Source organism: Chelon labrosus (genome assembly GCF_963514085.1).
Source record: "Chelon labrosus genome assembly, chromosome: 16".
NCBI classification, from domain to species: Eukaryota; Metazoa; Chordata; class Actinopteri; order Mugiliformes; family Mugilidae; genus Chelon; species Chelon labrosus.
Window position 1 is genome coordinate 25,722,408 of NC_140349.1, and position 72,089 is coordinate 25,794,496.

At 41.4% G+C, this 72,089-nt stretch overlaps 2 protein-coding genes across 5 annotated transcripts in view; both read left to right on the plus strand.

Moving 5' to 3' along the window:
• The window catches only part of topaz1 (testis and ovary specific TOPAZ 1), a 16,429-nt gene extending 2,302 nt beyond the window's left edge, over positions 1-14,127 (plus strand). For 2 of the 4 annotated variants that reach the window (XM_084563591.1, XM_084563593.1), the window contains exons 2-20: positions 1-2,342; positions 2,437-2,486; positions 2,679-2,767; positions 3,199-3,245; positions 3,383-3,450; positions 4,175-4,233; positions 4,603-4,689; positions 4,994-5,051; positions 5,178-5,329; positions 5,451-5,543; positions 5,643-5,758; positions 5,845-5,908; positions 5,998-6,169; positions 6,248-6,348; positions 6,449-6,614; positions 12,678-12,830; positions 13,221-13,424; positions 13,620-13,806; positions 13,904-14,127. The exon at positions 1-2,342 is cut by the window's left edge and continues 173 nt beyond it. In XM_084563591.1, coding sequence (XP_084419717.1) covers positions 1-2,342; positions 2,437-2,486; positions 2,679-2,767; positions 3,199-3,245; positions 3,383-3,450; positions 4,175-4,233; positions 4,603-4,689; positions 4,994-5,051; positions 5,178-5,329; positions 5,451-5,543; positions 5,643-5,758; positions 5,845-5,908; positions 5,998-6,169; positions 6,248-6,348; positions 6,449-6,614; positions 12,678-12,830; positions 13,221-13,424; positions 13,620-13,806; positions 13,904-14,102 — 4,407 coding nt within the window. In that variant the 3' untranslated portion in view covers positions 14,103-14,127. The remainder of the gene's footprint in view (positions 2,343-2,436; positions 2,487-2,678; positions 2,768-3,198; positions 3,246-3,382; positions 3,451-4,174; positions 4,234-4,602; positions 4,690-4,993; positions 5,052-5,177; positions 5,330-5,450; positions 5,544-5,642; positions 5,759-5,844; positions 5,909-5,997; positions 6,170-6,247; positions 6,349-6,448; positions 6,615-12,677; positions 12,831-13,220; positions 13,425-13,619; positions 13,807-13,903) is intronic. The other 2 variants (XM_084563592.1, XM_084563594.1) reach the window with 2 other exon arrangements.
• A 5,379-nt stretch (positions 14,128-19,506) lies between these two features.
• trim71 (tripartite motif containing 71, E3 ubiquitin protein ligase) lies at positions 19,507-49,503 on the plus strand (the record flags this gene model as incomplete). Its single annotated transcript, XM_084563841.1, has 7 exons — positions 19,507-20,253; positions 33,799-33,966; positions 37,600-37,734; positions 41,834-42,076; positions 42,278-42,775; positions 43,095-43,235; positions 43,493-49,503. The coding sequence occupies 7 exons, from the start codon at positions 19,507-19,509 to the stop codon at positions 44,063-44,065; spliced, it is 2,505 nt and encodes an 834-aa protein (XP_084419967.1). The 3' UTR covers positions 44,066-49,503.
• Between the last annotated feature and the right edge of the window lie 22,586 nt (positions 49,504-72,089).

The window sequence follows — 72,089 nt, forward strand, 5'->3', positions numbered from 1 at the left end:
ATGTCTAAAGTTGATTTAAAGATCAAGAAAGAAAACACAGCCCCTGAGACCTCTAAGAAGATTGTCGTATGGATAGCCCAGTACCCGAAAGTGACGCTGTGTGACTTGTCCCAAAAATGTCATGCATGCAGTCACAATTGTGGCTACGTGTTACCAAATGTTCTCAAGCGCAAGGTTGTGCGTTGCTTCAAACAGGACATGAGAGCTGGATTACGTTTATGGCCCATTTGTTTAAGATATGATAAACGCAAAAGTCAGAAAAATCGTCGGGTTAAAAGTAGTAAGGGTTGTCCCATTGTTGAGTGTGAGAAGAGAATCTGCCGGTCTGAAAGTCTCAATGAACACCAGAAACATCGGGGAAAAGATTCACAGATGCCGGCGCGTCGTACCATATGCCGTCTTCACAAGAGCTGGACAAGTGAAGACTCTGCAACTTGTTCTGCTTCTCTCTTACTAGGTAAAGACGCAAACGAGGAAGTGCACAGGAAAGGCATGGGGGACAGAAATGCTGTAGAGGACCATGGGCCGGGATCAAAGATTCACAGAGACAAAAAAATAAAGCTCCAGACTAGTGAGGGGAGCAGCAGCACTTTTGCATCAGCTGTGAAAGAAAACTGTATCACAGAGGAACCTTGTGGTCACGATCCCAAAAAAAAGCAAATGTCACCATGTCAGGACATCGAGGACGACACAGATGAACCAGAGTCATTCACTTGCCAGAGAGTGAGAGTCTATATCAAAGAAATAGAAACTTCATGTGCACGCACATGCATATCCTGGCCCTTCTTAAAAAGCAACTTGACTCATACTGCTACCACAGCCTGCTTGGCTGGATCAATTAGTCCATCAATAAGGGATAACGGAGACTCTGAAACAGTCAATCAGAACCAGCCAGGTTCGTGCAGAAACCAGATCAAGGACACACTCTCATTAGCACCTACAGGGAACCAAGAAGAGAATGGCACAAGCATGTTAGCAGAGAGAAATGGGAAAAGACACAGTAATATGTCTTTGGTCTCAGACAGAAAAGACATGGAGAATGCGCCGCAATACATGCAGTCAGAAGAGTCGCTAGCGAGCCTTCACTTAGATAAAGCTTCATTTTCCAGTCCCTTACACGGGGAGCCTGTCACGGATACAGTCTCAGCCTCGTCTTTGCTAGTTAATGGACCAGAAACCCACAGCTCAATGTCCACGCCCTCACCCTCAGCACTTGGCCTGAGTGACTTGGAAACTGACACTACTTTGTCTTCTCCCATGTTAGCTCCATTCATACAGGGTGGTTTGAGCAGCCTGTCAGACACACCATCCCCCTTCCCACCATCAACTCTACTTGGGAAAGTCACATGTGTTGAATTGAAAGCTGCAGAAAACACATTGTTCAACTGTAAAAGATACCAGATGGATTCACGCAGTCCATCACCCTGTGCTCCTCTACATAACTCTGACTGCTCTCAGTCATGTGACTCCTCCCTCCTCCTCCCCCAAGATGTTGGGAGGAGTGATGAAGAACTTCTCACGGACAGGAGCCCACCAAAACTGGAGCCATATTACAACACAAGCTCCTTTAAGCACAATCATGTAGTTGCTTGCCTTAAAGAGAACTTCTTATGCAACATTTCCAAGGAACTTTGCATGGAGACTGACTCAGATGAGTACACGCTTCCACCCGTGCTCTCTCCGGTCACTTCACCACCAAGGCAGTTATGGAGGAGGAACTTCTCCCTACAAAGTTCAGATTGTTCAGATGAAGACACGGAGGAAGACAAACACATGAAACACATCATTGATAGCAATAATGAAAACTCCAACAGTTATCTTGAAAGCAGTACGGTAGAATTAAAAGACGGCACTCAAGGGGAACCTTCCTCCTCCAGCGCTGATGAAGAGGTGGATGAAAGTAATGAAGAGGAAAGCCAAGATGAAACTGATTGCGAACATAATGTGGAACATGGTAACAGGCGTTCTCAACAAGTACCTTTAGACACCAAAATAAAGGCAACCCTTACCTCAGGGGTTCTGACAGAAACCCGCTATTCTCCTAGCAGTGGCAAAGATGACAGTGTACGATATTCAGCTGGAGAAGAGCAATTAAGCCCTCAAAAAACAAGCAGTGGAAGGGACAAAGCCATAGCTGGTGATTCTCAGCCAGGCAGTTTGGATGAGGTCACAGCTTATGAGCAGGATATCCTGCTGGTCAATGTGATGCAGGACGACCCAGAGCTGTTCACCGACCTGCCTGATCACAGTCTGCTGAAACTGGGTCCTACCAGATTCGTTGAGGCCCCTAAAATCCGGCCCTCATCAAGCTTAGATGGAGCATCACTAGGGTTTAAACAAGGGTAAGGTCTTACATTTGATAGCATCTACTTCTGCAGACACTGATGGATTATGGGTTTCGTTGCAAATAAAACTACTGTGTGTTTTGTGTTTCAGATTGACAGCAGTTAATATAACGTTCCACTGCAACAGTCCTGAAATCACAGGTACAAAAATGAAGGGATAAGCGGACGGGATGAGGAGTTTCTGTTTGCTCAGTTGCTTCGTCCGTCGTCCAAAACCCTTATTTGTCTGTATTGTGTAATGATTAAATTTCATCCCACATTTAAGCACATTTTGTTAAATGTGTATAGTATTTTATCATTCTGTGATTTTATTTTTGTGTTTGTATTTCACAGAGGAGAGGAACAGCAGGCCATGGAGACCTCAGTGGAACACCACCACCACTACTGAAACTCGAAACACGGACGAACAAACACAGAATGTGGTAAAGTTAGGGCTCTACAGTAACTGGAAAACATCTTGCTCCCCAGAAACAGGTTTTCAGCATTAGACATGTCAGTGGCACCAGACATGTGAACGGCATATCTTCTCTGCAGGTTTAGCGAAACAAAGCATTAACATGTTTTGTTGCAGACCTCAAAATAAAAGCTAAAAAAGATAAGATAAAAAAAATAAATAAAAAACAGAAAAAGGCCACAATTCGGTACCAGTTTACAAAAATTGCACATTTAAGTTGCACTCAGTACTTTACTAAAATGTATGATGCACTGTTCATATTTTAAAAAATGAAAACGCACATTATGATTAAAGATCATAGTGAAAGGTCAGTGGGAGGGCTTCATCTTCACAGGTTTTTGATAGTTTTATGAGACAAACAATGTATAATGTTGAACCTGCTTTGTGTTTTTTGTACAGGGTCATTTTGATGTCAACAACAATGATGTAAATGATGGCCTGGAATGGTAGGTAGTTTTTCAGTGTCATAATATATTCTTTTTTCAATGTTTTAATACCGCGACCCCCAGAGGACAGGCGGTTTCAGAGAATGAATAATTAATGAATGTTACAATAAAAAATAATAATTTTTATTCTGTAACAGGAGCCCTCCCACCAAGGCGGCGAGCCCACATCATAACATAAGCTCCCCACTTAGGACAAAAGGAAATGGTAAGGGGGAAAAAGAAAATGGTGATCAGCCAGGGTTGCATAGTCTCGACAGTGCTGCTGGTTACCAGCCTCAAGCAGATATTCTTACTTGAGCCACTCCCACTCATTTTTATACCCCCTCTTTAGTCGATTAGCTTGGCTGCGCATGCGTGGGGAAATCTCACACTGGTTTTAGAGCAGTGCAGGAGAATTGGTTTCTGGCAGTCTTCTGGATCTTCCGTGTTATACTTGGTAAAGCTAGCAAAATGTGAGCAATTTGAATTGTAAAAACAATTTAAGAATATCTTAGGTTGGTATATTCTACAGAATTAAAAAAAAATGCAAAAACACCTTTGGATTTTGCCTTGTAATGGATCGTTCAGCCCACAGTACTGTTAGTCAGGTTGCAACTACATTTCCAAAACTGCAATCTCCAAACCGATGAGACACTGATGGATCATACAGAACAGCTTATCAGGCTATAGCTTACCAATCACATCAAAGCCATGCGGGGTTAATAGTGTACACTTACAACAAGAATGTAACGCACTGCTATTGGATCAGGATTGGTACTTGGCATCAGCCGATAAGCTGACTTCAGGCATTACAGTCGGTATCTGGAAGGAACAATTGTAATCAGAACATCTTTACGATTCATATAATTTGTGTGAATGTTCAGTCCAGTGTTGCTGAAGTAGACTAAAACCTGAACTGATCGAGCCGTCCTTTGGCTCTTCTTTCACAGGCCCGTGGATCACAAACTCCGCAAACACAACAGATTTTAGACACCAGAAATCTGATCCAGTAAGTGCTCCGTCTTCTAAAGAACAATCACAATCATCAACCCTAACAGTACAAGTGCTTTATTTGTGTACATGTTCTTTGACTCTGACATTAATTGGACCTTCTGGTCATTTCAGTGAATCTAAAATGAGATAAATGTGGTTTAGGCAAACTACATTTCTAACTTGGTTGGTGTTGATAGCCCATTAAACTCTATGAAAGGGGAAAAAAAAACAATGAAAAGCAATGAAGTATACCAGGCATAATTTCTGTCTTGGATATGAAATTACTACTACAGGACAAGATGTCGGTCCCAAAAAATGATTAATGTTGGATGAAGGTAATTCATCAGCATCTGTATAATGCATCAAACCTTCTCTATACCCTCAGTACTGCAGACGCTACTTCAGTGAATCACTGTCCTGCGGGTTCAAAATATGTCGCTTCCAACATCTGCCTTTGCAGGGGGATGAGAAGGTACGCTCAGAGTGAAACTGATCATTTCTTAGTTTGCAAGCAGAATGCCAAACCAAGATGCCGGAGCACCTTCGAGGCTTCTGTTCATTCACTAAGAAAATACATTTTTGATTGCATTTACAGTATTGACTTGTAAATCAGTTAAAAGTGCTTCTTAAGCAGGGGAATGTGGAGAATAGATTCATGCTAAAGCTTTCAGGTTGTAGTTGATCATCGAGGCAACATCACCCTCTGCTGCGCTATAGCTGTAATAGCGCAATGCCACACTAGTTAATCACTACTTTTGTCTCTGTCCTTTTGTTAGTTCTGTGCTGAAATTGTGACACGGTTCACCAAAAATCCGATGTGCCTCCAGAAAGCAGGTAAGTATTAAATGCCGTTAAATTGGCAGTGTTTTCCACCCTTTTCCGTGTGCAACACAATATATTTTTTTTTCATTATTTCTTGGCCTCTCTTTGGCTCATCTAACCATCTGCTTCTATGTCCAGGAGCTGTATTTACAGGATACTACCAGAAAAACCCGCCAGGAGTGCATTTCTCCATGCCGGTTCTTCTGTCCCTCCTCTGGGCTCTGCTCAAAGCCGGCATGGTGTGTGATGTCTTCTCAGTCCTCACTGTCAGCTTGGCTCACAACGTAGTGGTCAGTGTGGCTGTTGTCCATCTATTATAACATCATTTTTATTCTGCACTGAGTCCAGTGGATGGTCTGGAGAAGCGCTGTTGACATAAACACATATGTTGATCTTATCCCCTCTTTCTAGCCTGGTCATGAGTTTCTGCTAGCACTTTATAACTTTGTGAGAGAAAAAGGTCTCATGGGTCTTGTGCCCGAGCTCATCCAGCTCACATTTAAGGTATTCACTTCTTACTCAGTTTACTCAAAATAAGTAGGATCTATTTTTTTTCCTCCTACTGTGTATGTGGAAGAATTAACTGTGAGTCCATGTTGGCAGATGGCCAATGCAGGTCTAGAGCTGAGTTTGGATTGCCTTGACTGTGTAAAAAATGCTCCTGTGTTCCAGCAGAAGGTTCACGTAAACTCAACTGGTTCACTGTCTAGCAACCACAAGTAAGTCACTCGTATTTGAGACTCCTGATTGCTGAAATGTGCGTTGTTTTATTAGTAGCTAAGTGACCCTAGTTTTATTCTTAAAGGTCATCCACCGGTGCACCCATCCCAGAGTACTTGGATTTAGCCCTTGCCATTGTGGAAATAGAGGTTGAATCTTCTGTAGATTTCCATGTGTCTGATAATACATGAAGATGAAAGGGTTTTGCATTAATACGTGTATTTATGTCCTCTGTCAGCTTTGTACCAATCAGGAGGACTGGAGGCGGATGGGAGATGTTTTCAGGTCCATCTGCCATTCGGGCCAGCACCCTAATCAAGTGGAGCGCCTCAGTGGTCGCATCGCTATTGCTCTCCTGTCTGAGAGCAAAGACAAGCTGTCACTGCCCTTTGCTGCCTTTGCTGAGACAGGTAATACCTGTTACTAGAGAAGATGTCCCTACAATTAGAGAATGATTCTGCTAATTTGATTATTCTCCTTTTTTTTAGTGTATCAGAAGGAAGGTGAGGACAGTATGATCATGGGGTTTGTAGGCAGAATTGGTGTTTCTTTGATGTTGAGATACCACAAGACGCACCAGTGGGTCAAGGTAATTAGACTGCGTTTGTCTCGCATTATCTGATTACCGTCATAAAATCAAACATGCAGTAATGTTGGCGAGGGCCGTGTGTTTTTGTCTTCAAATGCAGGGTCGTAAGGTGGTGGAGATGCTGTCCCTTTCAAAAATCAGCTACTCGACACTGAAGGGTCTGTTTGGAAATGAAAACGGAGCATCACGCTGCTGCCTGGTCACTGTGGCTACAGAGCTTTTCCTCCGGAGTGGCAGCGTGCAGGGAGCCCTACACACACTCAGAGGTACTTGCTCTGATGCTAACCACCGGGATCTTAGCTGTTTCCCGCATCCATTCAAATATATTTACATATTTGAATGGATGCACATGGAAGAACCTGAACTAAATCACCTTAAGTTTTGAGACATTAGACCAATAAATACTGCTTAGTCAAGGCACAGTTGAGTAGGGTTTGGAAGATGGGGTGTTTTTCTTTGTTTTCTGTTTTGGCTCATTTTCAGTACACCGTCAACTAGGGGTCAGTGTTTCCATCAATACTGTTATAAGTCAAATAAAAAATAAGTGCTGAAATAAATGGCAGAAATAAAAGTAACACTGCACTGGAATCCCTGTCTTTAGGCCCAACCCCTGTGGACACAGTACGGAATTCAGTTAGACAACACTAGTGCGTAGTCTACTCATTAAAGAGACACTCTTCTAAAAAGTCTAATGAATGAGCTTATTTAGATATTTTCCAAGGACAAGGAAAAAATAGACATTTAAAAGATGATTCATCTCTCTTCACTCTCTTATGTTCGAGCTATAGTATGTTAGGTTGACACAAAACACACTCACTATTGTGTATGGTCTTTGGTTTCATGCCTAGCTAGCCATTGCACTGGCGCAGTTGTAAGTTGCATAGCTATTGTAAAATCTGGAGTTCAGAAATATCTTTAGGAAGCTAATAATTGTGTTGACACACGGTAAATTAAAAGAGGAATGGGTTCTGTGGAAGATAAAGGACAAACAGGTGAAATGTTTTATTTTACTGAGCAAGTAAGTTACACAAGGCTCAGGCTAAAAAGGGAAAAAGTGGAGATGATAGCAAAATGTTGGGATATCTGTAGAAGAGCTCGCGATTCAGCTTAGGGTGCGGAACCATGTGTATATTTGAACATCAGTCTTGGTAACTACCATCCACTGTATATAAATATGGATAATGCGTCCCCACTTCCTTGCATTGGCCAAACTGATGCTATTTTCCAGAGGATACTGGCGGCGCCATCTTGCGAGTTTGGAGCCAGAGTCTGAGCAATACGGTCTGAGAGTGGAGAATTCTCCGAAAAATGGACTGAAACTATCCTTGAAAAAATTATATTTGACGTACTACTTTCGTGTTTTAATTTGGCCAAAGTTCCATTCATTAACACGAAGGGGGTGGAGCTTATGACCTATACTGCAGCCAGTCACCAGGGGGAGCTCTACTTGCTTTGGCTTCACTTTAGAGCAGTGCTTCTCAAATAGTGGGGAGTGCCCTGGGGTGGGGGTGAGGGGGTCTTTCAGTATTGGTGTCTTTATTGAAGTGCTCAAACTAATCAACAGGCTGCCTGTTCAACCCAGTGGAAGAAGTACACAGGAACACCAGTGTTTTTTTTGTTTTTTTTAACAATTAAGGGTTAAACTAAAATTGTTTAAGCAATGTATATAAGTAATATAATAACATAGACAGTAGAGAAAATGCAGATGTTATCTCAACTCATTTTATTAATCTGTTTTGATAATCAGGTGATTGTATGCAAAATGCTGGTGCCAGCAACTTATACAGTGGTATGTAAAAATAAATAAATAAATAAATATTATCTGGTTCTCAATAGTATTTCAATTCAGGGTGGGTGTGAACAAATCTCGGTCCCCTAGGGGGCGCATGACAGAAAATAATTGAGAACCACTGCTTTAGAGGAACTGCTCCACCGTCCACCTTTATATAGTCTGTGGTAACTACACTTTCTTGACATAACAGTGAGAATAAAACAAAAGAAAGCCAGCAGCAACTTACTTGGTACTGACAGCTAAATGATTACAATGTGACAGACATATTGCAAACAGAAGTGTTCATGATACCTTTTCAAATGCACATTCCATCCAGTTATTAAACTATAGCAGCAGTGATCACCCCTATATTTATTACGGCCAAGTCATATTTTGAAATATTCACCAACTCCCTCTGATCCCCCGGGAGATACAGACTTGGTGATTTAGATAGTGTCCTACCCACATTCCTATGGCTTTATCCCAAAAGAGGTTAACAGACTTACTTTGCCAGATAGTGTGTAAAAATGGTCCTGTTTCTGTCTGACATTTACAACATAGATCATCTGTCAGCAGCCCAGTCTTATGAAGCTTTTAAGGAGTGAAATAAAACCTATGAATTACTTTATAGTGAGTAAATGTCCCCCTAGCCTCCCTTATATATTTCCCAGTATTCGATAAAATTTTCAACCATTCCCCCTAGTTTATTTCACATCCTAAATCCCTCTGTCAGATTATCCTCAGATTATTACAAATATGCTTTTGTAACCCAATAAAGGTTTTGTGAAGTATAGCTGCTCTGTGTGTAATGCCAGGTAAGTCCAAAAATTCCAATACTGGGTTCATATCTTGAATGAATTGTTAGTAATACAGTCTCAGATGGAGAGTTTATGGCATTACCCAGAAATAGGATCTGCAAAGCAAAGAAACTTTGGTTTGACCGCCATTTTGATCACATTTACTTTACCCCACTAAGTGAGCTTAAAATTTCCCCATTTATCCAAATAAATTCTGATCTTCTGGAGAAGCACAAAAAGCCATTGTTTTTCTCTAAGTTTGGATTTACTTTAATACCCAGATATTTAATTCCTGAAGACATCCATTGCAAACTGGCATACCCCCGACTTGTGCCAATTATTCTATAACCTGACATCTTACAGTATGTATCAGTATGTTCAAGTAAAACTGAACAGGATCCACTATCACTGCTAGAATGTCATCTGCATACATAGATAGTTTATGCTCTCTCCCCCCTTGTCCCCACACCCTTAATTCTTATCTCTGCTCTAATAGCTATAGCCAATGGTTCTAGAACCAAGTGTGTAGAATTAGATGTCCCAACAATATTCCAAATATGCTCAAACATCTCCACCAAAAATTATGATTTATTTATTTTTAGTAAAATAAAAGTTCCACTGTCCCCTTGCAGCGGTCTTGGTACACAAACAGTTCTCTACCACAATTCCCTCCTTCTTGTTCACAGTCTCTGGCTTTCCTGTTCTTGCTAACATGTGTTTACAGGCATTGACTGTATGGTGATAGGCTGTAGTAACTTCTGGTTGTTGGAAGCAGGCAAAGCGGTACAGTTCGGATCTATCTAATTAGATAAACAGCATTGACTGTGGGGGAGACGGCACATTTCCTTTCATGCATATACATGATAATTTGTGCCTGCGGCGCCTCGTATTTACCGAGCGGAATGTGCATCTTATTTTATTATTCGGCACAAAGCTTAAACATTAGTGTGTGTGTTGGTAGCATAATGTATGTGATATTCTCAGACAGGATGGCAGCCAGAAAGTATGAAGTGGAATTAGTGTCACAATGGTCACTAATGCGTGTTCCACATGATCCACAAATAAAACATGAGATTCACTAATGTGTACAACATTTTGTGTGCAAATTTAGGTGGTCACAAATACGTAAATTTATTCAGGCACAACATGAACAAATGTAAAATGCACACATTTTTTTATTGCATATACTAAATCTGTGTCACCTTGGGCCGAGTGACGCATATCATTCCTGTAGGGAAAATACATCTGTACTGTCACTTCTCATTTAGTACCAACAGTGAACTCAATAGAGTACCATGTAGACATGAATATATGGTTTAAATAAGCTGATGCTAGTGGATGGGTTTATTCTGCTGGGTCAGTACACTGGCAGGACCTCTGAGTAGTTTGTCTGAAGTGAGCATGCTTTTGAACATTTTGTCATAAGCTCCGTGACGATGCTGTGGATGGATGATGGTATTGCAGTTTTAAACATTTTTCAATCTCATGTTCCACTGGTGGATCATGGAACTAATTTCACTCCATAATAAAGGAAGGTGGACATCAGGAGTTACTTTAGATGAAGGCAAAGTCATTTAATGGAAAATATTTTTAGTTGGGTTAGGGTTAGGGTTAGGGATTTAAACTTAAAAAATCAACTTTTCCATTTTCAGGACAGTTGCTTCAAGCAGTATTCAGACAGTAGCTACAAATGTTGGCTCTATATTATATGGTTTGGTATAAACTAACTGTGTAGTATGGATTGTACCGATTATTCGACTTTACTGCTGTGCAGTGACTCTTTAAGCAGGAAGTCTCCCTGCAGATCTAGATCCACTACAGAACGTCAACAGTACGAGTCAACAGAGCTCCAGAAGATGCAGTTTCCACCATGCTCCACCTCTCATTTCCTCACCTTGAGCAGAAGAACGCATACTGCAGGCTTCTGGTCATTGATTTTAACAGTGCCTTAAACACCATCATTCCACAGCAGCTGGTAGAAAAACTGTGGCTCCTAAAGATCAACAACAGCATCTGCAGATGGATCTTTTAACTTCCTGACTCAGTGACAACCAACAGAAGAGTGGGCAGCCATACATCAAAATCCATCACAGTGAGCACGGGCTCTCCCCAGGGCCGCGTGCTGAGTCCTCAGCAGTGTGAAATACCTCGGTGTCCACATTGCTGATGAACTCGCTTCATCCTCCATCACCACAGCAGTCATCATGAAAGCACAACAGCGGCTCCACTCCCTTCACAGACTCAGGAAAACTGGCCTCCCTACCTCACATCTCATCACATTCTACAGAGGTACTGTGGAAAGCATCCTCAGTTACAGTTTCACCTCCTGGTTTGGCTGTTGCACAGAACTATTAGCACAGCCAGAAAGATCATCGGCGCTCCACTCCCCTGCTTGTTGGAATTATACAAGCAGCACTGCGTCCATAAAGCCATCTCCATCATTACAGACTCACATCATCCCTCCCATCACATCTTCTCCCTACTGCTCACAGGGATAAGGTCTGCAAGCATCAGCTGTAAGACAACAACTTCTTCCCTCAGACTGTCAGGCTGATCAACGGATTGTCCCCCCTCCCTGTTAAAGGCAACATGGACAATATTGCAGGGTCGACACTTTACCTATGTACTTCCCTGAGAGTTGATAGTGTGTGTGTGGTATTTTGTGATCTTAGTTTATTTATTTTTATCTTGTTTTGTCTTTGTAATCTTCTAGATTTTTAACTAATGTTATTGACTTGATCTCATTTTTTTTTAATGCGCTGTCTGTCACTGATGAGAAATAGTATTTCGTTCTTCTCTGTGTACGCAGGTACTCAGTGAAAAATGACAATAAATCATGAGTCTTGCATCTTGAATCTTGAATCTTGAAAGTCGACTAGTCACCGATCACGTGACAATAACAACACGGACACCTCTGAGAAGACAGGTGAGGAGCCCAGTAGGTCATTGCAGCCAACTAGCAGCGGTCCATCATGTGTGTGAAACTTCACTTAAGATGAAGCCCATTCTACCATGACATGCATATGTAAGTCCGTCCTAAAATAGAACAAATGTACTACTGCAATTCACACTCATCTGAAAAGGCATCTGCTAACGCTAACAGAGGGACGGTCCAAATCCTCTCAACAGCAATCAGTTAACAACTACACCAAACGTCCTGCGGTAACAGAGAGAAGGAGGCTGCACATCAACCAATTTGCTGGTGAATTTTATTTTAGCTGCTATACACGGAAAAACCATCAAAGATATGCCACTTTTTTTAATCCCAGCTACATTATCCTATAGGCCGTGAAGTACTATTAAATGCTTTTGACGGTGGCTATACATATCTACAGCGCACTGTATTGATAAGCTCATGTGTTTATGTTCAGTTCTGTTGTGTTGTATTAGTTGACATTGTTGCTGTGGTTGTAGAGTTGTTGTTTTTTTTTTTGCTGAGTGAGAGCCGCATATTAGTTAGTAAATGTTTTTATGTGTGACATAGACTAGTCGACGTTGACTCGACTTTCACTACATATTAGTCGACTTTTAAGTCTGAAGTAGTTCAACCTCTACTAGTGTAGTGCCTTGCCAATTTTTTCTCCACATCACAAATATCTTTAGTCTTTTTTCTTTCTCTCTGTTCTTTCTTAATTTTTGAGGATTGAGCAGTAATTTCTCCTCTGATGTAAGCTTCCGATGCTTAGATGCTGCCCATGTAGATAATGCTCTAGAAATCTGTTGCCTTTAGAAATGTATTTTTTGTGCATCTGTCCACGCAGAGAACGAATGGTTCCTGAGCTCACTCTCGTGGCCGTGCGAGCCCGCTGATCTAGAGAGTAGGAGTTGTTTGTTGATTCGTCTGTCGGAGAAAACCTCTCACAGAGAGACATTGGAGGTGCTCTGTAATCTGCCAGGGATTAAAGAGCCAAACGGTGAGCGTCTGTATGTCTTGAGGTGTATTGAAATGAATATCAGGCAGTGCCCAGACTGTAAATAATTACAACTTTGTCACCACATACAACTTACTTCAGGGGATCAGGGACAGAACGGCCTAAAACAACATGTATACAGCATACTTATGTTGTGAGTCACATAAATTCTGAATGTTTCAAATTTAATCTCAACTAGTGGTTGTGTGTGCTTCTCTTGCTTTAAGGTCTGCTTGAGTATTTGGTAAGTAAGGAGCCACAAACGTTTGTGCGAGTTAAAACCGAGGCACCATCAAATTATGTTTTTCCTTTTTTTGTCTTTTTTTTTTGCTGTATTCTTTCTTCCTTTTATATTTTTCTATTTATAAGCCTTCTTTTTCTTTTTCCTTCCAGGCCTGATAGACATCTCCAGGTACAGTCATCTGTTTAACACTCACCTGCAAGTGTGCGTGGACAGACAGATACTTCCTGTCGCTTCCGACGCCGTCATCTTCATGTTGTCCAAAAAACTGCCAGTGGACCACGCAGTGCTGAAGACGCTTTTTCACAAACTGGGCCAGCAAAGCCTCTGGCTGCGAGCACGGGATGTCTTCAGATGTGAGTATCAGTCTCTGGGTTCTCGATTGCTTCGTTTGTATCACCGGATCATAGCTGTGACTCAGAAAAGACAGAAGGGCGTATGCACTTTGAATTGTAGCTCCCAATGCCGGTCTGGAACAACTGATCAGCTTCATTTGATCCTCAAAAGATTAGTTGGAATTAAATGTTTACACCACTGTGATTTATCCTCAGGCTGTCTCAGTGGGGGTTACTACCCTGGAGTATTTGCTCCCCCTGGGTCCAGAACGCTACTCGTCCCCTGTCGACTGGGAGAGGTCGAGCTGGCCCTCACATTCGAGATGTTCATCACGGTCAACGCAACAGTCATTCTCCAGCTTTCAGAGACCACCACATCTTCTCTTAGCATCACTCTTAAAAGGTATTTTTTTTTGTGTGAGACTTCTGGTTGCTATGTGTGGTCTGTATGTCCATGCACATGACAGTCTTACCTCCTCTTCCTCCTCCTCCTCTTCCAGGACTCTGAGCTGTGAGAGAGCCTACCTCTCTGCTGGCAGCCGCCTCCTCTCTGCGGCCTGTATCCTTCAGCCCAAAGTAACCGTCCGCTACGTTGCAGTTAACCCCTTACAAGAGCAAGTGTTCTCACTTGACGTTCCCTCCGCTCGCCACTGGCTCCGCAGAAATCATTTGTGGGCCAATGAAGTGTGGACACATTGAGACGTTTGTTACCTTGCAGCACCCCCCGACCCCACCCCGCCCTACAGATTTGTCCTGAGATATGTTTGTAGGTTTGTTTTCTTTTTCATACATTTTTCTACTATTTTCTAAGTTCTTTTATCTGATTTGTTTAGAATGTTCGTGTTATTTATTTCTTTTGAGACAGCTGTGGATTGTGTGATTTTCTCCTCTTTTTTCCTTTTTTGGGTGGGGGAGGTTTTATAAAGAAAAGTTTTGCTACAAAATAAAAATTCTTTGGCTCTTTCGTTTTTCTTCGCAGGAGAAGAAGTGGGGAAAAAAAAACACTCAGAATTAAAGAGCTCTAACCATTGTTCGATTCTGACTCACTGTGTGTAGACAGTTGAGAATACAGCCTGCCACTGGGTGTATATTTCACACAGCATTCTTCTACTCTTCCATTATCATAATCTTCTCTCCAGCAAACAAGAAGAAAGATCTGATGAAACCAGAACATTTGACCAAACACTGGACTGTGCATTATGTGGTTCTTCTAGTAAATACTACAGATTGTGTCGCGTCTTTTATTCTAGCAGCAGCACGTGCCGTCTAGTCGAGCTGTTCCACTTCACACGAGCTTCTGTGGTGGTTTAATGCATTTCTGCAATCATCTGTGGAGTTAATGAGTCCTCCAGAGCTCACTCCCTGACACTTCTGTGCTGTTACGTCACTTTATTTTAAAGTTGCCAGTGCTACAGGCCACCTGACAACACACTCAAATGACTGACTGCCCAGCAAAGAGGATGAGTTCTATCCATTCCAGTGACATTTAAGTTTTATTGTCCTTCTTGCAGCAATTCATAGCACTTACCTATTGGTATGTGGGGTGTTATGTAAAAGTTATATGAAAACATGATCCCTGTAGCAAGTGGTGTTTCCTAATAGTGATCAAGAGAAATGTTTTTCTGTGACTGGAACAGATTTGAGAGGCTGCGTCAGTGAAGGAGATTAATAAGTTTAATATATTTAAACAACTTCTAGGTTATTTCTAACAAGCGTTCAAGTGACAGGGTGAAACAGGGCTCCTCTTTGCTTGTTCACATTGCCGTTCATCGGTTAAGTTGCTGGTGGCACAGTTTTATCAGTTTTAAGTTGTGCATTTTCAGGCCTTTCAGGTGCATTCCAAACATCTTCAACCATCCACATATGGGGGACCTGAATGATGAATTCCCCCTGGATCTTAAATTAAAGGCTTGTACCCGATTGTTCTATCTGTGTAGGGAAACGCAAAGGTCAGGCGTCGCATGCCCAATTCAGAAGTCAGATTAAGACATCAAAAAAGCTCAAAGCTCAGGAATTAACTTGTACTTCAACCTAAGGTGCAGGCAACCTACGATATTGTAGATTATTGTAGGCTCCACAGAGCTGAGGAAATCCTGCATAAGATGCTGCTCACTTTCACGCCACTGATATCAGATTTTGAACAAATGCTCAACAATCTAACATTACGTCTATGCAGGGGAAGTTTTCGGAGGTAGGTTTTATCCGTCGGAGAGCAGTCACATGTTTATATAATGCTTTTTAATGATGCCCGATGTCTAAGTAGGAAGTAAAAAGAAATGGTCAAAGTTATGGCTTGTTCTTAATTTGGTCACATATTTAATTGAAAAGGGTTTGAGTGGCATTCACCCTTTATCACTGAAGGATGAAATCACTAAAACCTGGTGTGACACCGCGACTGAACCACCAGGGGGAAGCACTGGACTGCGGTGGGAGGGTAGTTGATAATGCACATGTTTAGCAGAATAATGAAATGTTGATAAATTCTGAGGTTTGTAGGTGAACGTGGAGAAGAATAAACTGTGTCTGGCTCATTGTTACTTGTCTTAATTGTTGAGCACTGCCTGGCCCTCTTTGAGTTTTCAAAAGCAAAGAAGCACAATGCAGCCTTATTTAATTTAGTGTTTTATCATCTGACTTCTTGGTTTTTCACAGTACATGTGAGTATAAACACTTCAGCTCATGACCTTCGGCATCTTACTAGAACCTTTTATGGTCCTCCATTGACTGTTCTGATTGGCAAGTACACACTTATTATCAAAGAAGAAATAAATGTATCTCAGTAAAAATAAGCCCAGTAGATTGTTGTGTGGTCCGTTAATATCTGAGGAGATCTTTCTTTCCATAAACATTGTCGGAAGGCCAGTCAGATGATAGGCTGGGAGGCAAAACAGGCGCCTTTGTACTTTATTTGTCATACAAGGATAGAGATGATCCTAACAGAGGACTCTTTGTGCCATTTGTTTTCAACTCAATGCTTTCTTTAGCCACGTTCACCCCCCTCCTTAAGTTTCTCACAGTAACCTTCGTTCGCTGAGGCCTGAGTCTTCCCCAGACAGATGTTGCATAAGTCATATGAAACAATAAATTCTTCTCTGGGCTTTAAGAACACTCTGTAGCTATGGCCACAGGGTTCCATCAGCAGTCTGTGGCAGCTTTATGAACCATACTGCTCTATGGACTGTTGAGGGGACAAATCATCATAACCTCTGGCGTGTTTGGGGGCCATTCATCCTTTCATCCGCCCTTGCTTGCATTGATCACTTGGTGAGGGTTGCTGTAAATCGACAACCACGTCTGCTTTTTGCCTGGATTAGAGTAGCATTTGTGGAGTCCACTGTCTCATATGATCTCACTCAGATAACAATGACACGACACCACAGTTTTGACTCTTAATTCACTGTAGTTGGAGAAAAGAGACCAAAATGCCTATCAAGAAGAAAGTAGTTGATCAACAGAGCAGCTTATTTGTGCAACGACTGTCGCTTTCCAACTCGCTCATTTGCTGGTTTGTGCTCAAATGTGCCATTTTTGTTCTTTTTGGTCTGATGTTCTGTAATGTTGTATTGTCTAGAGGTGTGTATACTACCAGGCAAAACATACAATAACATTACAGTGAGCAGAATATTTATTGATGACCAAGTGCAATATACACATATATATCAGGAAATAATTCTGCTCTGTTGTGTTTTCTTTGAAACTTGATTTAATTCTAATGTGCACTGTTGGTGCATAGCTTGGATGACAAATAAAAGGTCTATAGGAACAGCAGGAAATGATCTGAAAAAAGAGAACAGTTGTATAGTGGATGTATATAAGTGTATATCACATGCTGCCATCTATTGCTCTTAGATATGCCTCGACATTATGAGGTGATGTGTGTGTCTTTTTTTTAAGCCTGCCTTCTATACCAGAGGAGTTTTGGCGTTGTACAAAATCTTTCCCAAATTAATGTATGATCAGTCTGTCCTTTTTCCTTTCCAGGGAGTAAGTAGTTTGACAGTGTAGCCTAATCAACTGTCGTGCTTCTAGTTATAGGATAAAAATGTGGAATGAACTAAAAAATAGTCGGTTCTTCACAAGTCATTGATCCAAGAGTTCATCCTATTGGTCAGAGCTGTTGAAATGTGCCGTCGCAAAGCTCTCGTCAGAAGAAAAGTGGAAAGAGAAGAAGTATACACTTCCATGTAGGACTCTAACAACTCCATGAATACTTTACTACGTGGTACTTTGTCAACCACTGTTAATTCCACTATAGTTTTCCCACCAATCTTCTAAGTCTGCTGATTTCTAGCCACATGTTTGTATTTGTGTGCTCAGATCAAAGATGGATCTAAGAGGATTATAAAACCTTTATATATATATACATATATATATATTTAGTTTTGGCTACACAAAGTTTAAGCTTTGCTAATGTCCATATGAGTCACATAAATAGGCCTATAGTGTTTTCCCTTTTTTTGTTTTTTATTCCGTCAAACTCGGATAAATTAAAAAACGGTTCTGGTGTAACTCATATTATTAGCTCACATATAATGCAGACCTTCACCTATGACCACAACCACAAAAGTCAATATTATGAGGCCCAAGGGTTACTGAAGTTGTCCGGTAATTTCAGTAGCTAGTCTAAACTGCATCAGCCTGAGGGCCGCAGTTCAGTAAACAGTACTGTACTGTTAAAACATCAATCACAATTAACTTTATGTGCTGCATATCCTGTAGGAATTCCAAATTTAATAAAATCAAGGGCTCTGGGATTTATTTCATTTAATTTCCTGTAACTTTAAACATGCTAATGCTAAAACAATGACATGTCACTCATAGCTCAGGGCTGACAGGCTCTGGTGGGCTTAGCGCGTAAACACGCACGCGCCTGGGACCCAGTCCCCTGACTGTCGGGCTCGAGCGCATGGTGCACACCCCTCTCTCCTCCTCTGGGGCGGAAGTGGGTCCATTTTTTTCTCAGTCGGATCAGAGCGGCTCGAGGAGCTGCAGGCAGAGCAACACGCGCCAATGAGAGCGCACACCTTATGTTTATGTGATCGCTAATTCGCCCGAGAGTACACAACGGTAATAACAACAACTAAGTGAGGGACGAAATTAAGGTCCATACGGTCGTTGGGCCGAGTTTTCCCGGTTGCAGGGGACCGTTTTTCCCACCATTCTGGGGGGGAAAAAAACCTGCGCATTCCTCCACGCTGAGAGCCAGAGAGGGAGACCGACCGACAGACTGAACGGGCAAGCGGAGCTGGAAGCGGCCTCTTCGCACGGTGGACCGGTGAATTACCCACAGAGGCTTGGGATAGACGTCCTGTCCGATGCTTTGGCTGTATCGGAGGCTGGCTGTGGTTGTTTTCGGTCGCTCAGTGACTCGGGGCACACTGTGAGATCGTTGCTTTGATGAATAATTTACAGTCTCTCGGTCCAAGGCTCGCGCTGCGACTACCAAACGACCGTTGGCTGCGCCCGACGCCGGCGCCTGAACGGAGCCCGATGGTGGACGAGAGGAAAACTCACAACAACCACACGGGCCTGAACCAGAGAGCCTAAAGTAAAAGAAAAAAATATATAAATTCTGGGTACTCGTGTGGGTGCAGCTTCGTAGCGCTGACCCTTGTGGTCATGTTGCCTAGTAGGTGGGGGAGGAGAGACGGAGCGCCCAGCACTTCGACGCCGATCCACTGTCACTTCAGTTTCGGGTTTATTTTATGAGCTTCAAGAAGGCACCATCAGACACTTTATCTCTGCAGAAGCATCAACATCGTCCACTGTCATCTTGATGGTCGTTTTGGAAAGAAGGGCGTGGATGACCCCCGTTAAACACCTTTCAACTGAGCTGTAAACAAGTGTTGCAATTTTTGTTATCTGAAGATCTGAAGAATTGTTTATCTTTTTGTTTTGTGTCGAGTTAGAACTATAATACAGAAAGAGAAAGTTCGAACTCACCGTTTTCACCGTTGAACTGACTTTAAACACCTCATGAATCTACCTCAAATACCACATTATTGTCTATACAACAAAACGGGGTTTTTTTGTCCCCAAATGAATACCTCAACCTCACTGCTGCTCCTGTTGTGAACTGAACCTTGTTTCAGTAAAGCTGCAGATGGCTTCCTTTCCAGACTCGGACCTGCAGACGTGCCCGCTCTGCAAGGAGTTGTGCGGCTCCTCTGCTCCTATTTCCTCCAGCTCTTCTACCTCATCATCTTCCTCGCATACCTCATCCTCCTCCACCCAGACCACCAAGAGGCTCCACGTCCTGCCCTGCCTGCATGCCTTCTGCAGGCAGTGCCTAGAGGGACATCGCAGTCCCGGGGACCCACTGAAGCTGCGGTGCCCCACCTGCGACCAGAAGGTGTCCATCTCTGAGGCTGGGGTGGACTCCCTGCCTTCCTCCACCTTCCTCTTCAGCAACCTGCTGGATGTGGTGGTAAGCTCAGAGGAGCAGATCCAGAACAAGAATGGGCACCAGCATCATCATCACCACCGGGGAGGCTTAGGTGGAGGATCCTCCGGCTTCCATCATGCCCATGGAGGGCTGTTACACACACATCATCTGGGAGAGCCCCAGTGCAGCTCCTGTGATGAAGAGAACCCAGCCACATCCCACTGCCTTGACTGCCAGGAGTACCTCTGTGACAACTGTGTGCGGGCACACCAGCGGGTGCGGCTGACCAAAGACCACTTCATTGAACGCCTGGGAGAGAACCTCCATCTCAGTCGGGTCAATGCCAACAGCAACTCAGGCCAGTCGGGGGTGTCTGTGTCCCTCGCCCAGTCCCTGCAGAACAACTTCGCCTTGCTGTCCCTGTTCCAGGATCGGATGAGCTTCTGCCAGCACCATGACAACGAGGTGAGTAGAGCGCAGAAGTAAAACCTAAACAACTGCACACAGGATAGCAACTGTAAATTTGTTTACAAACAGATTATAGAAATGAGTGGGGAATGCATGTACTAACAAAATATTTTTGAGATTTTTTTTCGCCTTCTAATCCTACAGAATTAGTCCTACACACACATTTAAACACGCTCCTATAGTGTAATAGCATTATGTGTGGTGTATAGAACCATACTGAGGGCCATATGGCCTTAGGGTTCAAAGGGAGCTGAGTGGCTCTTCACCTAGTTCCCTGGAGACGAACAGGCACGTGTGTTGAGCTGGATTTTCACACACACACACTTACTGGCATAGACACATGCAGAGTCTGGTTAATCTGTACCACACCAGCCATTCGGGGCAGAGAGAGGCCCCTGTAGTAAGTGCACACATGTTTCTAGGACTGTTAGAAGTTCTATGCATGCACATATTGTGGAGATCTACTTTTTCTCTGATAATGGGAGTGACAAGTTGGAATTTCTTTTGCACCATGTGATCTCAGCAAAAGTAGGCTAAATTGCGAAGGCCTGTAAAACCTTTATGGTTTAGTCATATGGTCCGGAAGAATAACAAATAGCATCAGTAGGAGGTTTGTGTTGAGGAGAGACTTTTTTTGCCACAAGAACATGAATCAACAGTCATTTAACATTTAACACGTGCAAAGCATTGCATGTGTTAGGTAAAAGTGGTCATCAAATTTTGAATGCAGAGATCAGTTTATTTAGGTTCCTTCTAGTGAGTCGCTAAATCAAACACTGTAATCTACTGCAAAGGTTAAAATTACTTTTTTACATAACCAACAACAGACATGGGTTACATATCAATCTCTTAAGTTACAGCAGCATGTGTACACCTCGCACCCCATCCCTGCAATGAAACACTCCAGACACAGCAGTATGCCATTCATTGTTAACAGAACCTCACAAAACATGCTGGTGCTGCCTACCTTGACTTAAAGACTCGCCATGTACCTCTGGGTACATGGCAAAGTTGTGAAAGCTTGGCCGTTATGAAAGTGTCCCCTGTTTCATGACCTGGTAACTGTATTATTTGTGATTAACAGAAACGAAAGGTTGTGTTGTACTCCATTAAAAAAAACCAAAAAAAAAAACAAAACCCTGATCTTACATTTGGAAACAGTGAATGGACACACACTGCATACAAAATGTGTTTCCTCAGCCTGTTTTAAGCATGAGAAGAAAGCCTCCCGGGCAGGCTATACATGTATATGTTTCTTTCAAACAAACAAAAGTTTTGTTTATATTCAGCTTTTCTCTTGGTGGAAGTTCACACTCCTATTTGTGCTCAAAAGTCAGAATATGTGTGGAGGTTATGAGAGCAAGTGCTGCAGTGGATACAAATTGAAGTGGATGCAAACCGGTTGATTTGAAGAAGAAGATGAATGTTTGCATTAGTGGGATTAGGATGTATTTTTTATTTTTTTTTTAAGCAAAAGCTCACCAAAAGTAGTAGAGCTTTTGTCCCAGTTGTTTTGTCCTCACTTAGTCCTTTTATAAGTGCAGTTCGATTACTTAGTGTTTGTTAAACTGTGCTGGATGTAAGTAAAGTACAAATGTAGTAAAATAATAAATAAATAATTCTGTCTGCAGCTTTCAAAACATCAATTAAGCATCTAGTCAGAAAAGCCCTGTTTAAATTTCCAATTTAGATTTTTTTTCATGACCCCAAACCCCCCATGCACACCCCCTGTCCACTGCCAGTAAATAGGTGGGTTCAGTTTTCCAGTAAGGACTTCATTTCCCACTCACTCACTCACTTACTCACTCACTCACTCACTGTGCTAGCCTTGGGGGAGGGAATGACACAGGAGAAGGCCAGTCTTTCTTTATCCATGAGCTCTGAGAAAACAAAGCCATTGTCAGTCATATCCATCATTTATTAAAATTCCTCATGTGTGTAATCATTCTTTTGGAAAGAAAAGTTTAACCTGCATATCGTAGGACTTCCATTTGGTAAATACACGTCAAGTGGAACTCAACCTAATCGCAGTTTCTTTGGTTCCTTTAATCCTGTTTATTGATATTGGTTTGGACTATTTCTTGGTTTGTTCAGGAGGATTTCTTTGAGTCTACTGGTTTATTCAGAAACTTTGACTATACCCTGAGCGTTAAACCTGTTGTTGAATTAGTTTATGTTATGTCAAACATAGAGAGCTCTTAAGAAGTGATGCCGAAATATTTCAGAAGTGGGAGCTGCCATCGTTTGTGGGTAAAGTCACTTGCAACCAGAAAGGGCACAGTACCGGATTTCATATGGAGATGTAGATAGATATGCAGCTAGTTAGCTAAACAACTAGCACACACTAACACATTTATAGAAAGCGATAAGAGCACGACGAGCATCCATGACATCCCAACTGAGCTGCATAAAGTTCAATGGCTGTATTCCCAAGAGGTGGGACCACATTACCATGTTTCCTCCCCTGGCCTGTACTGCACAGACTGTGATTGCCAATAACATCCTAGTATTTTACTGTATTTTGCTTGATTTGTTTCTACAGCCAGAGGAGGTAGCTGTCCCAACTATGAACTTGTCTGTGTGGAAATATCAAGAATGTGTTACTGCTCCAGCCAGATATTTCTTTCTGACTTAATTTTATGGATTTATGGGAGCTGGTTATTGTAGCAACCGTATTGTTTTAGTAGTGATTGAAGCTTTGAAGGCTGTAAGATTCATTTGCAATAATGACTTCTTTGGTTATTCTTTCAATAATGTTGCCTGAAAAATAACTACTGACTACTTTATCCTCTCACGCAAGCCTAGTATGTTCATACATGTCTGGCAGTCAGCTGGCCATCAGCTGTAGCCATCAAGCGTAATTCTTAACAGAAGACATGAGGCACTGCCTCTTCTTTTGCCTCTGTATGCTTTTTGAGGATGGCTTGTTGTTCCAGGGCCCTCATACTGTTATGAGTTCATTTGGACCATACTGTTACAACAGCCAAAGTTATGTCTATTTAATAGACAAAATTACAAATTTGCCCAAGATTTGGATGGAATAAGAGACACAAAAAATTGACTTTTAGGAAGAAGGTGATCTGCAGCCTGAAATAATAATCTTAAAAATGCATAATGGACATCTGTGGCCGACATGGACATCATACATCTGTATGAGTGTTAATTGACTATAGCTGATAAAATGTGCAAACAAATGTTATTTCAGCTGGAGAAATGGGCAGTTGCGGAAGGCGAGCTATACACACTGCAGACCATGATTCAAGTTTTTAAAAATCACCTTCAATCTCAGGAAGTCGTTTGGGAAAAAGACTGGTGGTGATAGTTTTACAGCAAAGAGAGAGACATGCAAAGTCCCTCATGTTTAACTTAATAAACTGTAACAGAGTGGTTGTGTTTTTTTAGTTTACATTTTTTTATATTGAGACTGTGCAGTGATTATTGCATTTATTTGCTTTGGCTTGAGTTTTACTACCACCACACTCATCAGTAATTTTGGAGGTAACCCGTTGGTCATTCAGTTGAACGTAATTTGAGTATTTTAAGTAAAGAAACTGTAGAAACTCGCTGATTCCCCACTGAGAGAGCTTTTAAAAGAAAGAGAGATGGAAAATAAGACTCCTTGGGTAGCAAAGGATGTTGATTATGTGCAGTATATATGTTAGTTGTTACTCATCTGAGTGCAAGCAGTCAGAGAGTGTCATGCTGTGTGTGAAGTGGAAATGGAAAATTGGATTACATCAAAGGAGCGCCCCCTGCTTGCTGTGATGTCAGCCTTCAACATACAAATACATACAGAGCCCAATCTGAGAGACGGGTAATGACATGATAATCCTGCAAATGTCACTCTGAGCTTTAGATTAAATTGTTGTCACCATGGCTACATGTATGGCTATACACCTCTCAACAACACACACAAATAGTCTTTTTATAGTAGGAGTGGGGGTTACTGAAGCAGCCTCAGAGCAGACCAGAATGTGGTTGCTGGGCAATGAGGGCCTAAAATGCGTTGTCCTATAAGGATGTGGTGAAGTTGAACTAATCAGTTTGACGGCCTACCAATGCTCTTGTTTCTCCTCTGGGACCAGTTTTGTCTAAAGAAGACAGTAAGATGTTCAATTGTAGTGGGAGGTCGAGGAATGTTTTTGTAGTTTGTCACACATTTCCACAATTTATCGTTGAGTTGTAAAATTTTATTGCTCTATTATCTAGTTCTGTGGAGGAAGACTATCGTTTTAAACACATGCTTGCAAGGCTCTGCGATCCTCAGTTTTACTCCCCCTCTCTGGAGCTCACTAGCAGAGAATGTTTGTAAGGAAACCTAACCCAACAGTGACGCTGATACAAGGCCAGAGGAATTCCTGTAACTTGAGTTTATACCTCCTGGGTTCTCTTTTCCTTCTCTCTCTCTCACACACACTGGGTATTTCCTCTGCCGACTCCTGCCTTTCTCATCAGCGCTCTGTTCTGTGTCAGAGACAATGGACATTATAGATGTAGAAAGTCTCCTCAACATGATTTAGCAGCTGTTGCTGTTGAAGGGCAAGTCATTACATTTCACCACTATTGGAAGTATTTGTGCGAGTGTGTGGCAGCAGCGTTTTCTTTTCCAAGAGCATCTCCCATCTGTAGGTAGTTATCCTCTGAAGAGGATTTTAGTGTGTGTGTGTATGCATGTGTGTGTGTTTCCACACAGCCAGCACAGTTGGATTAAATGAAGTTGGACTTCCAGGGTTTTAATGTGCAACATGTGCCCAGTAATTAGGGAGCATTCCCGGTTTCCTGTGTGTTGTGAATGTGTTTCATTTAGGCTGAAGGGAAGTGTGTGTGTGTGTGTGTGTGTGTGTGTGTGTGTGTGTCTTAGCTTTGATGTCCATTTGAGGACTTTTGTCCATATAAATTTAATGGATAGAAAGGAAGGCATTTATCACATTCTCTTTGACAACAGGATTTAAAACCCATTCAAAAGCTGAAACCTGCCACTTCCTACTCAGTGGTTGGGCCCAAATGGAGTTTTAATTGGCCATTATTTGACCTCACTCAACGGAATTGTGCTACTAACTCATTTGAAGTTAACGCTCTCAGCTCTATTTGGGGGACATCGCACAGCTTCTAATCACAAGGTGTCCACCTCAATTTAATATCAGACCAATACAATGCTAGTTTGTTTGCAGCTGTAGTAAATAGTTGGCAAAAGTGCTGCAGTTTGCATGTGCTATAGTGTCTTTATTGGCTTCTTTCTAAACTTCTTTTTTTGCACTGTTGGATCTTGCGGGCTGTATTAGGGCAGCCTGAACTTTTGTGTGTGTTCTGACCGCAGGAACCACCCCTCTAGGATCTCTTTTAGGGGCATTTATTGGGGAGATAAAAGTACCTTCTCTTGTGTAGGTAATTTTTAGCTGTCATGAAAAACTGCTTGGGGGGGAATCCACGTTGTTTGTGCATGGTCTCAATGGAAAAGGTCTAGCTCATAGACTGTATAAATATGGACAGCGGAACAGCTCCTCAAAAGTGAAGCCAAAGCAAGTAGAGCTCCCCCTGGTGACTGGCTGCAGTATAGGTCATAAGCTCCACCTCCACCACTTGGGCCAAACTAAAACACTAAAATACATGTCAAATACATTTTTTTTTCAAGGATGGTTTCAGTCATTTTAAGTAGTTAAGTTAATATAAGGGGGATTCATGTTCACGTGTCTTATCCAAGTGTTTTTGGATAGTTTCATTTTAGTTAGTTATTTGACGCTACAGGAACAGGATGTGACATAATGGCGACCACCATTTGAGAAGGTGAACTGTGCCATGCCAACCGCTCCATAAAGCAGTTCCGTCAGACCGTGAGAGTGAAGCAATTTTTAAAAAATAAGTACAGTTTATAATCCAACATTTCCTAACTGATGGAGGTATAGCACAGCGTAGGTGGCGGAGTCATCCGCGTGGGTCCACTCTCGGACCGTACTACGCAGACTCTGGCTCCAAACTCGCAAGATGGCCCCGCCCGTATCCCGGGGAAATTGCGCCAATTTGGCCAATGCAAGGAAGTTGTGACACGCCGTCCATATTTATACAGTCTGTTGTGTAGGATATCATGCTAGATAGTTGGTTATGATGCAGCTTTTGGACTATAGCAGTGCAAATATTACCTCTGACTTTATTCTGATCATTTTGAATGTAACTTTCCAGTTTTTAGGCGCTTTCACACCTATATTTTGTTTCAGTTCAGGGAGTAATTGATCCAATATTGTTACATTGTCGCATTTAACCTTGGTTCAGTTCATGGTCACAAGGCAAGAGGCAAAGCAATTGATACAAAGTTCAGACTCACCCACATCACTGCCTGCTTACAATTTTGTTATCTGTGATAACTTTCAGGGAAAAACTGAATTTCAGGCAAATACAAAATTATCTAAATGAAAATCGTGGGATGTATTTTAACTACAGTCCTGGGCATTTTTTTTCTTTTAGCTGTAGCGTGATTAGCATGCTTTTAAAAGCTATGTTTAAATGTAACCGCAGCAGTGTTTTACCTAGGTTTACAGCTTTGGGGGACGAGGGAAATGTCGTTGACGCAGGTGTACTCAGGTACACAACATTAATTTTAATACTAGCCAGTGGGGGAGATGAAAGTAATTAATTTTACCAAATCTGGAACTGCCCTGAATTGCCAGTCAAATATGATATGATAAACACAAGGACATATTTCTAGTAGAAATAAAAACAAAGAACTGTTTACCTTTTGATCGCTGATAGTAGAAAAGAAATATTGTTCCTGTGATAACTTCCAGTGCTTTTAAGACAACAATAAGATGACAAATGTTAAGGAGGCAAAAAACAAGCCTTGTTGTTATCGACTGAGGAACATTACATATGGTTTGTTTATTATGCACACTTTGTGACATCTCAGCTGCTCCACATTTCATTTGACGGCCGTCATTTGATTGACTTTCATGTTTTCTCACAGCTCTTACTCCCTCGTGTTTTCCCTTTCTCTGCATCTAGTTCACCTTCTCATTGTTGTTGAGCTCCTTTTTCTTCTTCCCTGGTTTTTATTGCCCCCCTTTCTCCCACCCTCTCAGTCCCTCACCTCTTTTTTTCTTTCACTGCTCTAGTATTAAGCACACGACAGCCAGTCACATGCTCGCTGGTTAAAGGGGACAGCTGACTGTGGTTTGTTTTCCTTCTCCGCTGTGGTGCCGTCCAATCAGATGACTGGCTCACAGCCACCGCCCCCCCTCCATGTCGTATCTGGCAGAGTTTCAAAACATCAGCAGGAGTGTCCGTGTGTGTGTGTGTGTTGTGTTCCGTGGCAACGAGCCAACACGGGTTGCCACAAGAGGGCGAGTCGGCTGCGGCCGAGGAGGAGGAAAGAAAATAGCGATGAGAGTTAAGAAAGCAAGTGATGTAGGGAACAAGATGGAAGGGATGTGAACAAGATATGGAGAGTGTTTCGAAAAGGTGAGAGTAGGTGTCAGCGTTTTCCATAAAAGCGGCTTTGTCTGGCAGATGGTTTTCTTGGGAATGCTGGGAATGTTGGGATAAGGTATTCCACAGATTATCCTGCCTGGACAAACCAGACTAGCTTAGGGCTGGTGCTGTCTGTTCAGCCTTTCATAAGTGGAGTAACTATGTTGACCTTTCCCTAGTTCCCTAGTTTATCTGTAACTCCTGCAGAAGCTAATTTCCACACTGACAAATAATTCATAGAGGATAGTTGGTTGATTTAACAACCTCCATTTGTCTGAGTCATTTTTGCTATGCAGGAAATGCTTTCCTGCAGCTGGTGCAACATTTTCTTTCACTCCACGGTGATCTCTGTTATGTTTTTTTAATCGAGTAGGAAGGTTTTTCGTGTGTGAGTGCTTAACTTAAGCCCCCTGACACCTGCCTCTCCCTTAAGTGTTGAAATGGGGCGTGTTGAGGTAGTCTTTCGTGGCTTTTACTTGTAGTATTTACTTTACTTGAAGAATATTAAAAATTTCAACATAATTTCTTTTGCACCTATTTGAACAGATGTGACTGGAAGTTTTAAATAAGTCTGATACATAAGTCTGGACACAGTTTTCCCTAACAGTTGAATGCTTTGAAAAGCTGTGTCTACAAGGTTGAGAACATCTTCCAGGTGAAATTTTGTACAATTTAACGCAGGATTTGTCCTTGTCCTAATAGGAACCAACTTTCATAAATCTGTTTGACTCAAGCTGCCAAACAGACATCCGACATCAGCATTTAGGAATGCCCCTTCACTGAATGTTTGTTTGCATCCATATCTTTCGGACCTTTCTTATTTTTGTGTGCTGACACAGAGTGCCTTCAAACCTGATGCATTCACACAAACATATGAGAAACAGTCCTCACAGTTAATCCCAGTACTCTTTAAGAAGACATAGTTAACAAAAGCTCTATATGTTTAAAGAATTTAGGAAAAGTATAGGTTGTGGATTGGTTACTGAAAAAAACAGTTTTTCCCAAAGAGTCTTAATAAGAATGTTTTGTTTTTTAATTCAGTTCCTTGAGCCCTTGCAAACCTCAAAGAAACACAGAACTGGATCCATCTATAAAGAGAAGATCACATCTGCATTTCACTATTAATTTCTATTCTTCGTTTTACACCAGTTCCTGCTGCATTTAAAATTCTCATAACAATGACTATATTATATTATAGTTCTAATAATTAATGATAGGCCTTCTTCTGTGTAAATATGCTGCCTCAAGCATCGTAGTAGCTTCAGTGAGAATATTTAAAAATGGATTTCCTGGTAAAGAAGCTGGACAGAAGAGTGGCTCTAAATAATTTTCAAAAATTCTTCTTTGTATGTACTGAAAGTAGTCTATTCTGATTTCCAAATAACATTTAGGTAAATGTTATGTGTTTCCAGATTTTTCCAGCTTAACGTGAACATGCTCTATATGGAAAGTGTTGAAGTTGAATTTGGATATAGCTATTGCAGATGTCCGAGTGTCTTTTAAGTGGTTTGGTGTGGTTTGCGAGAGATTGTGCTTTCACTGTTCCAGAGCCGCCCTGGTTTTTCTGGCACCACAGTGTGACATTACAGGGCCCTCTTCCCTTCCCCCACTTAGCTGTGCATGCAGGCAGCGAATGCTGCATGGAGTGATTTTACTGGCTAGTTGAGTTGGTGCCCTCTCCCCCAGTTCCCAGTACCTCTGAGGGGAGGGTGGGAGGGAGTAAAAGGGGCCGATCCTACTGCAGCCTGCTGCTGTGTGAACACAATTCATGGCCACCATGAATTAATATTATTTCATTCAGGATTTTATTTTGCTTTTGTCCAGCTCGCTTACACTCTGGAATCATTTATAAATATAACTGGTAGATTAAAAAATAAATAAATAAATGTGAATTGTAAGTAGTGGAAATTCACACCTTGCAGTTTTGTGAACAGAAGTAATTATTTAATTTTGAAATGGATTACAAAAGGTTATCAGTCAATTTGTTTATTTATCAATCAATCAAACAATTGTTTCAGCCTCACTTGTTTCAGTGAAAATGAGGTAGTTTATGATTTTGCTTTCATGGGAGGTGTAAATTCATAATGGAGCAGTGTAATAGGAAGAGAGGGAGACTGAGAAACATCCGGCGCACTAATGAAATACAATAACTCACTTCCCCCAACGTCACTGAGACCTGGTGCTGAGAGTTTTATAGCTGGTGATGGCGTATTGGTTCCAGCCTATATCCAACAGCAACAACAGCCAGTGCACAACAAGCTTGCGTTTAACTTTATTCGTGCATAGTATATGTGTTTGGCTGCAGATTTGTCCTGTAGATAAGTGTGTGTCTCTGCTTGTAGGTTGTTCATGGACTGAGCTCCTTGTAGGTGAGTCACCTCTGCCTGAAGGTCTCTCCTCTCAAAGGTGTTCTCAGTGGAACAACTTGCAACTTTGTGAACGTTGCACCACGCCTATTTTACATGTTTACCAGCCGCAGTAGTCTGTGGATAGATTTTCTCAACGTGACAGCACCGTAAAGCCCAAGTTATGCTTCCGCGTTGACACAGCGCGAGGGGGCGTACGGACCTATTACGTCCTTGCGGACCCCCGTACGTCCTACGCAAGGGCCAGACATGCACCTCCCAAAAATCCTCGACGCGCGTCGAGGCGACGCAACAGCAACGCAGCAGCAACGCAGCGGCATTGGCTGTGATTGGTCCGCTAACTACATCCGCTGGAGACCGCTTTTCCGGTTTCCACTCAAACACCGCCATTTTTAAAAAGTCTTCAGTTTGGTTGGTCTTTGAGAATGGACAACAGTCTCTCTGTCTCGGTGTCCATCGTTCACTGTGACTACGACAAAAGCCGGAAGGTAAATAATAGGGATGTCCCGATCAAGTTTTTTTGCCCCCGAATCCGAGTCCGAGTCATTTGATTTTGAGTATCTGCCGATACCGAGTCCCGATCCGATACTTCTACAGTAGCCTACATTAAAAAAAATGAAGAACAGCAAAGAAACAGATCCAGGATATCCCTGATTTTTTATTTTATCAATCTATGATATCAACACAACAGAACACTTCTGTGAGGTAGTTTGAACAATAAAATAATCAAGTAATTAAAAAAAAAAGCAAAAAAAAGCGCCACTAGCTTGAAGTTGCTGCCGTGTTCTGCTTTTTCTACAGCACGCAGCAAAGTGACGTCATGCCGCATACGTTGTTTCTGTGTGGAGTTGAGACGGTCTGACTCTGTACCACCACATAACAGCAAATACTAAGCTGTTATTTTTCCCATTTGTTTTGAAATATTATAGATCTGATAAAAAAAATAATGAGAATAAATATAAATATATATTCGATCCCTGATCGGGATGTAACATCCGATTCCGATCGAGTCTGAAACCACGTGATCGACCCCGATTTCCGATCACGTGATCGGATCGGGACATCCCTAGTAAATAACTATACGAGGCGAGATACGTCACAAGAGTCTCGGTCGGTCGGTCACAAAAAATCATAGCGCCCTCTACCGGTGTGGCATTGAATTGCATTTCGACACATAAACCCCACGCAGAACCATCATGGTCTCACGACTGCGTCCAAGCAACTGCGTGGCCATTGCGTGATCATTGCGTGATCACTACGCGGAAGCATAATCCAGGCTTAACTGTGCAAGGTGCATAGGTGTTTAGCTGTGATCAATGTGAAGGCATAGTATGTATATGGGTGTGGTTTGAGTACTCACTGAGGACTCAAAGTCAACATGCTGACAGTTGTTGTGGCTATTTGATCACATTGCAAGATGGTCGGTAGTGGTCGAAGAATTGTTATATTTTTGGTGGTTTCAGAGGGAATAAAAATGTGCTGCCTGTTACTTAAAGGTTTTGAATTAGGCGTTTGAGGGAGTCAAATAGAGACAGAGGCAGGCAGAGACGAAACAGGACACTTCGATGAAGATCTCTGGAAAGAGCATGTATCCTGTGTGAGTCAATAATATTGACTGGTTCTCCAAGAGGCCAGTGTGTTATGTAATCTGCAACACTGTGTGTGCGAGTGAGTCACCTGGAGGACTGTTGGGATGTTGATGACACATAAGGAACAGATAGCATTAAGGATATCTGAGGTGTCTTGCAGATTTGTCATTGGATCAAGTTCCATGAAACAGGACTCCTGTGTTTTCTCAGTCTTCTATAAGTCTTCTAGCCAGCTAGCCATGGCTGTTATTCATTTGTCTGTATTTCCACATACATGAATGGTGACATTAAACAATTATGAGATGTTATTGATTTCGTAATGGTCCATATAAAATGTCATGGGTACTATGGATGTTCTTTGTTAGATTACCATATCATTCACCTTTTGTTAAACCCAAAGCATGATCTTCTATCAACTTAAATGTATTAATTAAATAATATAATTGCGGATGAAATCATCACTGGAGCCACCTTAGTTTGATGGGCTGCTGCTGATCTCAGCCCTGCAACTATTCTGAGTCAGTCCCTCGTCAGAATCCATCTTATCGGTCTACCAGCAATCTGCGTGTCCGTCAGCCTTGTGTCCATCATCACCCTCCTCCTCCTCTTCAATCACCTTCCTCCTCCACGCCAACCCAGCTGCATTCCTTGCTTTTGTGAGTCCTGTCCCCCTGGAATTTATGAGACGTCAACGGGGGAGGGATGGGACAGAAAGGCAGAGAAGAGCAGGGCATTGAGTGACAGGGTGGTGCAGAGACTGTACTAGAGGACAGAGCTCAACAGAAGGAGAGACAGCAAGAAAAGGACAAGAAGAAAAAGATCCAAGAGCAGGTTAAGCCAAAGGCAGAAAGGAGAAGGAAGTCAGATAGAGGGGGAGGTGTGTGTGTGTGTGACTCATTAGATTATGCTGCTCCCCAGGGGAACAGCCAATATTGATGGATTGATTGCAGGCTCCTCCCCATCCACTCAGGTCTCCTGCTATTGGAGACCATTGATCTGGTGTCTCTTTGGGATATGATGCCCCGTGCATATTTAATTAACCTTCCTTTACAACTAATCAGCGTTCAGACAAGATATTTAAAAATAATCTTAATTTTTAGCAGCAGAGGTTAAGTGACATTTTCCACTATCATCCTGAGGGACAAGGAACGTATTTGTCAAATGTGATCAGTGCCACATTTACTTAATCTGCCATGTCCATGTATCATAGCATGTACTTGGTAAACCTGGTATTATTCACTACAGTAAACAACTCAACAAGCATGAGACTATTGCCAACTTGGTTACAGTGAATAGAGTTTTGAAAAATGTGAACTGGGAGTAAAATCCTTTTACGGCCCTCACCCTTCAATGTTGAAGGATATTCCAGAATGGGTATTGATCACGCAGTGCTGTCCTTTGGGCCCTTTCTACCCTTTGGTGCAGTGTTTTGAAAGAGAAATGCTCTCTGGAGTATTCAGGTCCATGTGGGCCTCCCTGGTAACATATACATATGGAAGACTTGTTTATCATTCATGGTCTTTTCCCTATAATTAGTTTTGTGTATATGAGAGAGAGAAGGGATCTGTGAGTGACACTTAAATTGGTGATTCATTTATTCATGCTGCTAGTCATTTGGTTGTCAACCTATGTCAGCTCGCAACAGTGAAACACAAAAGGACCTTCCACTTATTCACAGGAAGGGGTGGGACCATGAGACAGTGTTATCTGTTTAGCCACCTTGCTACAGGTCAATATGGTAACAGTAATTGTTGGGAGTCTTGTGTATTTACTGTTGTTTGGTGTAGTCTTGATACATTTGGAACATTGAAGTGTGGCTCTTGAGCAATCCATACTATTAAAATGTAGACCTTCAAATATTTTCATATGGTTATTAAGTAATGTCAAAAATAACATTTTGCCCTTTATTTATTCTCACAAGAAATGATAGAGAAATCAAACCAAATTTATGAGATACTCATTTGTTTGGCCTTATGCGATTATAACATAGATGAGTCATGTATGAAGTTTAGTTCAATCTATGGTTTTGGTTATGTGTTTATGCCTAGCTGCATTTTTGCATTTTAAGTTTGCATCTACTCTAAATACACAACTAACTAATTTATGCTCGTCTCTGTATGTTTTCTCAGGTGTTTCTGTTCTTCTGTGAAACCTGCTCGGTGCCTATCTGCAGGGAGTGTAGCGTGGGCCGTCATATGGGCCACACCTTTGTTTACCTGCAAGACGCTGTGCAGGATTGCAGGGCCATCACCATTCAGCTGCTGGCAGATGCACAGCAGGGACGACAGGCTGTGCAGGTGAGACCGGAACTTGAACGGGCACATTCCCCGAGATTAAAACAAAAAAAGACATATATCATTCATTAAGTGACTTTCTCATTTTACTCATTTGTGGGGGCAACTCAGCTGTTCTTTACTGCATCAAAAGAAACAGTCATGTATCACTCCACAGGACCCCAATTGGCCAAACTGATATGAGTCTCAACAAAGCCAAGGACTCCCATTCAGGATTCTTCTCCTGACAAAAAGACTATCCTTATGAAGATTAAAGCATGCAAATCCATGCTCATCCATCTCTTAGAAAGGCTCTGTAGAAACCAAGGAGAGCAGCTGTGTGTCCCCACTGTCCCTCGGCACAGAGCGGCCAGCTATTAAGGATGATCAGCTTAATGTGTTTGAGAGTGACCAGTCCTGGGCTGCCGGGGAGCCTGGGGTTAGAGGTGTCCAGCTGGCCCTAAAAGGGGGTGGGTCACATGGGATGAGATCTGGCAGGGGGCAGGGCTGAAGGTCAAAGGGGAGGAGGAGGGGAGAGGATGATGGGGGAGGGTAGATGGGGTATTTAAAGGATTTCAGAGAAAGGAAAACTCCCCTCCTCTTTTAAAAAAAAAAAAAAAAAAAAAAGTGGAACACTTTGCCCTCCCCCTGTTCAATCACTCACTCATTCACTCACTCCCCCACCACACAACACACACACTGCCTCTCTTCATTTACGTAATTATAGATGTGGTGGCAGCTTCCAAGAGCTTTTAGATTCTAGCTTATACAGTGACACATGCATGAGTGAAAAAAAGGATTAGTGGTTTCACTCACCGTTTCATAGCTGCTTTGTTTTGTCCTTTTGCCAAGAAAACGGCGTATAATGTCACCAGTTTGTTGCTTTAACAATTAGTTGACTAAGTGATCAGTAAGCTGCCGGAAGGACAATTGCCACCAAATGTGGCAAGCAATTAAACTAATTAATGTAGTCATTTATCAAGTACAAATGCCAAACAGAAGGATCTGGTTTCTCAGGCAGGAGGATTTCTGGATTTGATCTGCTTTAGACCACTGTAAGGACTGTTGTTATTTTGTCATAATTTTAAAACAAAATCAATTAATCTAGGAAAATAATAATTCTGTTCAGTAATAATTTCAAACAAGTAATGTGTCAATTCCAGTTAGTTTGAATGTGTTTTCAAACTAACTAAACAGTATAGTCATGAACTCTATGGATGCAATGGGCTTTTCCCTCTATTTTCTGTTATTTTGTGTAACCAAAAAAAATACTTTTTAGTTGCAGCCATTTAACAAGATAAACATAATAACCACAGCTATCACAGATAGGTTGGGCGCAATAGTCTTGTCTAATTTTCCTGGAAGGGGGATGCAGAGTTGTGACCTTGGTAAATACTGGCCCAAAACATGAAACACTAGCTTTTCCACTGAGGTCATATGACATGCTGGCATGTACAATCTCTTCAGCAGAGCATGTGCCTCACCTATCCATTTCACAGCTTGACCTTTGACTGACCGGGTTATACTTTGTAATGGATGGGTACTTATGTCACTTTTGGTGTTCTTGAAATTCCAAGATATCTCCGTCCAGATCTGCCCTTGAAGTTTAAAATGAAACTCTCATGACACACATTGGCAATCATATCACAACCCCATGTTTTATTGAATGTAAGGCGCCAGCATCAATGCAGCTGAGTCATAAGAGTCCGCCTGCCATCTGGCAATACCTTGTGCTGTTTGGTGAGTGTTTGTCCAGGTCACCACGGGAGTAAATGCTGACGCCAGATATATGTAAACACACGCGCACACATACACACCACACACATGCTCCTGTCCCCTGAGGTAGGAAATTTCCGCCCACTCTACACCCATTATCTTCCCTGACCCCTGACCCTGGACTTGTGACCTCCTGGATGGCCAGAGCTCTTTGCCTCTGTGGTCTGATTGGTTAGTTTGACTCTCTTTGTGCTCCAAGCCGTGCTCCTCTGGGAATGTGGAAAGAAATGCGGAAGATGATGGGGACACAGAGACTGGGAGAGAAAAGCAGATCATGAGATCCAGAACAGAAGACTGAAAAGTCTTCTGAAATAAGCAGCACATTTCAAAAGAATACAAAGGAGAGCCTGCATTGGAGAAGAAAATTAAAAGAAAAAAAAAAACGGGAGAGAAACATGACAGTGGACAGAATGCATGGATACCTGTCTAAAAATATATATTTTTTTCATATAAATGGATAGAGACAGCTTGATAAAAGTGTTAGGTTTTAAATTTTATTGTGACTTCTTCACTGTATTGATAACGGTCCTCCCCCGATCCCACCACGGTTTCCTCCCACTCTTGGGGGTCCTGATTTAGTTGACCCACCTCAAATGGCCGCGCGAAAGAGAAAAGAACCCTGCTGCCAGGCTTTGTTCTTGCAGCGGTGCAGTGGAGGTGGGCGGTATGTGTCTTAAGACAGGGGTTGCAGATCATGACCTGTAGAGGTTTGAGTGACCTTTGATCCTTGCGGCTAATATCACAAAGGAAGCCTTATCCCACCTCCTCTTCGTCCCTGTGAGGTCCGGTTCACCCTGTGACCTCCCAGAAAACGCCAGAGGAAAAGCAAGATAAAACTCAGAGGGGGTGGGGGTTGGGATACAGACAAAGAGCAAAATGTGTTTTTAGCCCAAATTCTGTGTCATAGTTGAGAAGACCTTTTTTTGGTACAATTGCTTAATTAATCAAGGTAATAGTATTATTGTACAAAGTGCAGCTCTATAAGGCTGGATATGGCTAGTGTCTTAGTTTGGGGAATATAAAATGTTTTGGGGAATATAAATGTTTTTTTTTTTTCAATTATAAATAAATAAGCACAATAATGAAGCACATATGCTTTATTGCTTTGTTTTTAATAAAGATATTTGCTTTCATAACATACAGTAAAAAGTATGTAAAATACTATTTTTTTTTCTGATTTCCTTAGTTATCAAGTAATTGATCAAATAATAAATAAGACTAGGAATAACCAAGCATACATGGGCAACTGAATGCTTTTCAGTACTCAGTTCTATGGACAATTATCCGTTCTTTAATGTGTGGAAGTTCAACACTGCACTATAAATGGATAAAAGGCTTCAAAGGTACTCAATCAGTGTTCTCACAGGATTATAAATATAAAGAAGCACACTTGGCATAAGAGTTGGGGAAAAAGAGTCCCGGTCCTGCAGGAAGTTGCATCATGTTGTGCCGTGTGAAGTGACTTCCTATTCCTGACACATGTTTCCTTTTCCCTTTTGAATGAGCCACTAAATGTGACAAAGGAATAGATCACATAAACTCACTAGGTGTTTTTGCACTGACCAACCTTGAAGATTTCACATGTGGTGTCCTTTACTTTAATGTTTCCTGATCGTGTGCATCCTGTTTCTGACAGTGCTCAGTATCCCACCTGAGCAATTAAACAGATTTAGAAATTTCTATGCGGTCCTCTGTCATGCTCCAGAGTGAGAGTTTGAGTAAGTTTGAGTCTGTTTACTTCAAATGCTTCTTTTTCTGTCGTTTTGTTTGTTTGCATGTTTTGCCAGTGGTATTTTTGAATACCAGCTTTGTCTGTCTTGACAGGGTGCTGTGTCAGATTACATATTAATAATATTGTATCATTGTGTTTTGTGCTCTCAGCTAAGCATGGAGAAAGTCCAGGCCATGGCAGAGCAGGTGGAGATCAAGGCTAAGGTGGTGCAGACTGAAGTGAAGGCCCTTGTCCTGAGACACAAGAAAGCGCTGGAGGAGAGGGAGTGTGAACTTCTGTGGAAGGTGAGCCACTAACTTCCCATCAGTATTAAGGATATTCTTGCGCTGGGCAGATTTGCCAGGCAGTTTCTGGTGTGTTTAGTTCTGATGCTGTAAGCTTTCTAGCCAGGCAGATACAGCAGGCCAAGAGACACAAGACAGTGTGTTTTCCGTGCATCAAATGCTAATGCAATACTCTTTTAGCAAGAGCCAGTGTAATACATTTAATGTCCTAACTGTCGACATGTTATGAATATCAAATGTATAGATGGATGAATGCAGTCATAGTGACCTCACCCATTGATGTGTGAACTACTGTTTTGAAGCGTCAAGGTTGGCATTTGGCTGTTGGCATCTTAGTAATGTCTAATGAATCAAATGTTACCATATTTACATGAGAAGGAGGTGCTGGGGAGGAGCGAGGGGTGGATCAGACTGAGAAGGGCTAGAGGTCTAGACCGGACGTGTCAATTCAGCCAGTTACAGTCCCAAACATACCTCACTTTGATAGACTAATATTAATTTTGCACTTACTTTCAAAACGACCACCAGCATACTGACCTGAATACATATTGTAGCATTTCACACTAAAGAAACAACAGAGACTTTTCTGCAAAGTGACTGAAGCTTGAACACGGGCTACTGTCGGCTGTAGACCACGTCTACACGTGTGAAATGCAATATGCAACTCTCGCTAGGCAAAAAAAACAAAAAAAAACACACTCTACAGCCACAGCAACAGTGTCAACTAATAGAGCACAGCAGAACTGACATGAGCTTATCAATACTGTGCTCTGCAGATATGTATTGTCTATATAAATCGACACCGCCAGTAGTGTTTAATATTACTTAACAGCGTGTTATAAGACAGGATAATGTAGCCGGGATAAAAAAAAAAAAAAAGCGGTCTAATAACTTTGACAATGAAATTTACCAGCAAATTGTTGATGTGCAGCCTCCTTCTTTCTGTTACCGCAGGACACATGGTGCACTTGTTAACTGACTGCCGCTGAGAGGATTTAGACCGTTCCTCTGTTAGCATTAGCAGATGCCTTTTCAGATGAGTGTGTATTGCTGTAGTACATTTGTTGTATTCCAGGACTGACTTACATATTCTGCATGTCACGTAGAACGTGCTTCATCTTAAGTGAAGTATTTTTCACACACTTGATGGACCGCTGCTGGGCTCCTCACCTGTCTTCTCGGAGGCGTCGTCGTTACTGTCACGTGATCGGCGACTAGTCAACGTCCTCCTTAAAGCGTCATGGCACAGCAGTGAAGTCAACTAGTCGGTACAACTTCTAGTGTTGACAGACAGACATATAAACTACCTCAATACAGGAAGAATCAGGCACTCTATCACGGTAGTAGTATTACTGCCTGTAACCTTACCAATATTAAGTTAGCAGGAGTTAGTTTTAGCTAAGTGTACTTACTAAGCAGTCAGCAGGGAGAACAAGGATGTGTGCATCTACCAGAGCAAACAGTGCTACTTCCAGGTATGGTTAATTAAGATAGTTTTAACTAAGAGAGGGTTTCTGGGCAAAACAGCCTTCATTAACATATAATGGGATACAACTGAATGGATTCTTGTTACACACATAAAAACACAAACTGTGTATGTAGCAAGTATTGCAAATTTGACACTTGATATTAAGCATATTTGGTATTTTGGCCTGATAGAGCATGGCTATTAATTACGTTACAGCCAACAATAACATGCACATACAGTTTTGCAGTGCTCGTCTTCAGTCTGTGATTCCTATTTGCCGGTCTGCTTCTGCTTCTGAAATATTTGAACATGATGCAAAGCAGTGCTGCCGTTCCAGTGAATAGCATGTACTCTAGGGAGTCTTCGTTGAGTCCTGGTCTGAAACGCAACTGATGAGGCCATGACGAGGGCTACCAGGCACCGAACCCAAACCAATAACCTGACATACTATAACTCAGTACGAATAATGCTGCTGTGTTATTGTTTTGTGTTTGTTATTCTACAGTGTTATTTTTAGTAAGTGCACATCTTAAGGCGCTTTAGGAGTACTGCGGGACCTAGGCACTGCGGGGCCTACGCTCGCAGCCTGCTCCGGTGCAAGCCATTTATACTTGTGCACTTGTCAGTCTGGCCCACTCTGTAACAACACCTCCCAAATGCTAGTTGACGCTGCGTCTTTTTTGCCAGTTGGGTTAATTTTTGTTTCTTCTTCCTGCTTTGCTTTCAACTTTCAAAACAAACTTTCTGTGTAAGGGTCTGCGCTGTTGACGTAGCCTCTGCATCAACTTAATGCAGAAGTGTAAACTGCCTAACACTGTTAGTACTGCATTGACCTATCCCATGCAATTCAACGTATTTACATGGTCGACATAATTGATGACGTGGTTGCAGCCTTTATGAGGCCCCTTATTCACTATATATTTTCTATGCTTTACTCTGCTACCCCAGCTCACGTGTGAAAAGTTTGCAAGTGGACCTGAACAACTCCTTAGTCACACAACATATCAAAAATGACTCTGCAGTGTTTCCTGTACTGCTATCCAATGCGATGGTCTCCTGTATGTCGATTCAGAAAGGTGCTCTACAGTGACTCAGCATTGTATCACAAGTAGAGACAGATCTGTGATTCTGAGGCGCTATATTGGGACTCACAGGCAAAAACATGACATATCTGGGAGTGTGAGTCTTGTGTATGCCATTGTGTAAATATGTAGGGCAGGAGCTTTGCTGGCATGTAAACCTGTAAGTGATGGTCACATTGCAAAACATGAATCTCTCACATCTATGTTTGCTCTGTAACTCTGTGAAATACACACTACCTCTGTCATTCTTCTCTTCAGTTTGTTATTCAACTGAGAAACTGAAACTTGTTCGTCAACCAGAGAGCCTTACTTGAGTCTTTGTCCTCAGTGACTATAAAGTGTAACTCTAGTCTCACAGATGCAAATTGCCGTTTCATTTATGCCAGGGATGAACAAAAGATCCCTCTCTTTTGGAGTCTTTGTTTCTCTGAGTCCCTCCCAACTATCAGAAGTCTTTCTAACCATACAGGCAGTCAGGCTATTGTGTTAGACTCTTTTTGTTAGGTAACGGTAAATAAGAACCCAATCTCTGCTTCTCAGGTTCAACCACCCTGTTTAATGCTTTATACTGAATGACTATACTGTAACTTCATCTGGCTTCTCACAGTGACTTAATGTGTTATGGCTGAATTTGTTTTTTCGTGTTTATTTATTTTTTTAATACAGATGGCTTAATAATTGATAGTAGTTAGTTTTTATATATTAGTATTAGACTTTTTTAACTTTACTGACAATCTCTATAAACAGTTTAGCTAGCTATGGTGTCTCTCAGTTATAAAATATAATTCATGATATAATATATATCATTTCATCAAGATGATATATAAATTATATTTGTGACATTTTTATTTTTTTAATAATCATTACACATAAAAATGTGTGATTTAATAGAAGAAGTCGTACTTGGTGGTTTAAATTTAGTTATCACCTATCATTTCAGTTTACCTCCACCCTGAGGTGTCTCTCTGTCCACTTTAAATCACATGTATCATTTTAGTGAATGTTTACTATAACCACCACAGCATTCTAAACGTCTAGCTAAAACTGGCATACGTTGAGTTCATGTAACTTCCTGCAACTCAAAACCTATTCTTTTCCTTCTGACAGAATTGGCATGGTCAGCCATCCAGAGGGCAGAGTTACTGCAACCAGTTTGTGATACTGAAGTTTCCAAAAGAAAAGTCTTGATATCTCTTATTCTACGTTCATTTTTACCTGTAACAATGATAAAGTGGAAAAAAGTGTTGAGAAACCACATTCCAGAAAGTTTTGGGCAATAGTCGAGCTACATACAGGTGTAAATTTAAGCCTATTAACTTTGTTTCATATCATAATAAAGCTTTATTTACGGTTGTTGTGTTGAGCTTGGCGTGTTACGGTTAATAGCACAAAGCGAAAAGGAAAAAAAATTATTAAGATTGTGCCCATTTTGTCTGCCAACTTACATTTACCACTGGTATAGTCTAATTTGCTATTGTGGATCAATAAATTGTATGTGCAGTGCATGTGCTCCTGTCCTTACTGGGTGATTTTCTCTCTTTCTTTCCAGGTGGAAAAGATCCGTCAGGTGAAAGCCAAGTCTCTGTATCTTCAAGTGGAGAAACTGCACCAGAGTCTGACCAAGTTGGACAGCACCATTGCTGCCGTCAGCCAGGTGCTGGATGAGGGACACCACCTTGACGTGCTGCTGGCCAGGGAGCGAATGCTCACCCAGATACATGAACTCAAGGCCCTCAGGGGCCTGCTGCAGCCGCAAGAGGATGACCGCTTCATGTTCACTCCTCCAGACCAGGTCAGCACTGGAACTATGCAAACAGTTCTTAACCTAATGGCCTTAATATTCAACTAATCAACAATATTTCAACTAAGTAACATTACTTGATGTAGACATTGTTTTGTGTCTGGTATCCTTTGGGATATTTTTTAACTATTGTCTCATTTTACAAATACACTTTATAAAGCAGCTAAACTTATCCCATATTTGTTCCCATAGGCTTTGTATATAGCCACCCAGTCCATGGGTTTGATTAGCAGTGGAGCCTTTGCCCCTGTCACCAAAGCCCACGGAGAGGGTCTGAAAAGTGCTCTCCGTGGCAAGCCTGCCTCCTTTACCGTAATTGGATACGATCATGATGGCGAGCCACGTCTTTCTGGTGGGGACACAGTGTCTGCAGTAGTCATGTCAGTCACAGATGGAAACCTGTCTGCAGCGGAGATAACGGACCACCAGAATGGCTCGTACACTGTCAGCTACCTGCCCAAATATGAGGGGGAGCATCTTGTGTCTGTGCTGGTGTGTAACCAGCACATCCAGGGCAGTCCCTTCAAGGTGATAGTGAAGTCAGGGCGGAGCTACGGGTGCCTTGGCTCGCAAGTGTCATCCTTTGGATGTGAGGGGGAGGGTGATGGTCAGCTGTGTCGTCCCTGGGGTATCAGCGTTGACAAGGAGGGATACGTGGTGGTGGCTGATCGCAGCAACAACCGCATACAGGTAGAGCACAACCACCAGTATTAATCTCTGTACAATCACAGTGTGGCTAAAGAGATAGTGGGATACATGTTAATATAATGGAATGTCAAGCCTACTCCTGAGTGGGTGGATTTTATATGTTGACAATGAAAAATTAAAAGTACCAGTACTTTTGTTTAATGGAATAGTCAACATAAATCTTTGCTTTACAACAAATACAGCTAAGTTTGATATTTGACAGCCAGTTAATGTGTGAGTTGAGCAGGAGAGCTGGTACATGTTGGAGGCTCTAGTGTTGGAAGTAGGAAGGAGAATCAATAAGCAATGTTTCTTTCTCCAGATATTCAAGCCTTGTGGAGCCTTCCACCATAAGTTTGGCTCTTTGGGTTCTCGGCCTGGTCAGTTTGATCGTCCAGCTGGGGTTGCATGTGACAGTCAGAGACGAATCGTTGTTGCTGATAAGGACAATCACCGTGTGCAGGTATGAAAACACACTTGGGTACGATCCACAATCATGCTTTATAATGTGGTGTAATAGCTGGAATTTTGTTATTTGCACTAGAAGGTCGAAAAGCCACAGGAAAATTGCAGTCTACAAATAGTCTCTGTTCCAAAAACCTGAAAAATGTTGGCTTCTGAAAACTCATGCACTGTTGTAAACACGACTTCTCATGCTTACTCTCCCTGTTCTCCACATGTAAACTTGGCAGGCTTTAAGACATTTGCTTTGTTTGACAGGTGTTTACTTTTGAGGGGCAGTTCCTGCTGAAGTTTGGGGAAAAGGGTACCAAGAATGGGCAGTTCAACTATCCTTGGGATGTTGCTGTCAACTCTGAGGGTAAGATCCTGGTCTCAGACACCAGGAACCACCGTGTGCAGCTCTTTGCCCCAGATGGCTCTTTCCTCAACAAGTATGGCTTTGAAGGGGCCCTGTGGAAACACTTTGACTCTCCCAGAGGAGTAGCCTTTAATCACGAAGACCACCTGGTGGTGACCGACTTCAACAACCACCGACTCCTGGTTATCCGGCCAGACTGCCAGTCCGCTCGCTTTTTGGGTTCCGAGGGCACCGGGAACGGGCAGTTTCTGAGGCCTCAGGGCGTCGCTGTGGACCAAGAGAACCGCATCATCGTGGCCGACTCCCGCAACCACAGAGTCCAAGTATTTGAGCCCAATGGAAACTTCTTATGCAAATTTGGCACACAGGGAAGTGGCTTTGGGCAGATGGATCGCCCCTCCGGTGTGGCTGTGACGCCTGATGGAGTCATTGTGATCGTTGACTTTGGAAATAATCGCATCCTCAAGTTCTAAAAGAAAAGTCTATTTTTTACATTCTCTCCCTCTGTTTGCCCTTTTTGCAGTTTTTTTTTTATTGAAGGAAATGGAGGAGAGAGAATGAATCAGTAGAAAGGAGGAGAGCTTAGAGATAATTGGGAGCATGTTGAAATGAAGGGAAATTAAAACTATAGATTATGTTTTTTTCATTTCCATTGCTATTCATCAGATCCAATGTCTGTGGTATATACAACAAAGGGGACCTCTACAAATCGATAATCAGTCGAAAAAGAGCCATATTTCCCTTCCTTTGTCTCATCTGCTCTGAATTCTCTCTTGGAGCTCTCCTTCAAAACACATCTCAGGGAATTTCTCACTTCTTGAAATCTTGTACCCTCTGCTCCATACCTACCTCATTTAGCTCTTTATGAATGTACTCATAGTCACTGAGCAGAGGTTTTAAGTCCGTGAAGTTTTACAAGAAAAAAGTCTACCTCTATGCTTTGTTATTTAAGAGAGACAAAAAAAAATAGACTCTTCAGTTGATATTTGCACAGGATTAATGGAATTCTTGCTGTGCATTTTGAAATATGAGTTTAAGTGACCCTCCTGAATGTTGTTGCTGAGACAATACTCAGACCGCTGTAGAGGCTGCATGATTTATTCTCATTAGAAGGCTTCTCTCAGAGAGGAAACTAGGGTACAGTAGTGTCCTTTCATGTTCTTAGGCTACTTAGTTTTTCGCATATGCATTGACCCTTGTCTCTGTTTGGCTTTGTGGAGCTAGTAGTGTCATGATAGCCTAAGGAGACCATGAAGCGATGCCAAACTTGATAGAATCAAAATGAGCTCAGGTTCCAGTAGGCGTGATTAACATTTACTTAACATACTTTTCAGGCTTTTCCTTTAGCTTAACTGTCTAATGCTGATTTGATGACTTTATTGATGAGTACAAATATAAAATTTAGGAAACCGGCTCTAAAATGATCTCTGAACTGATCCCCATGATAAGCCCTGTGATTATCCAAAATATTTGACTGACCTTATACCCCAGCTCCTAATTGTGTCTGAAGACTGGACAAACAAATGTTTTGGGTTTAAAAAAAAAAAAAAAAAAAAAAAAAAAAAAGTGTGTGATTACTATCCAGTCTATGCAAGGAGACAAGTATCTTCTCTAAACGGGAGGACCCACCAAAGGATTTTGGAGGTGAATCCTTCAAGATCGAAATCTATTAGTCATATTAAGGTAGAGATTTAATCATATAATTGAATGACACCTTTTTGAAGAAGCATTCTGTGTGACAAAAGCCTCAGAAGAAGGCCCCCAGTGTGCTGTCCAGAGGACGTTAATGACATCAAATTAAAGGCCTAATAATACAATCCTTTGGATTTAGATTGTGGTTGAAAGCCACTCACTTTGGCTCCTGGGGCCTAGGTTTTAGTTCAGTCCAACGAGAGGACAACATCACAATGCCCTGCCCTATTTATTAATGCTTAGAGATGAGGAGACACCTCCAGATTGAGTGCTAGTAGACCAGTTCCTCTAAAGATGGAGGTCTACAGACCAACTTTTAGTCAACCAAAGTTAGAGTTTCTGCACATGGGCCAACAGAAGATTTGGCAATTAAAGAAAGTAAAAATCCCCTTTAAAACATTTTCTTCAATAATCACTGTTGTTGAGAAGTCTAAATGGAGTTCATAGCACTGTCTGTGTTAGGCTCTGAAGAATTAAGAGTGCTTGGGTCACCGTTCATTGTGCGGGAATACTTTACTGTCCTGCCAAGACTGAGGTCCATGGCTGTGTGAGTGAAACTAGATCCTTTAAGAGATGTTTGTGTAGACAACGGAGGATATCTTCACCAAAGAGAGACCCTTTCTCCCCCTCGCATTTATTGCCTCAGCCTATCAAACGATGCCACAGTTTTATCAATATTAGATGGCCCGTAGGCTCGAAGTAGCGTCTCGGATTAACCTTGCTTGTATCCAAAACTAAATCCTATAGAAAGTAATAGATACTAATTCTTTGTGGTTAAAGCATTGTGGGGGTTTTAAATTCCCTTTGCCCTTTATTCAAGCCGTGTCCCACTGGAAGCACTAGACAATTAAGGTTCTCTGCCCCTTCCTGGCAAAAAATCTTGAGACCCATGAAAATATTCACTGACTGGCTCTCACCTCTAAGGAGGGGGCTGTCTGCACAAGATCAGGATTTACATCCTCATATCTCAGATATCCTTTACTTTAACGGTAATTTTACCTCCTTTCTTGTACCTCAACTTCTGAATTACCTCAAATATGTCACTCATAGCTACTGTGCATTTAAACATTCAAATACCTCAACTTGGTGTTCATTATGAATACCTATTTTTACTTTTATTTAAGCATACCTCATAGGATATTTATACCTTACAAATATACCTCATTGTTTGAATCTTCTTGTGTCACAGTACAGTACATGTCCCATAGCCCTAGGACCAAAGATCATGGTACTGTTTTGAGTTGAAATGAAATTTGTATCCTGGTCATCGCTCCATGCTTGCAACCCTGAACAACTTTTGGTTTGTTGAATCTACTGTAAATTGCCTGGTAAATGATGCCTTTTTTTTTTATCACCAAGAAACCAAATATTTCAGAAAGCATTGTGCCAAAATGATCTGTGAGAGTTCCGTGCCAAACAGGGTTGGCATTTGGACCACGCTGTTGTAGACGACAAATGTCACTGGACCATTATAGCATAGATACAAATGTTTAAATCAGAGCACCCGAGGTTAAATCCTCTTCCTCTGATGGGATGCACTTAAGAGGGCTAGGCCCCGTTTATCTTTACCTCATGATGATGATGAACATGCCGATTCCACTTGTACTTTGTTACTGTGCGCCAGGAGTGAGGAGAAGAGGAAAGGCCTCTTTTAAAGAGTCAATAACTTCACATGTCCGCCTTTGAATGCACATGAATTACCTCATATTTCAGCACAATTTACCAATATTTCAGTATGGACTTTAGGATGCTTGATGCTGGCTCTGGAGGACTTTGACATAAGTCAACCATTCTGACTGTGACACAAACACATCAGAAGATTATGCGTGACAACAAACTGGTTTGTTAGTTAGCAGGAGCTGTTAGAAAATTGATGCTGAGCCAGTTTGAATCCACTGACCCTGCTGCTTTGACCACAACACCTAGTTTCAACCAATAAGATAGTTGTTTTCAGTATTACTCTATGAAATTTTCATTCATGTTGCATCAGGTTTTTATTTAATTACGATTGCAGAATTCTATCTTTAAGATCCTTAGGTCTTCACTCTTAAAGAGGAAAATGTGTTTTAAACCTGTATTTGTTTTTCATTTTGTTGCATGCTTTAAAAAGTCTTTGTATTATACTGATGTCTCCCAGATAGGTGTTGAAAAACTCAGACGGGGTGGGATGGTTTTACCAAAATGTATACCCAAAGATGTGTATGTGTGTAGGCTTTGAATGGAATTAACCTCTGACCTTTGCGATTGTATTTCCTGTTCTCTCAAGGCTCTGCAGAGCACAACCTGCTCAGCCAGTCTTGCTTCAATTCCTGAGAAACAGTATGGGCAGAGCTTTCAGTTAAATGTGGAAAGCCGGTGTGACCCTCGATGATTAGTGCTAAATTTTGTTTTATTCCCCCTAAAATGCATTATATGGGAAGGCATGCTAACGTAGTGGCCTTTCACATTCCTGTAACTTTAGGAGGTTGTAGAAGCTTCCTGCTGAGCGTAGATTTACCTTTCCAACAGTGATAAAGCCACAAGGCGGCCATTTTGTGTCATGCGAGAAGCAGCTAGGTTTCTCCAGCACAAACTAGCAATCCTCTCCCCTCCTCGAAACCAGAAAGTGTGGGGATGGTCACTAAGCATGTGATCAGTCGACCACACTCCTACACTGTTTTTTTTTGTTTTGTTTTGTTTTTGTTTTTTTTACTGGGCCCCTGTGTTTTTTTTGTTTTTTGTTGTCCACCATTTTATTTCCGGCATCCCATGACTTTAAGGGAGAGAATAAAGCAAAGCCGCACCAGGCAACATGTGCAAGGTCATAGACCTCCTTTTAAAATGATTGTATACGCTAAAGAAAGAACAGGAAAAAAAAGGTTGGAAAATTTAGAAAGAAAAAAGAAAACTCAGGTAGTTCTCAGCAGCCCTGTGCTGCAGGTGTCTCATTGAAATGTGTCCCGTAGTTATGATCTAGTGACGTTTTTTCTGTTATGACCTCTCAATACTAGTCTTGATTCTCTTGTGTGCTCACTTACATATTAAAATACAAATTATTTTTCAATCTGACAAGAATTTTTGATTAGTTTTCCCTATTTTTTTTTTCTTCCAAGTTTAGTTTTTTTTTTTCTTTACAAAAAGTACAAATACTTCACACCACTTGATGCTCATTGGCCCTTTTAGAATGTATTTTGTGAAGAAAAGGGTTAAATGGGATCTCGTTGATGCTCTCTCATTACTGCCAGCTGCTGGTAGCGTTACAAGCTGGAGGAGAAACCAGACCAGAGAAAACCTCCTCTGAACATGTGATGCTAAATGTTCCTCCACACCAGCTATACTTCAAGTATTAGGTGGGATCACATTCGGAAACCAGCTTTAACATTTCCCCATACTGGAGTAGTGTGGCCTGTTCTCCCAGCAGCCAGTTGTTTGTAGAGCGGACGTTGTGTTTGTGCGCTGCATCTTTGTTGTCTAAGCCGAAATCCACTGAATGTATCCTTCTCACAGTCCAAGAGACAGAGTGAAACAGTGTGGCCAGCTGAGTTTAGATGGGTGCTGCTGGCGCTTCCTCATCCAAGCCACTGTGTGTGTGTGTGTGTGCGTGCGTGTCCGTGTGTTTATCAGTCAAACCTTGTGTGTGTGTGTGTGTTTGCCAGCACACTTCCCCACCCTCTTAACACACACTCACCTCACACGTTGTGCTGAATGGAAGTGCAGATGTCAGGTCTTCAGTCTAAATAAGGCAAAGGAGACTATAATATATTGGCCACCTGCTTCTCTCTCTGGACTCTGTGGACTTTAAACATTTCTTATGCAGTTTTTTGGTTGTTTTTTGTTTACACTTAAATAAAGTTGTATTTCTTTGACCTCAAATCCTGTGACTCCTTCTTCACTTTAACACAAATATCCATTTACTGTTGCGATCACTTCACTCTGATGACCTCAAACTCAACTTCAAGTGCATTTAGTGCATATTTAGACAGTGACACGGTTTTCATAATTTTGCTTTGGCACACCACCACAAGTGGAGTTAAAGTGAAGCAGTCAAGAGATTGCAGAGGAGGCATTCAGCTTTCACGTAAATGTATATGTAACAGTGCTGCATTAAAATGTGTAAATAAACACTGTAGGAAGATGTGCGTCCAGCACTTTCATAAAATGTAGGAACATATGGGAAAGGCTTTCTTTAGTGTGGAAATAAAAGTCACGACATCTAGCAAAATCAAGAAAACTCTTAGAGGGGCATATTATTGTCGAAGTCTACAATCAAGAGACGCCTTCATGACTGTAAACTCAGAAACCATACTTCAAGATGCAAACCCCTAAACCGCTGGTAACACCCAAGATTAGAAACGCCAGATTAGACCTCCCTGGAAAACATTTTAAAAGGCCACAGCAGTTCTGGAGCTGCGTTCTTTGGACATATGTGAAGGTTAACCTCTACTACTATGAAAAAATAAAATAAGCATGGCTTGGAACAGCTTATGATCTGAAGCACACTACTTGAGTCTGTGTTATGTCATGTACGGCCCAATGGAACTGGGTCGCTAGTGTTTATGAATGATGTGACAGAGGACAAAAGGTTGCAGATTAATTCTTACCTCTACAGAGGTTTACATCCTGCTCAGATTCAGCCTAATGCTGCCAATTGTACAGTGTTTCACAAATGGACAGTGGGCTATGTAAGAGAGGTGACGGCTTTTCTTTGTTGCCTTTCACACCGAAGAAAAAACTGAAGACAGAAAGACCCACAAAGAAGTAAAGATTACATTACTAGTTAGAAATGCACAAAAGATTATGCACATGCACCCAGACTACCTCCAAATGTGATCTCAATGCATCCTGGTGGTGTTTCACAATTGTCTTTTATGTGATTGGATCGCCTAGATCGGCTCTTAATGGGAGGTCTGAACAGGCCCAGTGTGAACGCAATCCGTCCTGAGTCACATTAAAGACCACCTATACTCAACAACAGGGGTGTTCATGCATCAGGAGAGTTTTGCCTCATTCAGTCACACACACAACCGTTATTATAAATGATCACATGAATTAAGTGACATTTGTTCATTAGTAATGACAGCCTTTTAAAACATTCTGACACTGTAGTAAGAATTTACAAATGAAAGTATTCAATATGAGTACATGAGTGTGATTCTGTGTCCATTACTGAGGAGCCCTGTTGAATATTTCCTCAGTCACCAGTGTCTTTATTCACCCTTTTTTTTTTTTAATCAGAGATTACAGTGCGTATAGAAGCCTCCAGGGCTGGAGTTATAATCTGAGCTTTGTGCAAGTCCAACAAACCACATGGTGGAGATCAATAACTAATAACTTTAACGTGTGTGCCAAAGTCATGACGCACACACACAGAACAGCGGTAGGGATCCATTAGAGACATCAGCTCTTAAAGGATTCTACTGCGTCCCAGATGATGTCGGTGTTAGTTTGCACACAGAGCATACAGAGAATACAGAAGAAACTGAGACGCATGTTAACGCCAGGTATGAGTTCAGGTCCCTAAAGCTGGTTATTTGCGACTGGAGTGCCCAGATGGGATCTTGGTGTAGAGAGAGTAGTCAGTCTTTCTCTTTATACACAATACAGCTGGAGGTCAGAACTGACACAGTAAACAATTAAACCAGCCCGAGGCAGAAAAAGACACCATCTGTTACGTCACAACTGGTCTGTACACTCACGAGTTTCGCTGGGGAATGTAAGTGAACACTTTACGCTTTAGTAATAACACTTTCCATGACCAGTTGCGAGTATATCTCCCGCTGATTCACAAATCTTAGTGGAGGAGTTTCAAAGTACTTTCCTGGAGACATTTTGTTGAATGCAAATTGTCAAAGCACAAAACCCTTATTCAGCAGCGAACACAAACGCTCAAGTTGAGGGTGTTTCAAAAGTGAGAGTTGCCCTTTTTAACCTTATTTATAGGTTGGTATAGCTTGACAATTTATGCAGGTTTAAAAGATGTTTAAAAGATGGCCCTATGTCCATATTGGACACATAGATCATAGGCTTCTACCTCCCCCTAGTGGAGATAACAGGAATAAAGATACTATGTGTTTTCACTTGGTTGCCAACAAACAAGTCTGAGATCAGCAAAGATCCTTAGGATGTTCAGCTTCTTTCTCAGCTTCATGTCAGCTGGATATTTATTTATATTTTTGTACAGGAATGCACAGGAATAGTTTTGCATTGATTTTAATATGGCAGCATAGTGGCGAGGTGGTTAGCACTGATGCCTCACAGCGAGAAGGTCACCGGTTTGAATCCATGGGCCGGCTGGCCTTTCTGTGTGGAGTTTGCATGTTCTCCCTGTGTCTGCGTAGGTTCTCTCCGGGTACTCCGGCTACTCCGGCTTCCTCCCACCATCCAAAGACATGCTCATTAGGTTAATTGGTGATTCTAAATTGGCTGTAGGTGTGAGTGTGAATGGTTGTCTGTCTCTCTGTGTTAGCAGGTCGCCATGTCTGGCGACCTGTCGAGGGTGTACCCCCGCCTCTCGCCTGATGACAGCTGGGATAGGCTCCAGCAGACCCCCGCGACCCTTAACAGGACTGAGCGGGTATAGAAGATGAATGAAATGAATGATTTTAATATTTTTACTGGCTTTACCTGAAGCTTGAATTTTATGAGCTGTGTGCGAGTAGGTGGAATAAGTGCCAGAGAGCAACTCAAGAAAGAGAAGGCAGAAGCATGTCACATGCAGGTTTCAGCCTGAATTTGAAGTTAAAACAACAGAAAATATATTAAAACTGTCTCAAATACACACAACAAGACTTTGATGACATACTGTATGTGTCCATAGCTTTTCACACCGTATTTTTGATTTATAAGAGTATTTTATTTATATAAGTTCATATGTCTGTCAAACTCTAAAGTCCCAATGTAATATATACAAAAACAGAACAATAACAAATACTAAATAAATACTAAGGTGTCCAATTTCTAATGTGTTATCCCACATAATTTAAATATTGGTGCTGTTGGAGGTAATGTAGGCTTTTTTCTTATTACCTCAGGATTTGGCCTATGGGATGGCAGTGTAAGATCTGCAAGTATGTGTCTACAACAAAAAGGAATCTTCTAAAGCAGGGATGCCAAGATCGGCCAGCCAGAGGATCTAATCTGGTCCGTGGCATGAATTTGCAAAGTCCATAATGCCGAAATTACATAGAAGGTTACTGTTATTTGTATGGGCAGGTGTCACTCTGTTTGATTAGCCAATTAGTAATGTTCAAGTTAACCTACCGTGTAACCAGATGGGTGGGACCGAGAGGAAAGAGACGGAGTGAGAAAGAAAGTCACCACTTCTGTCTAGTGTACAGCTAGCCAACACTGTCACATACAATGGAACAAAGTATACTGTTGGGATGATCTTGTGTTATGGCTCAACTGGTGGACTGCTGGACTTTGCTAAGATTATTCAGATAGTCGTTTTGGACATCTGTGTACAGTTCATTGTGAAGTTAATGGCTGCATGGTATGAAGAGCATCTATGATCTTTTCAACGGGAGGACACTGATGTATAAAAATAATTCTTTTGGAGCAGCAGAAACTCAGTGATTTGTACCCCTTGGCTGCATACAATGTGGGAGGAAAACACCTGGTTACACTGAAACGTCACATTTGTTGTGCATTTTAGGTAGTTGGAAATGATGTTAACATTTAGATCTTACTATATTGATAATTCACCCTTCTGAACTTGATCCCAGCTAATGAAAGCTTTGGCAGTTCCTCTGGCCAGCTGTCAGCTACCATTGACTCTGTATCTTATGCAGAGTTGGCTGCATCAAATGTATACTCATCTGCGTCTTCATCCTCCCAGGGCACCATTATTTTGCCTAATCAAAATCCCACAGAACGATGCCAGCCATGGCCAGAACAGTTCCCTATACCACATTTTGCATATGAAAGTGAGATGTACCTTAAAAGAGCAACTGAAGACAGGAAGAACGGAACACTTCCAGCTATCTCCAAAGTCAAGGCAGACATACTGTACCTGAGAAGTTGGCTGAAGCTATATATACATATACAGCATATCATTGCAGTGTACAGATAACTGATGTTGCTGAGGCAACAAGATATTAAGAAATATCCTTGTCTCGAAGAACCTGGCTCCTTCTCTGGTTATTATGGCTGGCAACAACATACCAAATACAAGACGACAAATTATCACGCCAAACTCTGAGGTGTTCCAGAGGTGACATGCAATGCACTGAAACACAAGTGTCCTGCTGATCAGAAGTCTGCAAAGTGTGTAAAAGAGCCCCATAAAGCAGAAGTAAAATACCTGCCCCTTTACCCTGCAGGAGGGAATAATGAAAGTCAAGAACAAGAGATGATTCAGATGCTCACTGAAGTAAAGAAAAGGGACAATGACAGAGTAATAAAAGAGAAAATATCTAAAACATTTGCACATAGAAGACACAAAGTCATCAGCCAGCACTGAGGGCATCAAAGCTAGATGGCCCACTCTGTTTGAGGCATCTCGTGTGAGTTACAATTGCATTCTACTGAGACTTATTCTCCAGGGTGTACTTCGCCTCTCGCCCAATGACAGCTGGGATAGGCTCCCTTAATAGGAATAAGCGGTTAGAGAAGATGAATGAATGAATGAATGAGACTTACTCTTATTCCACTGTGAATGACTACACTTGTATTATATCATTTTAAGAATAGTGGATTTTTTTTTTATATTACATGATTATACAGTTTAAGAAGATTTTGTTTTGAATAATGCTTGAAAGTGCATGTAAAGAAATACAGATTGGAACCCAGAATTTAGGCAAGGAGCAAACACAAAGCATATAAAAATTATCATCATGGTTTGGATTCTTGTGTTGTTAAAAATTTACATCAGTACATAGATTTATATTTGGGGCTTTAATGTTGTTTTTATTATTTTGTCTTTCAGCTCCAGGATGAGTTTCACAGAATCACAATGGTGCATCTTAAATCAAAATTCGTGTCAAAGCTGGATGAATACACTCCCAGCACCTCTATTGCTTCAGTGTTCTGCAGTTCTTATTACATTGCCATTCTCTCAACAAAAAGAGTACAACATAGTTGCAATTGTTTGTATACACTCATTTGCAGCAGGTTAATGTCGGGCACCTGGTAGATATGTTGGTATTATTTAAAAATACTTTGAGTTGTATTTAGTTATCTTCTGTGTGAATACATGTACATGGGACACTGGCCAGGTGAGTGTATATGTAGTTCCTTCAACTTCTGGCAAGTTGACCTGAGGCTCTCTCTGAGTGGTTGCTTTAGATCGTCTTCAGTGTGCAGCACCCACAGTGTACTCAAACTCACAGAAAATCACAGGTACCAACTTCTTGCCCACTACCGAAAATTTAGAATTCCACTGATGACGTATCCATGACACAAGATGACGCTGGAACATCACAGTGCAAAGACTCTGGCAGCACCAACCTTACCGCACCAGAAACCAGTACCACCACTGGAGCAGTGGAAATACTGACCATCACCACTACTGGAGCGACAGAGATGGAGGTCAGCTGCACCACCACTGGACCGCTGGTAGAAGAAGAGAGAAGAACTATTACTTCACACCATCGAAGATACACCCATTCTCTTCTCAACAAGGATTCCTCTGGTATGTGGGCATTCCGCAAACATCGCAGGTACCAACTGCTTGCCCACTACCGGAGAATCTCTGATTCAGTTGATGATGTACCCATGGTACATGGTCATGTTGGAACATGTCAAGATAAAGATTTGGGCAGGACCACCACCGGACTGCAAGACAAAGGCAACAAAAGCCATCACTGCCCAAAATCCAAGCCCTCCATTTTCATTCCCCACACAGGATTCCTCTGGTATCTGGGCACTGCGTGCATATTGCAGGTACCACCTGCTTTCCCACTACTGCAGAATCTCTGATTCACTTAGAGATGAAGATGATGTGTCCATGAAACAAGCTAGTACTGGAACTACTCAGGGCAAAGATCCAGGAAGCACCACCACTAGAGTGGATACAAGAAGAACCTTCTTTGCCCTCTACCGCAGAATCTCCTATGCAGTGGATTGTTGAGAAGATGCCAAAGCTGGGATGGCCACTTCACAACAAGTAGTGAAGGTGCCGTGCAGATTCAATCCCTGCTATCAGAGAAATTGGGATAACCACAACTTCTCTCACAGTGGGAGCCTGCAGCACCATTCGAGGTACCAAAGGCCAATCCATGCAAGGCATGACAGAGCTGACCGACACCAAAGACACCCACAGGCAACCTGCTATTACCCCCGCCCTTCACGTGCAGAGGTTGCACAGCAGTGGCCAAGAGAACACTTCTGTTGTCACTGCCAAAGTCACCTGATGCAGCCCCAGTGGTATGACAGTTCCAACTACCAACAAACTCAGAGGCCACAGAGACAACGCAGAGGCAGATTCCATGGCTCACGCTAGAGTCGTCGTTTCTCCCCATCCTCGGTCTCGCGGTCATCACACCCAGCAAGACATAACACTGATGTCGACAACAGCAACATCAACAATGTCTCTGGCCCCCAAAGACAGAAAGAAAACAAACTGTCTGGGATGACCATCCTTCTCCAGCTTCAAGCTTCTGTCTTCTGTCTGTACCCAGATGTCCTTAGGCAGATGGGTCCCTCCATATGAGCTGGGTTCTGCTCAAGGTTTCTTCCTGTTAAAAGGGAGTTTTTCCTTGCCACCGTCGCCTTCAGGCTTGCTCTGGGGGTTTCAGGCTGGGTTTTTGTAAAGCGTCTTGAGACAATTTGTATTGTTATTGACGCTATATAAATAAAATTGAACTGAATTGAAATTGAAGCTCTCTAAACCATCCAGTCCTGATGACGTATCGAGCTTGATTTTGGCATACTCAAGTCTGAACATTTAATGTTCATGAATATTAGAATATGCCTCAATAAACAGAAATGAAGCTTAAAATTCATCATTTATTCATTATTCATATTGTGTGATTACATATACATAAAATTAACCAAATGTTTTAATTAGTGTCATTTATATTTACTTAGGTTGTGTGATTCAACACATTCATATCTGAAGTAAAATAATTAAAACTACCTTAAAGTGCCGGGTGTCAGCCAATCTTGTGATGGTAGGGCTGCTCCACTTTCTATTAATAACTGTGAAAAATAACGATTTTATGATACAGTTACAGTTAAGGTGGCAGGTTTCTTATAACAGTCACAGACAATCCCCACACAAAGCCCACACATTTTAGTGTTAGAGTGCACGAGACCCCTGGAAATTTAACTTGTAAAGAGAAGATGAAAGACAGACATAGAGACAGACATAGATAGATAGATAGATAGATGGATAGATGGATAGATAGATAGATAGATAGATTCTTTCTTTCTTTCAACAGGGACTGTAAAGTGCATCAGAATCTGTCAGCTGTAGTTCCCTTCTTTCACAACGTGATGTCAGCAGAGCTTCATTTTATATTCTCCCTTAGAGCAACACTGTGGGGTAATTACATACTGTACATCTGTGGTAAAATATGTACTACTGTGTTTATGGAGGGTGGTGGTCTTAATCAGAGCAAGAGGAGGGTTGGATCAGAGTGCAAACTGTGTGAAATGTCCTGTGAAACAAACTCCACCAGTTCTCAGGAAGAGAGATGCAGAAGTACAGGGGGTGGGAGGTAAAGAGAGAAGTGGAATGTTTGAACAGAGATGAGTCGAGAGCTGTAGGTTTACAGAATTTCAATGACAAGATGCCGCACAGCGTTGCTAATCAAACACAACAGCAGGCTGGGGGGACCTCAAAACACCCACAAGCACAGAGTTAGGAAAACCAGGAGCAGAGGAGCACCTGTATGTGCGAGCCCCCAACAGATGGCTGGGAGGTCCTCGGTCGGTGTGTGTTTTTGCGTAGACGTCTGCATCAGCTGTATGTGTATGAGCGACTGTGAGAGGCTCTCAGAGGAGCCAATTAGCCGTAGCAGACTGAGAAGGCACGGCAGAGCACTGCCAGAATCAGCCGAGAGCATCAGTCACCTTCAGTCACCAAAGATCTGGATCACATGTCCATAGTGTTACTCTACTTATGTGCTCTGTGAAGGGACACAGACTAAAGACATAGACCCTAAAATAAATAAATAAATAGACCAACAATATATAACTGAATCAATAAACTGTGTAGTTAAAAATAAAAACATTTAATTATCATTATCTTCATTATTATTATTTTAATACACTGCCATGTTACTGAGAAAATGTTAAGAAGTTGTAAGCATGTTTTAAAAATATTAGCTTGAATCATTATTATAAAGTAATGTTAAACGCCTGTTTAACTTCACATTGTCACTTTTCATGACCTTTCATTTATCAAAGTAGAACCTTTGCTAAAACAACTGGAACATTTTTAAAGCAAGGCTGCCTTCAAACGGTGTTGCGTTCACAATAAACTCCATGAACTACGCCCCCTTGTGGTATTTACAACCTTTTTTTTTGGAGAGGTCAAAGTTCACGTTACAATTTAGTAGTACTTCATTTTTGTTTTTTTTCATCCTTTGCAACATTATTCACATTTAGTTAGCCGTTGGTTAGCTTTATAAACAGTTAGCCTCAGTGGTCTCTAGATACCACTGACTTCCCATGCTGTAACCACAAGCTCTAATGAGTTCCATTTGAAGGTTTTTTGCTCTTTGGTCAATTTGGCCGTATTTAGAGCTCTCTTTTTTTTTTTTTAGAAAACACCTAATGCATGCATTGGCCGGAGATGATGCTGAGAGAGAGCAAAGAGAAAACCAAAGCCATAAAATAATCATCCTGAAAGCTAAACTCAACAATAAAAGTGAATATATATATTAATTTTACAATTGTCACTTAATAATGTTAATCTTAATAATGTCAGCACTTTAATACACTTACAGGTAGACCATGAGGATGAATTCAGAACATTTTGTTCCCAGTTGTAAAACGCCTTTGTCTTCTCAAAGCCTACTTTTTTAAAATTCTTTTGTGAAACCATTGTGGTCCAGCAGATCTGAATCTGAATGAGGCATGGACTAAACCCAACCACCGATTCTATTTTATACATTTTTTTAAGCGTCAGAATAAAGTTTCTTTTTAACCTGATACACCGAGGCGTGGGAGGATTTGACCGACCCCACTCGTACAGAGCAAGAGCTTGCAGCTGACGTAGTCTTGACGGTGAGGTGACGCTGGGCGTGACGTAGTCAAGACCCCAGAAGAATATAACCTCACACTCAGCCTGCATCTACCCCCACCAATGCATGAGGTGCCTTCATTTCCAATTCAACGCTGGTGCTGGGGAGAGTCGTTCCTCTGAGTTGAGGAGGTGTCAGGAGGAGGGGACAGATGTGTGGCAGCAGCAGCAGCACCGGGGGGGGGGGGGGGGGGACCAGATAGACAGACATTGATTTTGTCTTGTATTTCACACTCTTCAAAGACTTTTCAAGCATATTGACTCCAACTCACAGCCAAGAAATATTTACTCTCTGCCTCATCAGGGAGACAACCAAGAAACAACCCTGCTCATGAGATAATGAGGCTTTTCACTCAGAAAGATAACAAGGTACACAAAGTAAAAACATGTAAAGCAGCATTCTGTCACTGGATCTGAGAATTACAAAGAGAAACCCATTAGCTGGAACTCTTTCAGTGTGTGTGGTGTCATGTAATGTGTCTGGTGTCATTTCTTTCTGTTGCCTCTTTCATGCCTCTTGTCGCACCATGAACAGAGCTGTGGACAGACACGTACAGACAGATTTAGCTCAGCAGGGGGGTAAATATAAGGTGTTAAAATCATCCTTATGTCTTGCAGCGACTGTTGTTTATTTTCTGCTGGGCCGTTTTGTTGCAGGCCAAGATATTACGTCCTCTTACTGTACAACTACCAGAGACTGCCCACTTTATCCTTTTCAAATGTATGTGTTTCTTTCTACCACGATTCTACTCCTGTCAGCAAGGAAACGCCTCAGAAATATTACAAAGTACAATGGAAGCGCCATCTTGTAGAGAAAAGAAAAGAGCACACTTTTAACCCATTAGTCTCATTCACAGATAGACATTCACAGCTATCTGTAAAGCGTCCAGAATGCACTTCCATATTCATGCACTCATTCACTCAACAGGAGCTAGCTGTGCATGAGAGTCTTGGGATAGGACAGATAAGCGTGGATGACACTGTGTTGACGTAGCATCTGTGCGACATGCGGTTACTTATAGCCACAGTATTATACGATGTCCTCTGATTAATTTCTTCCACGGATAAATTGGATCATGACATCTTCATCTTCCTCCCTTCTTGTCAGGGAGTCACGGCAACCTCACTATAGCAGCGTTGTCAGACAGAATGTGATTTAATATGATTAATGTGGTCGGAGCATAAACCAGCGATGGGATTATAGACTCACTGCGGCCTTGTAACCTCCAGTTTTGTCCAGACTGACCACTGCTCTACCTAGCCATCATGCATCAGAGAAGTTTGTCGGGTGCACACAGTTGTGCGTGCACACACCTGAGCAAGCCATCATAGCAGGCAGTGGACTGATAAGCACAGAAAGCGACAGACGCAAGATGGAGTCATGTTAGAGCTCACTGACCTCTGCAACGCAGATTACCCGCCCATCCGTCACATGCATCGTCTCAGCAAAACGAAACTGACTGTGCATCACCGCGTCTCCTGCACAGATATGGACTGCTCCTGTCCAGATATCTGACTCTTTTCATGAATGTGTGTGTGAAATAACCACAGAGGAAGCGAGGGAAAGAGAAAAAACTTGAGTAAACCCAGTTTTCACAGCTCTGGGAAATTGTATTTCAGAAACTTTCATTTAAAATAACAGACATATACTGTATTAACTTTTACAACATATATATACCCTAACATTAGACTAAGAGGATGGTGTGGTTAGGTAACTTGTTAAAAAACCTGAACAATAAGCTTTTTCTTAAGCTTTCTTCCTAAAACGTCACCAGCCAGTGTATCTTTTGTACTGCATACTGCTTAAACATCACTTCAACCGCCTTCTTTAACTGCCAAGCTACACGTAAAAAGGTTTTTGCAAACTAATGTTAATTAGAAGTTCACAACACTTCTTTCAGGATCATTTTTATTTAAGTCTTTATTTGTAGATGTGTGTGATCTTCCCACATAGTTGCTACCTTTAAATGGGGTCATATTCACAAGAAAAGTCCACATGAACGACCCCCTCCTGTGGCATTCACCGTTGAACTAAATTTCTGATAGGGTTGAGGTGTATTTTCTGATTTTCAGAAACATTGATTGATTGATACAGCCTACTGCAATTTAGTTGATTTTTTAGTAGTTAGTAATGTATGAGGAAATGGCTGTTTCTCAATGGCTTCATATTTTTCTAATGCCTTTGCATTTCAAACATTAAGTTACATGATACGTGATTCTTAGCTAGCTAGCTGTTAGCCTTGGTGGGCTCGAGATGCCAACAGTTTACCTAGCATTGGTTTTCCCCCAACATATTGTCAACATTACCATTTGAATACCTAGCATTTTGTGTACTCAACTTCCAATGTCGCAACCACAAGCTCATGAATTCCATCTGAAGGTAGCATTACGCAGTTGTTAGCTTGCTAAACTGTTGCTTGCTAAGCCTCACCAGCCTTAGACGGTAAATGCAAACGCTGCAAATGGACTCACAATCAATCAGAGCTATTTTCGTGCAAACCAAACTCAACTCATCATCACTGTTACCCATGCGTCCATAACCGCATAAACCCTGCCTAAACGATGAATAAGAACAATGAATTCAGAAGAGAGTGACTCCAGACCTAAATTCCCCCACTAAAATTTAAAAGGCTGCCTTCCGGGCTAGTACAGTACAGTAAGATGATTAAAATGGTGTAGACTCATATAGAAAGTTTCCTGAAGTCACAGCAAGATGAAAAAAAGATCAGCTTCTTGTGGAAAAATATCTGTCTCTTCATTTAAGCAAAATATAAAATTAGATACACGTATCGATTTGCTTTTCATATAGGCCTTGTTTGAGAAAAACTCTCAGTCTCTCTGGAGAGTGGTTTAATTTCACCATGTATCTGTTTCCTACTGTTCACCCAGCCAATTTGTCATTTTCTAACTCCTCTTGTTTGTTACATAAACCTCCTAGATGTCAGCCATGCATAAAAAGGTGTGCTGCTGTCAATATCATACTTTCATTATGTATTCATTCAGCGTGTCGCTCTTCTTCTCATTTCTCACAGATGTGTCACAAATGGAAACAGCCAGAGGGAGACGAACCTCTCTTAACATATCAAAAACAGGTTTCCCATAAAGACACGGTGTGAAAAGGTCAGCACTCGCATAGAAGCAGGTAATTCCATGAACATCACCCCAAAGCCCATGAGCTTCTCTTCCTGTAGCTCTGTTTGTCTGCATCTCTGTCCTGCATCTGTTCTCCCACTCATTCACAGCGTTTTCAGTTTGAACGAAAAGATTTCCTCCTCTCTGACAACAGCAGAAAAGACAAAAGAAAAAACAGTGGTGGAGTGCATCAAAGTTTGCTTCATGTTTTATTCTGAAGCTGGCTGGCTTTAGAGGAGTATTTGTTTTAGATAAATTACTTATTAAGTAATGAGGATGTGTAAGTCATCCAGACTTCCGCCTGGATACATAAATCCCAGACTCCAACACTTTTGCAACAGAATTTTATAGATAGTGCTTAAAGTGAATCGCTATTAAGTGGCAGAAAGTTTCTAGTGTTTCTGGGTGTGGACTCATTTATTCAAAGTATATTTTGAAAAGAAATATGGCAACTGCTGCATGCTATAAACCTGGGCCTTCCGTACATTAACTCATTATTTTATACAGTAACAAACTTGACAGATTGTTGTTGTAATTACATTTTATTCATCATTTATTAAAATTGACTTTCCAGAAAGTCAGAGGTTGCACAGTAATCCTGTAATGTAGCCATTACTTGTCTTATCAAATGAGAAGGCGGCCCGCTTTAAAGCTGCTTCCTTGAACCATCATGCACCTTGGAGTGTTAGCATGCAGCAGCGGCGGCGGTAATGACCTAATGACAGGCGACACGTGGGTGGAGTTTCATTGACGACGCAGACAAACAGCATCTTGTGCTAAATATGTGCTCAACATTTAAAAGCCATCTGACAGTGAGATAAGGGGCTGGAACGGCGTCGCTGCTTCTGCTGAAATAATGATTTGGTCAATATCAATTGAGCACAGCAAACACAGCGCTATTGGCATAACACATCACTGATCGATTAAGTGGCCACATCCAGTTACTCATTTCAAGTCAAACGATTAATAGCTTTTAGATGCTCTACTTCCTCTTACAAATGCTTTTTTTAGTTTGGTCTGGACAAGCTGAATACAAATGTTTTGTTTAATTTGACTTTATGGAGAAACAAACAATTTAGGTAGACTTTAAATGTGTTGTTAGGGCACATTGTTGTTGCACTATTAGTTGGGTTAAATGCTGTGTGTAACTTGAAAAAGCTTATTTGTAGGAATGATATCAGAGAGAATTTCCATTGAGTTCATGGTTTTTCAGCTCTTAAGAACTTTTTTTTAACACTGCAAACATTTTAGTATAGTTTCAACACTCTCATCAGACTTGCTCCAGTTCTTGTAATCGGTGAAAAAACCCTTAAAAATATTCTGTGTATGCCAAAGAGCTCTTGAGCTGACCCACATTCTGTGTACTGATGACCTTTTCAACGTACTGAAGTGTTCAACAGCTATAGGACTAATATTCTGTGGAAACCAGAATGGAGCTAAAGGAAAAGTGAATATTAGGTCTCTGTCACACTAAACCGACAGTGGTCCATCGGCCAATGGCTGCCACTGATGTCTGTGGCTCTAGTTCTTCATTGCATCTTCCTCTGTTAGAGGCTTTTTCAATTTGCTTTTGAGCACTGGCAACAGACAAAAGTCAAAAGTCATACTGCAATAGAATGCAGCAGCCAAACACAGCTACTCACATCCAGCTACGACAAAGCCATTAGATGACATGATGTAGTCCACTGTAGCAGCGGGAGGCCTTCTTTACTCTTTGGAAAAGGGCACAAGCAGTGTGCATTAGGTGTGCTCAAGCTACTGTAAGTAGAGAAAAACACCAAAATGATCCCAAATCAGCCCAATTTTGTTCATCCAACCAAATCTGTTTTTACCCACAAACAGATTTCAGTAGGTAGATAGATAGATAGATAGATAGATAGTTTTAAATGATTGCTAAATGTTCATGTCAGTTCATTGTGTAAATAAGCCACCACTGGCTAATACGTTTGCCTCCTTAATGTTAGAAAATGGCAGTAGTGTTTGTCAGTGTTAATACTTGATGTGTTGCCCCTAAGGGGTACTAACAAATTGGAGCAGCCCACCAAGAGAAATAGAACCTAAAACCAGACAAGGATCTTAAGTAGTTAATCTCTACAACATTCAGTTTACCCTGCCTTCTCAAAGAGGAAGAAGAAACAAGCCCAGCTCACCAAAATGTATGGACATTTTTCTAAATTTGAGATACAAACTTTTGAGGTCAGAGATTTTCCCCAACATTTGTCAAGCCCACATCTTTCCACTGACGCCACAACATCTCTGAAGCCTCTCAGCATCATCAAATATTGAAGCGGTGTGCATTAAAAATGCACGAGGTTAACAATACTGTGTTGTTTCTCTGATCCTTCTCTTACTGATCATCTTTAAGGGGCCCAGAGAAGCAGACGCTGACAGAACGGGCCCCCGCCACAGACATCAGCGTCACAGTAGTTGTTAATGCATTCTTATTTGGAAAGCTATGCGTTACTGATGCAGACCAAATAGAAAACAAGTGGGATTATAGCTTTGTATTTTGGTGAGTGTGAAATTAGAGGATTTTTTTCTACAGCTCCTTATGTGTTTGAAACTTTCCTCTTTAAAATGGCTGAAACTTTGACCACTTCTCTGTGATTACCAGTTCAAGCTGCAGCTATAATTATAGACCACTGGTCCTATGCATATTTAGACATTACACTTCATTAAATCCACTCAAAAGCTCCAGTCTTTCTGCATTAACACGCCCACAGTTTACACTATCAGTTCTACCTTTACTCTCCGGCTATATATAATAGATGAGGAGAATGACAGAAATGCATTTGAAGTGCAAATGTACTCTCACTTCTAATGTCTCTCTCATCTCAACCAAATTCCCATGTCATCACCTCTGTCTTTTTCTCTCCCAAGTCCATTTCCTTTCCCTTTTTTCCCCCTCTCTCTTTCTGCCTTGCTAAGAAAAGTTGTGAATAAAAACTAATGAAGACCAGAGAGACTTCATAATCACACGTCACCATCAAGGTCCGCAGGCATACATAAATGAAGAGATAGTGGCAGCTTAGAATAAACTTCATTATTATGAAGATTATTTGACATGGGAAGCCTTTTTTCAAAGCCAGGAATACATTTGATCCATTTGATGGAAAATAAATGGGGGAAAGACCCACATTTCAGTTGCAATATCACACAGTGCAACTATAGCAGACCTTCTGTTACACATGGACTCCTCTATCATGCATCTAGTGCATGAGCACCATGTGCTGTTGTGATTTGTCTCAAGGATGCGGTATTTTGACATGTGTTTATAGTGGATGAATCCATCGAGTTAAACAGGACAGGGATTGGGAGATTAGAAGCTTTACTGCTGTCCTTGCTGTCAGCAACAAGGAAAGGCAATGTGATGTTGATGGGGGAACTGTAGTACTTTTTAAAATGCTATAGATGGGTATGTGCTTTACTTGCATTCTCAAACGCGCACTAAATGCTTTTGTAGCCTGCTCTCGGGGAACTCACTTTGACAGTAAAATCACTAATTATCAGTGCATCTGCGATAACATTACCGGCACGGAAAAGCTCTAGGGTAAAAGTTAAAAATTAAAAATTGAACATTGAAGTTATTCTTAGTGGAGTAGAGATTGGACTTGTGTTTATCTGTGGCTTAAAGTCAAAACATTGGGTTGTTACCTAAGTGACTGGCTCATAAAACACATAGTTTTGGGGAATTTTATAGCATCGAGTTTTTCGTTTTTTTTTTTTTTTAAGGCCAGCAAAGTTGGAGCTACTGAAAGCATTTTTGAACATCAATATCAATCCTAACCCTAACTTGGGCCGTCACTATAAAAGACATTTTTAAAGCCCAGATTTATTACAAGGGTGGTATCAAAGTAAATCACATGCCTGCTGATCCATTATTTTATGTTCCTGTGAATTTAAGGTTGCCACATGAAGATCACACAGGATATTTGGCAATGTTATACTTTCACATCAGTTTTCCCAGCCTGGAACACAATTTTCTATTATTGCGATGTCAAGTGTGGTCGTAATTTTCTCGCTAACATTGTCTTGCTGATTTTGTCCCTTTAAGTTTGTCTGGGTGACTTAAGTTTTTTTTGCTAACTTTGTTCAGCTAATTCTGTCCTGCTTACTGTTTTCCCCTTTGATGATCAACATGTACTGTAGTGCACACTTATTCATCAGAAGTTTTATGCTAAAAGCAGCTGCCTGTGTTTCTGATTAGGAGATACTGTATATACAGACACTACAAGAGCAACTAAAAATTTCATTTTCTTAGTTTTCCTTCACTGACTTCTTTTCACATTAGACAACACTATTTACACCAGACTACAACTGAGGATGGTTGTTATCCTCTTGGTATATTTTTGGTAAGGTCAGAGATAGAACCATACAAAATAGTCTCAGCAACAACTCCAGTTTTCATGGACTTAAGTATCTGGGTAATGACTTAGGGCCCTTGCTTTTTTCATTGTATTTACCTCCTCTGGGTTCCATCTTGCAAAAGCATGGTATCTCCTTCCACTGTTATGCTGGGAAGGCTGCCTTCTCGCTCAAACCACTCCTGTTGTGCCTTGAAGACATTAAAACCTGGATAGCCTTGAACTTCTTAAATTTTAATGAAAATAAAACAGAAGTGATGGTGTTTGTTCCCAGTGGCTTTTGTGAACCCCTCCCTGTTCATTTGGGCCCCTTGTCATTTTATGTAAAGCCAGCAGTCTCAAACCTGGGCTTCAAGATGGACAGTGATTTTAAATTGGATCTGCAAATTGGTGCAGGGGTTAAGTCCAGCTTTTTTCACCTTAGGCGGCTGACACAGGTGAAGCCCTTTCGTACACATCAGCACTTTGAGACAGTAATCCATACCTTCATCACATCTCGGCTGCATTACTGTAATGCACTTTATTTTTGGGACAGCCAGTCCTCCCTCGCACATCTCCAGTTAGTCCAGAATGCAGCTGCTTGTCTCTTAACGGCAGCACGTAAGAGGGAGCACATAACTCTCATTCTCTCCTCCCTCCACTGGCTGCCTGTACATTTTAGAGTTCATTTTAAGATTCTTTTATTTGCCTTTAAATCTTTAAATGGTCTCGCCCCCGCCTTACCTCTCTGAGCTTCTCCGTCCTTACACTTCTTCTTGGTGTCTCAGGTCAGCTGACCAGCTGCTCCTAGAGGTACTGAGGTCTAAGTGGAAGCTCAGAGGGGACACAGCTTTTTCTGTTGCTGCTCCCAAATTGTGGAACGATCTACCACTCCACATCAGACAAGCCCCCTCACTGTCCATTTTTAAAACTTGTCTTAAAACCCATTTTTATTCCTTGGCTTTCAACCCAGCACGAGACCTTTCTCTTGTTTAGTGCTTTTAGTGTTTCTAGCGTTTTTTTTTTTTTTATTGTTTTAATAGTTTTTATTGGTAGGGAGTTTTTCCTTGCCACCGTCGCCTTCAGGCTTGCTCTGGGGGTTTCAGGCCAGGTTTTGTGTCTTGAGACAATTTGTACTGGTATCGACGCTATATAAATAAAATTGAATTGAATTGTTTTGATTATTTTATTGTTTTTAATGTTCTTATTTTTACCTATGTACAGCACTTTGTTTCAGATGTGTTTGTTTTTAAAGTACTCTATAAATAAAGTTGAGGTGAGTTGAGAGAGTTGAGATGACTGGGTTTTTAAAGAATCCTGTTTTTGTGCATGTGAAAATTGTATCCAAGTATCCACTTGGGGAAACTTGGATACATAGTAATCAGTAACCCGAATTTCTCTGTGTTCCATGTAAACAACATCTCCTGAATATGATCCAAGGTGGGATAAGCCTCACAAAAACGAATCTGTGTTGTAGTCAGCTGCCTCTGACGAACAGAAAGGGAGAAGAAAAAAAGAACAAAACAAGGGGGCGGATGGTGTGCCAGAGATTTTATCATCCCCTCTTTCTAATTAACAGCCCCTCAGACGGACATCAGTGGAGATTGAGTTTGGTCTTAAGTGCCCCGTTGTCAATTTCCCTCCACCTACCTAGACTAATAATCAACACCATACAGCACATGGCTTCTACTCAAATGTCAATCAGTCACTGTAATTATTTTAGAAACCCTCTAACTGGTGCTGCATTGCTTCCGTGTTTCAACAAATTTGATTTTGAATTTAAGGCATTTACTGTTTGTCCTCTATGGATTTGCAACAAAATTGAGAGTTTACCGTGATACACATATGTAATTTAGGAAATATCACCCATCCACAGACTACGACACAACACCTGGGGAAAGCTTACAGGTTTTTAATATTCTTCAGAAAAATGAATGATCCAATTCTTCTGAGAGATCCAGCTGTCCACTGAAATGTTAGGATTTGAACAAAATGAATTTCATAAATATTTGCTGATAAAATTATACCCAATAAGCATGTGTTGGAGTGAAACAACACACCGACTGTGCGAGTCATTTCGCCCACACTATTTCTGATCCATTGCTGTAATATGACCATCGGAGACTCTATGACCATCAGAGTAACTGCAGCTAAGACTAACACTTCATCATCATTTTAACTCAATAGCAAATGGTGGTTTTAGTAATAAGGCTCTTCTATAGGCTTGCAAACACCTCTATTATAGTTTTTAGTGTAGATTTAGGGATGGCAATGTCTGATAAGTTCAACACTTTATGTTGACCCCTACGCTGACCCTATGCAGAGACTAGTGCCATAGCTGATGGCAGACCTGACGTGTACCTTCCTTGCGTTTAGTACTATAAAAGCGCCTTCAGTTACTGCACTAGGCTCTGCGAAGGCTCTGTATAGGTGTCCGCGTTGATGCCGTTGCCTCTGCGTCAACCTTACACAGGTTAAACCTTACACAACCTTAAACTGCCTATTAGCCTTACAGGACCAAACTCAATTCTTATCAGAATATTAGTCTCAACTGTTGGTGTCATTATATATTTTGCAGTTCTCGTTGGTTTGAATCACTGTGTTCATGTATTTACATGCAGTTCCAGGGTTTTACCAAGGGGGAGCACCAGTGTGGAAGTGCATATAGCCAAGTTACAGGTGGGGGAAATCAGGTGTGTGTTTGTGGGAAGCAAACTGATGTGTTAAGTGTGTGGATTTGGGACAGTGCTGTGGTATTTTCAACGTGGTGAGAGTATTTTTTGTGACTGAAAATAAATGGATTTCAAGTCCGAATGTATGAAACGCACTGGATACTGTTTATTGCTTATCACAGAACATGCGTCCGAACAAGTTCACCCGCACGCCACCTCAGTGGTTTATTTAAGTTTGTTTAGCTTTGTTTAAGTCACTACATCAACTATTGGGATTTTGTTATGGGAAGTGTTTCAGCCAATACAGTGAAAAAAATACCTCTGCAATTGGATCATCCTCCAACCAATCAGAGCCATAAAGTCATGTGTCAAAGTCATAAAGCCTACCAAAATGTTTCAATTAGCCCGGCAGGAACTGGGGAAACATATGCATAATGTACAGTACATGCTTCACTGTGTCACTAAAGCTTTGATAAACTTTGAGATCAGTTCAGCTTCAACTTGCTGTTAAGCAGTGAGAAATGTATCTGTTGATAGCTTCATGTTACTGTCTAACATTGAAAAACCAAATGCAGAGTCTGAACGCACCATTTGTTTTTCAAACTATATTGTTTGATATTTTGATGTTTTGAATTCATAAAGTATGACGCCCTCATCTCTGGTTTTGGTCAACCAACAGTCCACAATCTGGAAATATTTACTTATTTCTCTTCAGTATTTAACTATGAATTTAGTTATCAGGTGGGGATACAAAATCAAATCATAGGTCAATTAAGGTCTGATTACAAAAAGGGAGGATGGAGACGACGTTTTCAGTTTCAATTTAACAGTACTTTTCACTAAACATAAATGCTTTATACTCACTCAGAGACCCGAACATCATCACTTGTGAAATGGTTTTCTTGCAACCACAGAAGCTTCATTAGTTCTTCAAGGAATGGTGAAGCGTACACCCCCCTAACTGCTTGTAGATGGAGCCATCTGGGAGATGGGCGGCTTGGCTCCTCTGAGATCGTCTGTCAAGCTTTAGCACTGCCTCTCGTGTTTGGCTTCATCTCTGTGGGATTCCCTGTAGATTCAGGTTGCTTTTCTCTTCTTCTTTTTCTTTTTCTTCTTCTTCTTCTTCTTCTTCTTCTTCTTCTGTGGCATGGGTGACTAATGCATTGCCTACTGAATGGATGGTGGTGATTCTGCACACGACTGTTACTAGTCATGCTACATCCACTGTGCATGAAAACACAAATAGAAGGTTAATAATGAATTTCTTGCTTGACATTTGACCTTTGGTCACGGACTAAAAGGTAACTTTACTAGAATGAAATTAAGCTTTTATTTTACTTTTGCAACAAGGGTTTTCTGCTAAAAGCAACTGTCAGGTTACTGAGCTCATTGTACTAATGCTATGTTCCTTTTTGGAATTTGTCACTGATCCAACAAATAAGACCAATGCACCCCAAAACAAACCTATATACAAAATACAAATTTCTTGCTGGTGTGGTATAATTATGGCTTCAACTCATGTTTTTTGAACTGATCTTATTTTGAGACTGACAGTAAAGAATATGTGGTACAAACTAGGCAGCAATTGAGCAGCTGGACTCATGTCATCAAACCCAACTAATCAGACGAGAGAAAAGAGAGCGAAAGACAGGGAGAGAGACCCTAGAAAGAGAGGGGTGAGAGAGGAAGCAGACATTCTTAAATGCTAATACGTGAACAGGGTCCAGGTGTACAGGAGACAGGCAAAAGCGGTACCATCTGCTTATCCAGACAAGGCATGCCAAATATGAAATATTCATTATGATTCATAGAGGCACACAAGCATGCCATGTATAGTGCATTTCAGTAGGGCCTGAGGCTATGTATACATCCATATGCAATAAGCAGGAAGCTGGATGTACTGTACCTGTCAGCATGTGTGTGTGTGTGTGTGTGTGTGAGAGAGAGAGAGAGAGAGAGAGACAGACTGGCAGAATGCGTGCCCACAGAAATAACTATCATGGTTTGAGCCCGGCTGTTGTCATGGCTGTGTGACTAATTTCTTCATGCCAGCTCTAGTTAGGATCGTTTAGTGTCTCATTGCTGAAACCTACAATATGATCGTTTTAATCCAAGGAAGCAGAAATGTCATTCTGTCGAAAGACAAATATTAATGTATTGAATCTTCCACCTTAAAGGCCTTTAAGTGTCTTAGAGATTTTCATTTAAACAAATTTCTGTTGAATCAGCATCTATTACAGAAAGGAATGGTGACAGAGAGGGCAAAGGGGGTGGTGTCTTGAAATTGGGTTAGTGTTCAATGTGTTAACAAAAAGAGACCACCCGATCACAACTTATGGCAGACTTTATGGCAAAATTATTTAGTGTACGTAACGCCCATGTCCCATTTGAAGGCAGGATTTGACCAATAATGAAACTATATTACAATACAAAACCTCCCCTCCAGTGACATCACAGAGAACCCCTCTATGATCTGTATTGGGAAGTTCTTAGTATGAAAAACTCAAAACTTCCTCATACACTATTTGTATGAGTTGCAGTACATTTCTTGAGCTTGAATCTCCTGGCAATTGCTTTGCAGCATAATATCATGGAAAGTTATAATGTACATGTAATTATGCATTTTAAAGTGTATATGTTTCTAGTTGTCGTCAAGTATGATCTGAAAAATCCACAAAGGTGTCTGGGAATTGGTGGCAAGGACTTTTGAAATTAAAAATATGTGGAAACCATGTACTGCTGTCAAAGCAATGTGGAGTAACTGGCAATTGACTGTTGACGTCCCACAGGAGACACTGTTTGGATATCTGGGATACTCGCTATCTGAGAACCACATGTATTTAGTTGCCATAATATGTACCAAATTACTTGGTACCTTTCAGGAAACCTCCTAGAACCCCCAATTAAATTGCAGTAAGCAGATCTGTTATCGAAGGACATGTTGCAGATGGCTAATTTCCCAGGTGGGCAGAAATGTAGTAATCTTCTTTTTAAATTACATTCTTTGTCCAATTTTCTCTCACTTATGAGCACCTTGAGAACAGTAACATGGCAAAAGTGGGCAGACAATAAAAGATGAAACTCAATAAAGGTCCACAACTGGTCAGTGTGGTTCAGGGACTGTGTAGACAGATCATTGTCCTTGGAGTACACCATCTTTTAACACAGAAATTAATATATATGCACCCTTAACAGGTAGTCACAATCTTGGTTTCTTATTTACCGTTCCTTTTTGGCTCAGTCTTTGGTACTAACAGCTCTTAAAAGCAGAGATTCTGCACTTTTAAGAAATAATCTGTCAGTCCAACTGTCCTTTCAGTCAATGCTTTCTGTGGGTGGCACTCAGCTCAATACCCCTATGTATTCCTTTTAAAGCAGAAATAAAATGTAATTTTTCCTGAGATAGACTCTTCAGACAACAGGTGGTGTACTGTTAGTAACTCCCACAAAAAATATTGTACCTTTGTATCTCATTTAAAGCATGACTCAT